This window comes from Triticum aestivum, chromosome 7B, assembly GCF_018294505.1.
Source record: "Triticum aestivum cultivar Chinese Spring chromosome 7B, IWGSC CS RefSeq v2.1, whole genome shotgun sequence".
NCBI lineage: Eukaryota > Viridiplantae > Streptophyta > Magnoliopsida > Poales > Poaceae > Triticum > Triticum aestivum.
The window spans coordinates 124,427,913-124,500,001 of NC_057813.1; positions in this window are offsets into that span (position 1 = coordinate 124,427,913).

Consider the following 72,089-nt stretch of genomic DNA (forward strand, 5'->3'; position numbering starts at 1 on the left):
AGCCGATGCTAGGTTTTGTCAACATAGGTAAGGCCGAACCGAAGCCCACCGCTTCGGCCACTAATAAAACTTTTATGCAGGCGAAGTAAGGATTGGAGGAAGTTCATTATTGATTATCTGCAAAGTCCTAGCGAAAGGGTGAACAATATGGTTTAGAGGATGGTTTTGATCTATGGAACCTTATCACCGGATTGTTATTGAAGTTGGGAAAGTTTCACCCAAGCTTGCATCAAAATATTCACACAATCAATGGCCGATATATAAATATCGCCCTAAGAACATATAAATGGCCGATGGAGTGTTGACATCGTCCTTAGGAAAATCATCGTGCAAGTTATTTTTTGGCACACAAGTTTGCCGAAAAACAGGGGGGCATGTGTTGACACCAGATTTTGGCACGGGCAAGAACTTAATTAAGATGGCCTCAAATGGAGAAGTGTTCAAAGTGAGAAAGCTTCGTATCGTCAAAAAGAGAAACTTTGATATTTGGGCCATAGCCATCCGGTCTCATTTCTAACGCCGAAGTTGTGTCCGAAGTATTCAGATTTTGTATTCAGAATACTATTCGGCTGATTACGCCCCCAAGATGGCATCATCTGAGAAAAGTTTCTACATGGATTGTGTTCGTCTCTTTAAAAGGATCGATTTTGATATAAGAAACGTTTAAATCGGAGTTCGTATGCGAAAGTTAGAGCCAAAACAGTGTGCTGCATAAGTCTGCCCCAGAAGTTCCGGGCAAAACTTCCGGGGAGACTCCGGGCTAAACCGAAAGTTTGCACGCGGTGCGCCCCGAAAACTGGAATTTAACATTATTTGCAGATTCGCGGGGCCAATTCCGACATCAAGATGACCTCGGATGAAAAAGTGATCAACTAAGAAATTTTTCTCCATTGCAAGATCTACAACTTTGCTTTTGCTACCATCATGATCCGAAGCCACATGCGACCTGCAGGAGCTGTGCAAAAGGGCAACTTGATGTAATTTTAGCCCAGAAGTTCCGGGCTGACCGGAAGTTCCGGCCCTCGTAGTCCGAGTTAGGTTATCTTTTGATGTTTTGGATGGGATTTGAGTCCTTTTCTTGTATGGAAAGTCCAGTTGCCTCATATATATGTAAGAGGTGACGGCCGATTGAATAACAACACACAATCGAACAAATCATATACCACTTTTTATCTTTTATCTTTTCTCCTTAACCCTAGTTCTTCTTCTTCCTTGCTCTTCGTTCGTTCTTCTTCATTGCAGGGTGGCGAACCTCGATGCCCTAGGGGCGGTCAGGCCGACCTAGGGCAGCCCATAGCCGTCGCGCGCCCTAACGGGGTCCTTCCCAGGCGTGTGGGGTTTCGGGTCTATAAAAGCGCCTGCCAGATTGCCTATGTACCACACTTCCGGACGGGTCTCCTTCGATGTGAGTTGCGGTGCATCACCCTCGGTGTTGGAGGTACACAGTGACGTGTTCGTGTGCGAATAGGTCCACACAGGCTTTCCTCTGTATTTGGAACAAGTCAATATAGATACGATAATATGGCACAGAAAAAAGAAGGAAGTAGCAGCTATTTACAAGAGCCTCGCAGTGTGCAATATAGCTACGAGATCCTATCGTCTGTTGGAATTTCACTTTAGAACGGTTGGTCTTGTTCTTTAAACAGTTAGCCTAGAAGAAGATACACTTGTAAGGCACATACATAAATACAAGTTCAGTATGTGGTCTGATCAAATACATATAGCCTACCTGATTCTTTGGATCAGACCAGTGTTTAACAAGGGTTGTCCAGTCTTCATCTGTAATATATTCCACTAGAGATGTTTGGGCTATTTCATTGTTAGCCTAGCCTTCAAAGTGATATTTTCTAAGGTGGTACCGATACTGTCGCAGAGCAGACTGAAAAACATGAGTGCATGCTTGTTTAGTTGCATCATCTTTCGGGTCCAACTTGAACCTCGTCTGTTGAAAAAAGAATGTGAGTCTTATTAGGAGGAAGCTAGAAAGTATGGGACACAGCAAGACAATATTACTAATTGCGATGAATACCATTACTTACGGATAAATGGTCAAGGAAGGTGTTAAATTGGGTATTGTCTTTCTCATTCCTGTACAGGATCCACGTTGGGAGGATACGTGAATGACACCTAGCGGCAACGGCTGCCTCTGATACTAACTTGGCTGACTCTGTAGCATCATGTGGCCTTTTTAAACCTACCCCAACATGGATCTCCATTCTTCCTCCCTTAGATTTTGTTAATCTATCAAGCATTATCCCTGATGTCTGTTTCCGCTTGCGCCGTGGTGCTAGTTCAACAACGAATATGGAAAAGGCGTCCAATCATGAGTGTCTGATGCGGGATACACAACATCATTACTTGGATGTAAGAACATGGTATGATAGATAGATGCAGAGTATTCTAGACACAGAAAGCCATGTCATATGCACATGTATAACGTATAAACTCAGCAGGTGCAGTTTAATCAAAATAGAAGAAATACATGCTAGACAACATATGCAACATGAAACCAATTATCACGCTGTCAACTTAGAGAAAGCACCTGCGATAGTGGAGTACGGGAGATGAACTCATCATGTAGACTTGGGACTTCAACTTCATTAGCAGTAGCAGTGGCAAATCTAGAGAGTCTCTATTTGCATCGGTGCGGAGGACCACCAACATCCCCTAACTTACTATTTCCTTCCGATTTTCTGATATTGCCTTATGAAGTCAAAACCACAAGAAGATGAATAAAATTAGCTCTACATAACTGGTTGATCCATGATACAGACGAACACTACTTTGATGTAAGGCAAGCGCAGGATAGGAGGGTGGAATATATACAAAAAAAGACAGCATTGCATATTCACACATACGATAGGAGGATGGAATATGTATGAAAATACAGTAAGCAGAAGACATTTCAGCAAAATTAGAAGAAATGAAAGCTAGGCGCCATATGAACATGCAACCAATATCACTCTATCAGGTAAAAAGTGTCTCGTCCTAAGTGCCATTACAAGAAATTAGAAGCAGTACAAGCTATAAGACAATGCAAGATGCAACCTACATCACAATCCCAAGTTAAATGTGTCTTATGGGTAAGTGCTCATTCAAGGTATAAGTTGTAAGCTACGCAGATGCAATTCAACATAATCAGAAGCAATACAAACTAGACATCATACGGAACACACAACTACATATAACAGTTCCAAGTAAGAGCAAGCACCTGTGATGGTGGAGTAGGGGAGATGTGCTCATCATATACATGTATGTTCTAGAAACAGGAACACGTGTCATATTCACAGGCATTATGTGTAAAGTAAGAAGATGCAATTCAACAAAGTTAGAAGCAATACAAGATAGACATCATACGCAACATGCAACCACATATAATAGTGCCAAGTTAGAGCAAGCACCTGTGATGGTGGAGTAGGGGAGATGTGCTCATCATCTACACAGCTACGTTGACTGTCCAGCCTTGTGTTGTCTTGTGAATCTTGTTGGGAGGATGGCGGAGTAGAATCTATAGAGACTCCCTGTTTGAGTTGTTCCGAAGGACCACCATCATCCACTGCCAGACTAATTTCCTTCAGCTGTAATGATTTTGCATTGTGAAGTCAAACCGATAAGAAAAAGGAATAAAATTCGCTCTTCAGAACTCACTCATGTATGATACCGACGAACACTACTCGGATGAAATGAAAACACATGATGCAAGGATGGAATATGTACGAAAAACAGAATGGCATGACATATTCACACCTATGATGTGGTAACTAAGCAGAAGGCATTTCAACAAATTAGAAGCACTACAAGCTAGACACCATATGAAAGATGCAACCAATATCACTTTGCCAAGTTCAAACTGTATGGAGTTTCAACAAATTAGAAGCAGTACATGCTACAAATCATATGCAAGACACAACCAATATCACAGTGGTGACTTAAAGGTGCCTTATCATAAGTGACTGATGCGGGATATGCAAGAACAGTAGTCTGATGTAAGAACATGGTGTGATCAGATATAGTATGTTCTAGAAACAGGAACACATGTCATATTCACAGGCATTATGTGTAAAGTAAGCAGATGCAATTCAACAAAGTTAGAAGCAATACAAGCTAGACATCATACACAACATGCAACCACATATAATAGTGCCAAGTTAGAGCAACACCTGTGATGGTGGAGTAGGGGAGATGGGCTCATCATCTACATAGCTACGTTGACTGTCTAGCCTTGCGCTGTCTTGTGAATCTTGTTGGGAGGATGGTGGAGTAGAATATGTAGAGAACCTCCGTTTCAGTTGCTCGAAAGGACCATCATCATCCAATGCCTTACCAATTTCCTTCCGCTTTATTGATTTTGCATTATGAGGTGAAACCGACAAGAAAAAGGAATATAATTTGCTCTTCAGAACTCATTCATGCATGATACTGACGAACACTACTCTGATGAAAGGCAAAGTCATAATACAAGGATGGAATATGTACGAAAAACTGGGCTGCTTGACATATTCACACCTATGATGTGGTAACTAAGCAGAAGGCACTTCAACAAATTAGAAGCACTGCAAGCTAGACACCATATGAAGGTGGAATCAATATCACTCTGGCAAGTTAAAACTGTCTCGTCAGAGGTGGTGTTCATCAAACTAGAAGCACCACATGCTAGAAATCATATTCAAGACGCAAACCAATATCACACTGCCAACTGAAAGGTGTCCCATCATAAGTGACTGATGCAGGATACACAAGAAGAGTAATTTCATGTAAGAACATGGTGTGATAGACAGATATAGTATGTACCAAAAACAGGAAAGCATGTCATATTCACACGTATCATGTGTAAGCTAAGCAGATGCAGTTTACACTAATTAGGAGCAATACAAGCTAGACACCATATGCAACATGCAACCAGATATCACACTGCCAAGTTAGAGCAAGCACCTTGGATGGTGGAGTAGGGGAGCGGAGACTTGGACCTTGTAATGCACTAGCACTAGAAGGAGAATCCATACAGATGCTCCGTTTACGTTGCTGCAGAGGACCACCATCATCGCCTTCCTTACTCTTTTCCTTCCTCTTTCTTGATTTTGCCTTGTCAAGTCAAACCCACAAGAAAAAGGAATAAAATTTGCTCTTCAGAACTCATTGATGCATGATACTGACGAACACTACTTTCATGTAAGGCATCCGCATGATAGGAGGATGGAATATGTATGAAAAACAGGATGGCGTGACATATTGACATGTATGATGTATAAATTGTAAACTAAGCACATGGTGTTTGAACTTGTTAGAAGCAATGCGAGCTAGAAACCATATGAAAGATGAAACCAATATCACTCTGCCAAATTAAAGGGTGGCCTAACAAATGTATTTGACCAAATTATAAGCAATACATGGAAACAAGCTAGAAATAATATGCAATATGCAACGAATAAAGGTGTCTCATCATAAGTGATTCATGCAAGATACAGAAGAGAGGTAGTTTCATGTAAGAACATGGTTAACACATAGATGTAGTGTGTACCAAAAATAGGAAGGCATGTCATATTCACATGTATAATGTGTAAACTAAGAAGATGCAATTTACCCTAATTAGAAGCATTACAAGCAATACACCGTATGCAACATGCAACCACATATCACACTGCGAAGTTAGAGCAAGCACCTCTGATGGTGGTGTGTGGCAATCTTCATTTAGCCTTGCTGTTTCTTGAGAATCATGTGGGGAGGATGACACTGCACTCTTTAAACGAGTAGCACGTCTCACAGTAACCCACTGGGGTGATTGTCTCATCATAAGTGATTGATGAGGGATACAAAAGAGCATTAGTTTGATGTACGAACATGGTTAATAGACATATGTAGTATGTATCAAAAACAGGAAGGCATGTCATTATCAAAGGTATAATGTGTGTAAAGTAAGCAGATGCAATTTAACCAAATTGGAAGCAATACAAGCTAGACACCGTATGCAACATGCGACCACATTTGAAAGCGCGAAGTTAAAGAAAGCACCTGGGATGGTTGTGTGTGGCAATTGAGATCATCAACTACACAACTACGTTTACTGTCTCCATCTACGGACACTACACCCTTTAGAGCGCTGAAACGCTTAGTGCTTATCTTCGAATTACATTGGAGCGACTTCTGTCTTTTCTTTTTTGTATTCATCAACACCGCGTCAGAGTTTGAAATACCCATGCATAAAAAACAATAGAGTGAGTATGGGTGAAGTGTTTGCACAAGTAGTACACTGTAAAGGTAGCAGATAGTAGGTCGGTGAGAAATAAATGATGGGAGACATATGATAGCTCTACAACATGCATGGCACATGAAATTACTACAGGATTCTATGAAAATAACAGTCTACTGAAAAAAATAGGTTAGTCTATTTTTTCTGCACCGTCCGATGTACAAAGAACGGGCAGATCACCTTCATCTACCTCCAGTCATTCAGTGTTACGATCTTCCTTGAAACGCCAGCGACCACCAGCCCAGTCCCCTACCTCTGCCCTCCCCTCGACCTCACCACACCGCTGTGCTTGGCACCGCCCCCCGCCCATCCCTTCAAGCCCCGACGACCTCCAGATCGGGCACAAGCAGCTCCTGCGCCCTACACCCCTATTATAGACACCGATGCGCCGCTTCCCCAGCGAATAGGCGGACTAGGTGCTCCGCGCGCCTAAGCGGGTGCTGCTTCTTTTAATTGCGGTTCGACTGACTCTGAATTGTAATCCAGGCGGCTACTGATCTCTAGCAAAGGTGAAATAGTAAATGGGAGGAAACCTTGTGCATTTACTATCACGAAGAAGATGCAGTAAGAAGCGATCAACTAGTTTCTTTTGTGGGATGAATACGCTGTGAGCAAAGACGTAAGATTTGCACGAATAAGGGAAGAGGAGTACCTCTTTCTGTTGGTAGTGATGTGTCCTCCTTCTGTTTTTCCAACGATCTTCTTGTGGTTCGCTAGAAACGAGAAGTTGTGGAGGACGGTGGAGCCTTGGATGAACCCATGGCCAAGTTGTTGAGTGTGGTGTGGTGGCCGTCTGTCGGCAGCGAGGAACCAGATCCGAAGCGGCGAATGACGGTGTAGCGGGAATAGCTCTGGTGCGGTGGACGGTTGAGACAGTGGAGCGGCAGCGGTGACGCACAGGACGGCATGCTCGAAGTGGTTCTGGTACGGCGCACATCGGCGTCGGTGTCGTGGAGGCAGCTCTGCCTCGGCTTCAGTTGCTATGTCCTTGAGGGCATTGCGTTTGCGGTTGCGTTCGACGATGACGTCGGGGTACTGGCTCTGGCGTGATGGAGGAGCGTTTCGGTGGATTGGGCGCTATGGGGTGGAGGATGGAGGAGGCTGGGGTTTCGCGACTAGTGGAGAGGGTGTTTTGATGCCCATGGAGTATGAATGGGGAAACGGAGGGAGGGGGAACTAAGGGGGAACAATGTTTCGGTTTGGGACGAGCTTGTTTGAAATTTGGGGAAATTTACAAACTTTGCCCCCTCTAAAATTTCGGACATATTGCGGGTTGGCGGTACGACAGTAATCTCAGGTGTCCCAAATGGTGGGCGGGATAGATTTCGGTTGAGCGAATGGGTGTTTAGTCGCCCACGGCGTATGAATGCTTCTCAAGGCGGTTGAGACTTGCGTCTTGGTGAATTTACAAACCTACCCCGGTTTAGACCTTTTGCATCGGGCTGATAGGCTACACAGGCCAGAGTCAGGACAGTAATTTCCTACCACCAAACATTAGTCTCGCGTGGTTTCGGTTGACCAGAGGCTTATTTGGCGCTTCGTTCAATATTTGGGAGCAGAAGCATTAACGTTTTCGGTTCTCTTGAATTGAACTTTTAGGATTTGTCAAACTTCACAAATCTTTACTCTTGAAAATCCTAAAGCTACGATTATTTTGGAATGGAGGGGGTACATTTGAATATACATTATACATGAGTATATATTAAAAAATATGCAACTTACCTCAGTTCATGCATGGTTCCAGATATAATCTCCTTGGTTGCAAAAAAAAATAGTTAGACATGCGTATGAATATATAGCATGTTCAAACACACAAGAAAGATTGATGCCCCCTTTTAGATCTTATTTTCAAATGCCATTGTCTCTGGTTCAAATAGATGAATGCACTTTCTATGAATTCGAATCTTTGAAACCCTCTTTATGTTGAATTCAACATGTATTCTATTTCGTATCTAGCAATTTGGAATGTATCCATGTAAGTGAGAAATGTATAAAGTGCTTCACACTAACAACATGGAGTGCACTAATTAATGTTTATATACGAATTGCAAAAGCAATGCATTGCCTGTATTTCAAACGCTCTCACTCTATGGATAGATAATATGAAATAAACACATGCACATGCTAGAATTCAGTAGAGTATGGGTGTCTGATAGACCGATTTTTGTTCATACGCAAATTACAAAATTCATGATCTCATCCAAAAATAATAATGTCATTTATATTCTAATTCAATGCGTAGAACTTCCTTTTACACGTAGATGCACTATGCCTCGGCCCGTTCTCGCAAATGCGCTATATATCTCTCTATCTAACGCATAAGTGCACACACTTTATATGCATTGGCATTTCTCTTTCACACATGCTCACAATCTCTCCCAGGGTGTCTAGGTGTCTCATGCACACGCTCTCTCTCTCTCTCTCTCTCTCTCTGACTACTATGTACCACTCTTTTCACTAATCTCAGTTGGAAAACACTATTTCTCTCACATGCATATATACACACGCATAGTCTCTACTAGCCCTCTATGCACACATATATGTGCCTACGTGTCTCCCGCACGCACATTATCTTTAGGCCTCTCTCGCACACATTGCCCCCCCCCACCCCCACAGACACACCTCTCTCTTAGTAGTTGGCAGATGTGATTCTATAAGATCATTCGGTAGGATATTCCTGACTATTTGGCTGGATGGTAATACGAGGCAAAGTTTTACCCTAGTTCGGACCCTTAAATTTGAGGAAAATGCCTACTCTTGGTACTTTATCTTAGTGATAGGGGTGTGTGCAAAGTACACGTGAATACTAGGCATTGTGTGTGTGTGTGTATAATATCGACGAACTAGCCCCCAGGCTTCTATAACATACTCAGGGCCTAGGGTTACAAATCATATATAGTCGGCTTATCACCAGTGGGGATAGAGTCCTCCACAACTCTGGTAGATTCGTCTTGTACGCCGAGTCCTCCACATGGGTCTTCGTATAATGCGTCTCGGTCCAACCTATGTGGCGCAGGATGGAACCGACCCATGAGTCCTCATGTTGACCGACCACAACTAGAAATGATGTGCCCACCCCAACTAGAAATGATGTGCCCACCACACCACATAGGCAATCGTCCACTAAGAAAATAAGCATATACAATAGTGAAATGCTATACATGAAAGTTAATTGCATGGTGCATCCAAAAATATTTGTTCTGCATTGTGAATGTTTATATTTTCTCCTAAAATATTAGTCACGGGAAAGAGAAACGAAGGGCATATCTCTCCTTCTCTCCACCGGACACCCCCTCTTTCTACACCACTTCCACGTACGCACACAAACTATCTCTCGGCCCTCTAAAGGTATGCATGTCCATGACACATTCACACGTGATGGTCACTATATTTCAAGGTAAAACACTATACGGTCACTGCACTTCAGAATATGCTCATTACGGTCATCGTATACATTCTCGTGGTGATCATACGGTATCTAGCTCATGATACGTCTCCGTATTTTGTTGATGACACTGACGGACTTTGTATTTGATGCATGCTCCATATTTTGTTAACCACACTTACGGTCATTGTATTTGAAGAGAAAGCACGATATGTTCACTGGACTTCAGAACAAGCTCATCACAGTCACCACATACATTTTGTGGTGCTAACTAACATGTGGTTGGATGGTTAGGAAGACAGTGGTTTGTCGAGCCCACTAGGGTTAAAGTCATGGTACTCGCATTTATCCTAGGTTAATATCAGTATTTTCCAGCGATGTGCGTTCAGTGGGAGGAGACGTTCCACTCGACTATGAGGCACCTATGGTTTAGTAAAATCTCAAGATCATATGCTGGCTCACTCTCTCGAAGCAGGTGCACATAGGGGTAGGTCTGCGTGTGTGTGCTTATATCGGTGAGTGCTTGCGCGTATATATGAGCCCTTGCGTCTGTACTGTGTTAAAAAATACATGTCGCGATTATATGATCACCGGCTCACCCGTACAACTCTGTATTTTGTTGATGACATAATCAATTGACCAGTCAAACGTTCCACGTGGCACAACTAGTGTTGCACCATCGGGGCACGTAACCGTGGGGCCCACCTGTCAGCACGTATATGAAAGAAAGAAATGGTAGTTCAAGTTTGTGTTGTGTTAATAAAATACATTTTAGGGTGATCATACGGTCATTGGCTCACCATACAGCTCCGTAATTTGTTGATGACACAATCAATTGACCAGTCAAACGGTCGACACTCAGCAGCGCACATTACCATAGAGCCCACCCGTCAGCGCATATATGAAGGACAGGAATGGTAATAAATTAGTGTTCGATGGGGATTAGATGTTGTGAGACCTTTGGTTGGCAGTCGCCGGAGGTGGGGGAGCGCGGTGATTGGGCGGTGGCATGGGGATCGCCAGAGAAAAAGCTCAGCATGGGGGGGCCTAGAGGGATGGCCGGGGCGGCGGTGGACCGATGGTGGGGAGTGGTTTCTGGGCGGGTGGGGCGACGTGGCGGCGCGGGCTGGCCGCGGGCGGCGTGGGCCGGCGGTTCGGCCGGTGGTGGCTGGTAGCTCAGGGGGGTGGAGGTTGAAGATAAACTACAGGCCCTTGATTTCGTATCCAACAGCTGGAAAATCTACTGACCAGAGATGAAAAAGTCAGTTGACTGACGTGTAGCCTCACCCCGCACGTATACATGAACGCACGCAACACTCAGACGAACACACGCACGCATGCAGGTGTGCAACATTGACACGTACACATAACAAACACACCGGCGCATGCAGGCGTGCAACACTGACATGTACACATGCACTCACGAACACACACACGTACGCACACATGCATGAAACATTGAAACATACACATGCACGCACGCACCACTCGCACGCCTGCATGCACATAGCACACGACGCAAGACACATGCTCAACCTATACGTGCATGCACCCTTTGTTAAGGACATGGATTGTTACGAGTATTAATCAATCTTATCTCTGATAAGCAGAACATTGATGTCTGCAATGGTCTTTATGAATCACAACGTATCACACGGGCTATCAATGCATATATGAAAATTTTAAAATTCTTTTACATTATATAGTAGGCTTATCTACATGAAATAGATGATGTCACACTCAATGAACAACCATCGGTTTATGAAATGCCCGCTGAGGGAGTCCTGGATTAGGGGGTATCCGGACAGCCGGACTATATACTTTGGCCGGACTGTTGGACCGTGAAGATACAAGACTCAAGACTTCGTTCCGTGTCCGGGTGGGACTCTCCTTTGCGTGGAAGACAAGCTTGGTGATCCGGATATTAGATCTCCTTCTTTGTAACCGACTCTGTGTAAACCCTCGCCCCCTCTGGTGTCTATATAAACCGGAGGGTTTAGTCCGTGGTAGGATAATCATAATCATCATAGGCAAGCTTCTAGGGTTTAGCGTCTACGTTGTCGTGGTAGATCAACTTTTGTAATACTCATATCATCAAGATCAATCAAGAAGGAAGTAGGGTTTTACCTCCATCGAGAGGGCCCAAACCTGGGTAAAACATCGTGTCCCTTGCCTCCTATTACCATTAGCCTTAGACACACAGATCGGGACCCCCTACCCGAGATCCGCCGGTTTTGACACCGACATTGGTGCTATCAATGAGAGTTCCTCTGTGTCGTTGTTGCAAGGCTCAATGGCTCCTTCAATCATCGACAACAACGCGGTCCAGATTGAGACTTTTCTCCCCGGACAAATTTTCGTGTTCGGCGGCTTCGCACTGCGGGCCAATTCGCTTGGCCATCTGGAGCAGATCGACAGCTACGCCCCTGGCCAGTAGGTCAGGTTCGTAAACTTGAACTACACGACTGATATCCATGGAGACTTGATCTTCGACGGATTCGGGCCTACGCCAGGAGCGCCAAACAGTCACGGCGAGCACGGCTTAGACCTGCTGTCAGACAATACTTGGGATATCGCACCTGCAGGAGCTCCGGACCTAAATCCGGGGCAGATTGCGTCGTCCGAGGACGGGTGGATGGACCCCGCCCCGGAGGCCACACACTCATCGGTGGTAGAGCTGAGCACAGACTTCACCCCCAAGGAAGGCTGTGTCTCCGGACCCCCGGACTGGTGTCCGGCTGTAGGTTCCAGATTGCACGCCCCCAAGCCTGCCGATTCTAGTTGGGCTCCAGTAATGGAATTCACCACCGCAGATATCTTCCAGCACTCGACCCTCGGCGACATGCTGAATTCACTAAGGTCTCTCTCTTTGTCAGGAGATGCTTGGCCGAACTATGTCCGGCCTGAGGGGGACGAAGGCGACGAAGAAATTCGTTCCCCACCCACCACCCACTTCATAGCCACTGTCAACGACGTAACAAACATGCTTGACTTCGACTCCGATGACACCAACGATACGGACGTTGGCATAGGGGACGATTCCGAACCACCACCCACGGGGCGCTGGACTGCCACCTCATCATATGATATATATACATGGTGGACACGCCTAAGGAGGACGATGGCGACAAAATGGAGGATAAAACTCCCAGACAAAAGCCAAAACAGCCCCGCAGACGCCGCTCTAAGTCCAGCCACAGTAAAAAACAGCGATAACAGCGCTAGAAAGATCGACAGCCCAGTCAACTCCGAAGGCAACAATGACCATATGGACCAAGCGATGGAGCAGGATGAGCCAGGTCACGCCGAACATAGCCCGGAGCAGATGCCCGATCACAGTGATCTCGAGGGCCGAACTCATCAAACCGCCCCAGGACAGGAGCACAATCCGGATGACGACGCGTTCATCATCCCGGAAACACGTTTGGAACGAGATAACCTCCACAGAAGGCTTATGGGCACTGTGAGAAGCCTAAGGAAGCAAAAGAAAAGGCTTAAGGCCGCACAGGAAATGCTCAATCGCAGATGGAATAAAGTGCTAGACACTGAAGAAAAATACGGCGACGATCGCCACACAAAGAGCTATCCAAAGCGCAAGCTGCTGCCAGAATTCGACGATGAGGCTGTTCCGCCTAGAACAATCCGGTCAGTAGGCCGGACCAACCACTTCATAACCGCAATATAGTAGCTACTGACGCCGCACACGATTTACGTGAGCTCCTGGATAAAAGGGCCGGCCAGCGACAAGTCCATCTATGGATCTAGAGGACAGGCTCCGGTGCAGATATTGGGGTCACCAAATGATCAGATTGATTGAGTGATAAGTTCGGAATCAGCACCGGACACAACAACAGTCGACAACACGCACAACACGTCCAGATACAGAGGGGCTCTCACCCTCTATGCTTCACCGAAGAGGTACTGGACCACGAATTTCCACAGGGTTTCAAACCCGTGAACATAGAGGCATATGACGGAATGACGACCCTGGGGTCTGGATTGAGGATTTATCCTTCACATCCTCATGGCTCGTGGGGACGACCTCCATACCATTAATACCTTCCCCTCAAGTTGAAGGGACCAACTCGGCACTGGTTGAAAAAGCCTCCCTAAAACTCAATCGGAAGTTGGAAGGAACTTGAGGATGCTTTCAGGGCCAATTTTCAAGAACCTATGTCCGACCTCCGGACGCTGACGATTAAGTCACATACTTCAACAGCCCGGAGAGTCTGCCCGCAAGCTTGGAATAGATTCCTCACTAAGAAGAATCAAATTGTCGATTGTCCGGATGCCGAAGCCCTAGCGGCCTTCAAGCACAGTATCCGGGATGAGTGGCTCGCCAGACACCTCGGCCAAGAAAAGCCAAGCAGGACAATGGCAACCTTAACAAGCTTATGACCCGCTTTTGCGCGGGTGAAGACAGCTGGTTGGCCATAGAGGCCCAGGGACCCAGGCACATCCGAAGTCAGGATGGCACGGGAAGCCACGGCGCAATAAAAACCAACGGTCGAACAAGGAAGAAAGTCCGGACACACAATGGTCAACACCGGATTCAGGGGCTCTTGACCTGGTCAACAAAAGAAGCCATTTAAAGGCAGCAAAGAGGGACGTCCGGCCTGAAAAGCCCTGGACAGACCTGTGCCAAATTCTGGCACCCCAAAAAACCTGCGAACCAACACTGCACAGAGAATGCTAGGTCTTTAAGCAGGACGGCAAAAGAATGCCGACACAAGTTAAGGGAAACACCAAGTGAAGACGAGGATGAGCCTCGTAGCCCGACACTGGGGGACAGAAAAAATTCCACCAGAGTTAAAAACAGTAAATATGACCCACGTGGTCTCCAACCCAAGAGAAGGCGCGAACGCGCGCTCAGAGACGCATACGCTATAGAGGAACCGTCGCCCCCAAACTTAACCCACTGGTTGGCCTGCCCGATCACCTCGATCACAGGGACTACCCGACTAGTATGCGGCACGGAGGATCAGCTGCCTTGGTGCTTGACCCAATAATCGACAGATACATCTCACTCGCGTCCTCATAGACGGCGGCAGTAGTCTCAATCTAATATACCATGACACTATCCGCAGGATTGGGGTAGACCCATCCAGAATCAGCCAAGTAACACCACTTTGAAGGGGTGATACCAGGCGTTGAAGCCCGCTGCAGGGGCTCCCTCGTACTAGAGGTGACATTCGGTTCCCTAGACAACTTCAGAAGCAAAGAAATACTTTTCACCATCGCCCCCCTCCAAAGTGGTTATCATGCATTGCTCGGGAGAACGGCCTTCGCCTGCTTCAACGCAGTACCACACTATGCCTACCTTAAACTCAAGATGCCTAGTCCACATGGCGTCATCATCGTTAACGAAAATATAGAGCATTCCTTACGCGCGGAAGAGTACGCGATGGCTCCAGCAGCCGGACACTAAGCAGCCTCTAATATCAGAACGCCTGATCGGTCGTTAAGACCACAGACACGGTAGATGAGTCCGGCCAGCCCAGATAAACCTGAGCTGGGCGTGTACATGTAATCCCATAGAGGACACCAGGGGCTTCAATATTCAATAAAGCCCACCTTTTGGCTTGACCTTATTAACAGGCCAATGTCTTACACTTCTGCTATCCATTGATAATAGTCAACTCTTCGCACGCTTATGTCATACTCTTCTACATGAGTTTTCCTTTTACAGACATCATTCCTGCGATACCCTCCCAGGACACGGCACAACAGAGACAAAGGCGCAGACGTGCAGCACGGCCCCGCTCAAAGGTTTCTCTTTAGATTAAGCCCCTGTGTAAACCTCTTTATTGTCTCTTGTTGCTTACACATCCATGGGTACTACACCCACAGGGATACTGCCGTTATTGGCATTTCTCCACGACAGGCTAATGCACATACCTGGAAATATAGGGTTCATAATAAAGGGCGTTCTTCAACCCAGTATATGTTTTAAAGTCCGAATACCTTCGGGAGTGTTCGGTGTCGCGAGCTTGGCCTTATATGCATCAGCTTCGAATCATGTCTTTGGTCAAATGTTGGATTTGCCCGGCTCCTAGGTTTGCCGCCTTATGTTCCGTTCTTATCGGCTAAGGCGGCCAAAGGAGAACTACTGCGATTGTGCCCTGGTTATTCCGAATGAGCACCTCAGTAAAGAAAGCCGAAAACTGACTGTCATGATATAGTGAGAGACTGGTCAACCACTCGAGGACTCATCGGAATCTTTAGGATTCCTCCGCATTAACGAAGGACCGTTTCCCGGTCATGTACACACACGCCCGTATTCGGATGCACGCAAAGGTACTAGGGGCTACATAGTAGCCCCACCGTCAAACTCCTATGTCTAAGTGAAAGTGGTAAAGCTATATAGTCCGGTTGCCTAGTTCGACATGTGATCACCTCCTTCAAGGACCAAGACGTTGGATCAAGTGTGATTACGCATATTCTCGTGAACACCCCTGCATTGTATGCGTGGGGGCCAAAGCCAACGACTGCTAACTTTCAGATTACATACATACATCAAACGGCCGCACAGGAGGTACAATAACACTTTCGGGCGAAAAGTATAAACATAGCCTCCATGGTTAAAATAGAATTATTTTTACAATGAAACGATTTGTCACTCGAACATGACATTCTTCGAGCACTGAGCCTCTACTAAACGAGCACCTTCTGTTACCTGCTCCAAGTAGTGCTCGGCTGGATCCTGGCTTCCCGCCGGATTTTGGGTCGCAATGATGGTGGCCTCCATATCTGTCCAATATGCTTTAACACGGGCAAGAGCCATCCGTGCACCCTCTATGCATGCCGACCTTTTCATGGCATCGATTCGAGATACAGCACCAAGGAATTGTTGCACTAAACCAAAATAATTGTCCGGCTTCGGCCCCTTCGGCCATAGATGGTCTATTACAGACCTCATTGCAAGACCGGACAACCTATGGTGCTCGGCCATAGCAGCATCCTCTCACTCAATGGCAACGGGCGCGTTGGAGCACTGAATTGCGACCAGAACAGCTTTTCCACTTCATTATCTTTTTGATCCTCGAAAAACTTCACCGCATCAGCCGTACTCTTCGCCAGATCCGCATACGCATCTGCAGGGCTCTAGCGTCGATCCAGAGGAGCGTACTTCAGATCTAAGAACTTCATCCGCAACAAATAGGGGTTTCCAGCCGCGATTTCTCTGGCCTCTCGAAGCTCCTCCCGCGCATACCTAATTTTGGAACGCGTCTCCTTGGCCGAATCAAGAGCCTTCTTCAGGTCAGCCGAATTAGCCTGATTCTCTTTTTCAAGGAGCTCATACCGGTCGGCGGCGTTTTTCATCTCCACAGCCATCTCGGCTATTTTATCTTTGCTTCGGCAATGAGCAGCCTATTCAGCTCTCAACTCTTCGGCTGCCTTTAGGGCAGCCGCATTGCTAGCCCGAGCCTTTTACTTGGCCAGGGCAAGTTCCGCCCTCAGGGACTCCATGGTAGAAGCTCCGTCTACAGTCCAAGCATATCACATTAACAATATGCTCCTCTTAAATTTTCATGTAAAAAATAAGGAAAGTGGAGCACATACCTTGTGACTCGTTAAGCCGCTCGTTCACGAGCGCGATGTCGGCATCCACAACATCAATCTGTCGCCGCAGTTCGGCGACTTCAATGGTCCGGTCGGCAGCCGGACCATTAGCCACCTGCGCATGAATTCAGTGCGATCATTACTTAACAAAGTGATCCTCTGTTTGCCGCCTAGGGCTGGCAACCAGAGTCTCAGGGGCTACTATCTATACGAAGCACACCTAGTGCATGCGCCACAACAAAAATTACGTATTTTCTTACATACCTCAAAGCTTTTGAGAAGGTTTGTAAAAGCTTCATTCAATCCGCTTGTGGCGGATATAATCTTCTCAAGCACCATGCTCATTAATGAACGGTGATCCTCCGAGAGAGCGGCTTGCTCCAAAAGGCCCGTCAGCGTGTCCAGCCGGTTGCCGAACTGTTCCGGACCCTTCTCATCGCCCCCCCCCCTCGTGGGAGCCAAGCGCTCAGGGCTCAGGGCGGCCGAAGTACTAGCTTTTGGCCTCGGCAAATCTAGACTCCTCCTTGACGACACCTCGGGGTCGCCCGACCCATAAGGCAAAGAGGATGGCGGGGTTTCACTCTCCATCATCTCCGGAAGGAGATCCCCCGAAGATGAACTCTGTCGAGAAGAGCTGCTAGCCAGACTGCAAAGAATGGATCTTGGTTATTGTTTTCGGAGGAGGAAGCAGAAGTTTTTGCGATTAAACTTACAGCTCGGCTGAGGGTAGGCTCGTTTGCGGGCATGGCGCGGTGAGGACACCATTCGGGGCAGGGCCCCCTGGTGAAGTTTTCTTCCCTTGTCTGGGCACCTCCATCTCCAAGTCTTCGGAGGCGGCCCTCTTCTTCCCGCGGGGGGAGGAGACCCTAGATTCCCCTCCCCGACTATCCTCCTTCGTGGAGGTAGTAATTCCCTCGGTTTGGATGTGCAATGTGTGAAGCTCTGCTTCTCTGTTCTTCCCTTCGTCTTTCCCCGAGGGCACTTGACTTAGCACACGACTAAGCATCTTGGCTATGGCAGGGCTAGGCGAGCCTTCGGAAGTGGCGCCAGAGACCTGATTCTCTCCGCCTTGTTGAGCCATTCCTGGCCGCGGATGGTTTTCAGAATAATGTTATGATAAATATAAACGAAGTGTTCAGTTTTGGGGTTACTTACTCGGGTATCTGGGCATTTGCAGCTCAGGCCCGCATCCTCGGTGGTGTCCGAACACTGTACTTATGGTCCAAAGAATAACTTACACATCCCTTCGAGCGTCATACCGAAGAAGTGCAGAATAATCCGCGAACCTTCCGGATTGAACTCCCACATCCGGAGTGGCCTGCGTTTGCACGGCAACATCCGTCGGACTAGCATTACCTGAATTACGCTGACAAGGCTAATGTCCCTCTCAAGAAGATCCCGGATGTGGCTCTGCAATATTGGTACATCATTAGCAGGCCCCCAATCCAGGCCTACATTGGCCCATGACACCAGTTGAGGCGGAGGGCCCGAACGGAAGTCGGGAGCACCCACCCACTTTGTGCCTCTGGGAGCCGTGACGTAAAACCACCTCCGCTGCCATAGATCGGAAGCCTCCGGGAAGAAGCCCTCTGGCCATGGGGCATCGGCGTTCCTGCTTATTACGGCACCTCCACACTCCAAGTGTCGCCCCTCAATCATCTTCGGATTCACATTGAAGGTCTTGAGCCATAAGCCGAAGTGCGGGGTGATGTGGAGGAAGGCTTCGCACACAACGATGAACAACGAGATGTGAAGGATGGCGTCCGGAGCTAGATCATGGAAATCTAGTCCGTAATAGAACATGAGCCCTCTCACAAAGGGATCAAGGGTGAAGCCTAAGCCGCGGAGGAAGTGAGAAACGAATATGACGCTCTCGTTGGGCTCGGGAGTAGGGATGACCTGCCCTGGAGCAGGAAGCCTGTGCTTGATATCGGCGGTCAGGTAACTGACCTACCTAAGCTTCGCGATGTCCTCCTTTGTGACGGAGGAGGCCATCCACCGGCCTTGAAGGTTGGATCCGGACATGATTGAAGGTCCTAAGTGCTTAAGCTTGGGCTACGGGTGTTGGAACTCGAGATGCGGAAAGGCGCAAGCGTGGTAGAAACAAGGGATAGGCCTCGGCCCCTCTATAAAGGGGGTGAATATCAAGCGTCCTCAACGTAACCGCTTGGGACTTACCTAAAAACACGGAGTCATACCAACAGGCGTCGTGGGGTTGCACGTGCTCGTATTGATGGAGGATCCCGCAATAAGAGGAACACGATCCCTACTTTGGCAAGGCGTGCCAATAAAGCCGCCTCGCAATGCGTGTCGAGGCAGGCCGAGAAAACCGGTTCGTATAGAGACAGGCCACGGTGTAAGGGCTCCCTGCAAAAAAAATATTATCAGCATATCAATTTGTGAAGTGTTATGCCCTCTACGATGGTGTGCGGAAATTATGTCACGACTGGTTTTCTGGGTATTAATTTCCAGGAAATGGTCGTTGTGCTCACCAGCCCCAGGATTACTGTTAGCTGATGAGACACCGACTTGATACAGAATTTCCAAGCAAAATACAAAATATGTAGTAGAAGACCATTCTGGCCTGGAGTACAACAAATGGTTTCTAGTGGTTGATGGCGGAAGAGGTTTGTGGATCATTAGTGTCTATGGAACTCCATTTCCCACAGGAACAGCTGACCAGGTTAACTCCTATCTTTGCGAGGCTTCTATCACCATTGCTTAGTTTTCGGGGCTGTCGTCGCAATGGCTCCTCTCCAAGCAAGAAATCTGGCCAAGACAATAGCCAGGAACAAGCCAGTGAGTACTTTGAATGTACTCGCAAACATTATGAACACTGTGATAATATAAATGATAATCATGCACTGAAATATTCTATGATCACATCGTCAGTCATAAATAAAATTCTTTTATGCATGCAAGCGGGTTATTTATATGCGACATGAATATGTAATCATGGAGTGGAAATAAAATGCCACAGTCGGGCGTCTGTGCGACACCACATAATGGGCTTATAAAGTATATAATTAATAAGCATGCCACAGTCAGGTGTCTCAGCGACACCACATAAAGGGCTTATAAAGTAAATAAATAACAAGCAATGCCACAGTCGGGCGTCTCGGCGACACCACATAAAGGGCTTATAAAGTAAATAAATAACAAGCAATGCCACAGTCGGGCGTCTCAGCGACACCACATAAAGGGCTTATAAAGTAAATAAATAACAAGCAATGCCACAGTCGGGCGTCTTAGCGACACCACATAAAGGGCTTATAAAGTAAATAAATAACAAGCAATGCCACAGTCGGGCGTCTCAGCGACACCACATAAAGGGCTTATAAAGTAATAATCACAATGACTATCCAGGAGGTAGAACCGTCCCAGGGATACTCAATAATATAATGGTTAGTCCATAATAATAATAATCATAATCATCATAATCAGCACAAGTCACAAGCCATGATCCATGTTCTGATTAAACAAATTCTCCTCCGTAGACCGACACTAAGACCGACACTTGACCCATCCCAGACTGTAGTCCTTAACCATGGACACGGCCATTCGAATAGATTTAATCTCTGCAGAGGGTGTACTCTTTACCCACGAGTAACGGATTTCTTTAGTCCATCGGGACTAATTCCATCTACGGTCTTTTAATTGAAAACACTCCTGACTTGCACACACCAGCTTAACTTACCAGTGTCTGGAATCACCCACGACACCTGTCAAGCAAAACTTTAAGTAGGGAGGCTACAACCTCGCGTAGCATGGGATCAAATTTATGTCGCGCGCTCTAAGGGGTGCCCCCCTCTCGGTCCCAACCGGAAACACACATGCCCCCGGACCAGGTGGCCTGCCTACCGGCTACAACCGGTATCTTCCACCATGGACTCTCTGTACGGTGTGTGCTTGAAAGGGGTTGACGACTTACTGAACCGTACCCTACCTGTTGTAGGGACAAGTGGTAGTACGAAACAAGTATGGGGGTTACTGGAACAAGACTCGATCTACGGTTGACTCAGGAGGTTTATGAATTCCCTGCATGATATGTGTAACCAATATATATTCCAACCAACAAAATCACCACTCATTATTCCTCACCATGTCATACCGGACATAACCGTCCCGACGTAGACCGGAGACAAGCCCGTGCCTACCCAAGACAGAGGCTTTCCTGGGTTTCTTTCCGACATGCATGCAAGGCATTCGAGGGTGAATATCATCACAAGTATATCTGTTTCCAATAGCAAGGAAATCTCCTATATGCATTTATGCAAATGATCGCGTTACCACATAAAATAATGAGTTCTCCAAAATAAGGTGGTGTTATAATCGTGTCAACCAACACATCAAAAATATTATGCCAGGGTTCAGGATGCTTGCCTTCAAGGTGTGGAAAGGCAGGGTGCACTCCAAAACTATTGAAAGTTTGCTTCTCTCTCTCCAAAGTCCTATTTAAAAATATTTTTGAATCAATATATAGTTTCAAAAACAGTACCAAAAATTTGACTGAATTTTTTTGAAATAAATCTTACAATAAACTAGACAATATTTGAGAGAGGTAGGAAAAAGAATCAATCCATTTGGAGTTATATTTAAAAAGTTCTAGCCAGTCAAAGATTTGGCCAAAATTTGTTTTTTAAATAAAACAGAAAAGAAAACGTTTCGAAACGAAATACGCTTTCGTAGGAGGGGAGACATACTGGGGGGTTTTGCGCTTCCACTTAAAACGCGTGGAGGCGGGCTGGGTCACTAACAGTGGGTCCTGGGGGCCCACTGGTCAGGTTTAACCAGTCGCCGCACCTCTTCTCCCTCCTCTGTCCAAGCGGGGCGGGGCTCCGGCGATGCTCACCGGCGAACGGTGGCACCGTTAGAGAAACCGAGGCCATCAGCAGGCTCAGGGGGTCGAGGTGGTTACTCCGGTGGTCATTACGGTCCCTGGGGTGGACGGAGCTGCCGGCGGCGAGCTCCGCAGCGGACAGTGGTCTTCGGGCAGAGTGGGTTTTCGCCTGCGATGAGTCCTGATCAAAATAGAGTAGGGGGATGGACTCACGAGAGGGAGAGGGAGCTCCTGGTGAAGAGAGTGGAGAGGGAGAGGCCCTGGTGGCGTCGGAATGGCCGGGACAGTGGCGGCGGCTGCGGTTGCCGGAGATGGGGAAGAAGACCTCCCCGGGTCGATTGGCTGCCACGGGGGGAACTAGGGGAGTGATTTGAGGCTGCCTGGGGTACGGGACGTGCTCGGGGGCTTCTTATATAGCGTGGCCATGTCGGCTCGAGGCGGCCGCGGATAGGATCACCGGCGAACCGCCTCTCTGTTGCTGCAGGAGGACGTGGCGGCGACGAGCGCTAGAGGACGCGCTTGTGGATGAGTCTGAGCTGCCCCAGGGGCAGGTGGCGAGCGGGAGAGGCTCGGGCGGCGCCGACCTGAGCAGGGGCAGTCGGGCAGCCGTGGCAGCTAGCTCCTGGCTTGTCGGAGACGTGGCGCGGGGCTTCTTGGCATGTTCTGGTGAGAGGGAGAGTGTGTGGCGCGGCTCTGTAGTGTGGGCAAAACCAGGGGCGCCACGCGGCGGCTCGGGCGCGGCACATGCAAAACGCGTGCTCTGCTCGCGCCCAGAGCATGCACGGGACGTGCTCGACGAAATGCCAGGGCATGCTAGAGGTCTCGGGGGAGGTTGGGGTTTAACAGACCTAGGTTAAAGTCATCTAGAGGCTTAGTGGACAGGTTAGTTTTCCGAGAGGTGCAAGGTCACAGTGCAATGACAAAAGTCATGTCAAAGCTGTTCATGCACTCAAGGTGTTTGACAAAATGCCATAGGCACCTAGGAAGTTCTTGGAGTGGTCAAATCTTCCAGAGTGGGGTCTCTTTAGATGGATGAGAGGGTGGTAAGGTCATTTGGGAAAAAGAAGAAACTTGCTAGTGCAAGTTTTGCAAATCTTCGGTTCTGGACAGAAGGTAAAAGGCATCAATGCATGGACCAAAAATCTCTCAATGGGTCCAATCTCCTGGACTTAAGGGTTTGGTAAGGTGTGCCACAAATAGGAGAAAGCTCGTGGGTAGAGGAGCAAGTTAGAAGATGGTTGCAGTACAAATTAACAAGTTGCACCAGAATGGAAATGAGGTTGATTCACTCAAATTTTTCAAAGAACATAGCTGGGTTTTTGCATAAAGTTGAATAATATGCTCCTACTGACATCCCAAAAATTTTGGTAGAAGTTTTAAAGAAATATATAAATAGGTTGTAGTGCAAAACTGCCCACTGGACCAGATTTGAAAATTAGGTGTAGAACTCAAAATATCCAAAGATTGAAATATATTTTTGCATACAAATGTTTTACAAACATCACATGACATCTCCAAATTTTGGTGGGATTTTTGAATGAATTTATAAAAGGGTTGCAGTGCAAATGGGACCCTAAACTTATGAAAAACCAATCTAGAGAAATAAAGCTCAAGGAAAAAATAATTATATAAATAATCCTACTGATAAAAGAATTGTTTTATTTGAGAGGGTAAGAGAGTCCGATAAAATTGGGAAGTTTTTCACTTGAGGTAAAAACTCCATAAAAATAACGGGAAGAATGGTTCTGAAATCAAAAGAAAATCCAGAAAACAAAAGTTTAAGTTCCTGGCAAAATTTTAATTAATAAAACAAGGTTAAAATTTTTGGGGTGTTACAACACTACCCCCCTTAAGAAAAAAAATCTCGTCCTCGAGATTTGTTAGGAGTTGTTTTAAAAAACAAATACTCCATGGTTACGTGTTTTTGCAAGCAGGGTATGTGTTCAAGCAGTTGTGAGTCTGCTGCCGTGGTGCTGTGTGAAGTAAAATAATCCACGTCGTGAGAAGGTGTACGATGCAGCAACTCAGGGAAAAGAATTCTCACTCCAGGATTTTTCGTGAGAGAAAACAGTAATATATTAGAGTCAAACCGCAACAGAACTACTCACATTAATAGAAACTAAATGATTTACTCGCTGCGCAACTCGGGGTACCACGCATAAGCTACAACACATAAATAAATGTTGCAGTAATAAACACAGCAGTGAAATGTAAAATGGAAACGGTAACAGGACGGGGTATCGAGAAAACGTCTCTGGTACTGGGTCACACTCTTCTATCGGGGAAAGTGGATTGACCAGTCGATGAATGCGTCTCTCCTGTTCGGGCCTCAGTGGTCTACTGATGGCGATCTGAGGATTCAAATCCGCAAGGCTCTGGAGATAACCCATCACACGTTGGGTTAAATGCTCTTGAGCGATGAAGTACTGGACAAGGTTGGCCAGTACTGGGTCTCTCTCAATTTGTACACCGGGAAAGGATGTTACTTCTTCGGGTGCTGCACGGCTCGAAAAGTAATAATACCCTCGTTCGCTGGCATTGGGTACCGTGAATCTAAGGCGAGCAAGCGCTTCGTACGCAGCAGCTTCTATGGCCATATGTGTGGTTGGCATAGATTTCCCCACGAAGGAGACCTCCGTTGGGTCTTGGTTTGAGTTTACGGGAGGGATGTGTACTGCTGCCCAATATGTCGAGGTGGAATGGGTGATTCTCGATTTGAACAGCTCGTACTGGGGTGGCTGAGTTGAGCCCATGGTACTGCAGGTAAAATCCCACAATATTTTAACAAAACTACCCGGGGTTGCATCTGGGGTTCTCAGATAAATACTAGGGCTCGGCATGGCAAGAAATGGTGCACAAGGTGAGGAGTGCTTGGCAAGGTCACGAGGTGGCCTTTTATAGGACTAGAGCAGGGTCATTTTACCGTGGTGAAAGGTAATGAATTTGCCCGTTCAGCTCCAAGGGTCGGGGTCAAAGCCACATATACACATATCTCACAAGAGTGACGTGGTACTGTGGGTGTCGTCGGGGTTGGTTTTGGTAGCTGTGCCCAGAATAAAAAAATGCAACTGCAGGCTGACATATTTATGCAAGGTTGCTATTAAAATAGAGGCACAATAACAGGCTGCGTTTATTTACAAGGTCACACGATTACAATGCGAGGATACACTGGGACTCGGCACTACTCGGGTGACTTAGTCTACCTCGTTTATATCCAAGCGAGCGTGCCTTGTGGATGTCGAGTTTTCTCCTCGGGTCTCACTGTCAGGATTAGCTGGAGGAGGTTGAGGGGCTGCAGGGTCGGGGTAGCGATGATGACCATCGCGGGGGTTGTTGGCCACAATCCCGTTTGAGCGTGCTCCCAAAAGGCGATGAAGCACTTCTGGGGTTGTCAAAGCACCTTGGCTGAAGGCTGGGGAGGACCTCAGGGACTCGATCGGGTGTCCGAACAGCATGACTGGGTTGTCGGCATTGGGCTCGCTCTCTCCTCTCGCCGGGGCTCGGCGGACCAGCTCTCCACGAGCTGCGATCAGATCAATGGTGATTTGATCGAACAGTTCCTCTAGTGCACCTACATAGCGCACTAGGTGCAATAGTGCAGGATCTGTCTCGTGATCTCCGTTGGCAACCTGGGGTGGTCTGCCATACCCTTCACGTCTGGGGTAGTAGTAGAACGAGCGACAGTTAACTCTGGGCGACAAGTGCCGGAGTTGAACTATAGCCTCTCGAGCAGCTAGCTGGATGGCTTGTGGCTCAAAGGAAGTTGTCCTTCCGGTGAACCTGTAGGGGCGTTCTGGTGACAGACCCCTTCCGTAGATGTGCACAGGGGCCCAGAATTGACGGCTCTCGCTGCTCATGGATCCTTGGTACACAACATATTCTGGGGGCTCTTCTAACGCATAGGCACGACGGGTGAGGTTTGCGAGTACGGTCACAAAACCTCCAAGGTTGGTTGTTGTGGTCTCATTGTGCACTACGGGGCCAGGCATTATGGCTCGGTTTTGGGTAGAGGCTGTGATGTGCTGGTGTTGAGGCGAGCGTGCCCTTTTTATAGAAAAAGGGGTCGAAGCCTTCCTTCGCATGCTTGCGAATGAGACATCTTGGGTGCTGGTCACTGGTGCGTGATCGACAGGCTAGGCTGATAGGTTGGGCACCGACTGCCAAAAGTGTCGGGGTCACTGTGTGGCTATCTTGCACAAGAAGCTTGGCTGGGGTTTGGTTAAGGTCTGGTGGGTTGGTTTGCTTAAGTTTTTTGACCTGGCTAAGATAAGATTAGCCAATGGTCAGCCTGGCTCTGATACCAAGTTTGTCACGACCGGTTTTCCGGGTATTAATTTCCAGGAAATAGCCGTTGTGCTCACCAGCCCCAGGATTACTGTTAGCTGATGAGACACCGACTTGATACAGAATTTCTAAGCAAAATACAAAATATGTAGTACAAGACCATTCTGGCCTGGAATACAACAAATGGTTTCTAGTGGGTGATGGCGGAAGCGGTTTGTGGATCATCAGTGTCTATGGAACTCCATTTCCCACAGGAACAGCTGACCAGGTTAACTCCTATCTTCACGAGGCTGCTATCACCGTTGCTTAGTTTCCGGGGCTGTCGTCGCAACGCTCCTCTCCAAGCAAGAAATCTGGCCAAGACAATAGCTAGGGACAAGCCAGTGAGTACTTTGAATGTACTCGCAAACATTATGAACACTGGGATAATATAAATGATAATCATGCACTGAAATATTCTATGATCACATCGTCAGTCATAAATAAAATTCTTTTATGCATGCAAGCGGGTTATTTATATGCAACATGAATATGTAATCATGGACTGGAAATAAAATGCCACAGTCGGACATCTGTGCGACACCACATAATGGGCTTATAAAGTATATAATTAATAAGCATGCCACAGTCGGGCGTGTCAGCGACACCACATAAAGGTCTTATAAAGTAAATAAATAACAAGAAATGCCACAGTCGGGCGTCTCAGCGACTCCACATAAAGGGCTTATAAAGTAAATAAATAACAAGCAATGCCACAGTCGGGCGTCTCAGCGACACCACATAAAGGGCTTATAAAGTAAATAAATAACAAGCAATGCCATAGTCGGGCATCTCAGCGACACCACATAAATGGCTTATAAAGTAAATAAATAACAAGCAATGCCATAGTCGGGCGTCTCAGCGACACCACATAAAGGGCTTACAAAGTAATAATCACAATGACTATCCAGGAGGTAGAACCGTCCCAGGGATACTCAATAATATAATGGGTTAGTTCATAATAATAATAATCATAATCATCATAATCAGCACAAGTCACAAGCCATGATCCATGTTCTGATTAAACAAATTCCCCTCTGTAGACCGACACTAAGACCGACACTTGACCCATCCCAGACTGTAGTGCTTAACAATGGACACGGCTATTCGAATAGATTTAATCTCTGTAGAGGGTGTACTCTTTACCCACGAGTAACGGATTTCTTTAGTCCATCGGGACTAATTCCGTGTATAGTCTTTTAATTGAATACACTCCTGACTTGCACACACTAGCTTAAGTTACCGGTGACTAGAATCACCCACGACACCTGTCAAGCAAAACTTTAAGTGGGGAGGCTACAACCTCGCATAGCATGGGATCAAATTTATATCGTGTGCTCTAAGGGGTGCCCCCCTCTCGGTCCCAACCGGAAACACCCATACCCCCGGACCAGGTGGCCTGCCTACCGGCTACAACCGGTATCTTCCACCATGGCCTCTCTGTACGGTGTGTGCTTGAAAGGGGTTGACGACTTACTGAACCGTACCCTACCTGTTGTAGGGACAAGTGGTAGTACGAAACAAGTATGGGGGTTACTGGAACAAGACTCGATCTACGGTCGACTCAGGAGGTTTATGAATTCCCTGCATGATATGTGTAACCAATATATATTCCAACCAACAAAATCACCACTCATTATTCCTCACCATGTCATACCGAACATAACCGTCCCGACGGTGACCGAAGACAAGCCCATGCCTACCCAAGACAGAGGCTTTCCCGGGTTTCTTTCCGACATGCATGCAAGGCATTCGAGGGTGAATATCATCACAAGTATATCTGTTTCCAACAGCAAGGAAATCAACAATATACATTTATGCAAATGATCGTGTCACCACATAAAATAACGAGTTCTCCAAAATAAGGTGGTGTTATAATCGTGTCAACCAACACATCAAAAATATTATGCCAGGGTTCAGGATGCTTGCCTTCAAGGTGTGGAAAGGCAGGGTGCACTCCAAAACTTTTGAAAGTTTGCTTCTCTCTCTCCAAAGTCCTATTTAAAAATATTTTTGAATCAATATATAGTTTCAAAAACAGTACCAAAAAGTTGTCTGAATTATTTGAAATAAATCTTAAAATTAACTAGACAATATTTGAGAGAGGTAGGAAAAAGAATCAATCCATTTGGAGTTATATTTAAAAAGTTATAGCCAGTCAAAGATTTGGTCAAAATTTGTTTTTAAAATAAAACAGAAAAGAAAACGTTTCAAAACGAAATACGCTTTCGTAGCAGGGGAGACGTACTGGGGGGTTTTGCGCTTCCACTTAAAATGCATGGAGGCAGGCTGGGTCACTGACAGTGGGACCTGGGGGGCCACTGGTCAGGTTTGACCAGTCGCCGCGCCTCTTCTCCGTCCTCTGTCCGAGCAGGGCGGGGCTTCGGTGATGCTCACCGGCAAACGGCGGCACCGTTCGACAAACCGAGGCCATCAGCGGACTCAGGGGGTCGAGGTGGTTACTCCGGTGGTTGTTACGGTCCCTGGGGTGGACGGAGCTGCCGGCGGTGAGCTCCGCAGCGGACGGTGGTCGTCGGGCAGAGTGGGTTTTCGCCTGCAGCAAGTCCTGATCAAAATTGAGTAGGGGGATGGACTCACGAGAGGGAGAGGGAGCTCCTGGTGAAGACAGTGGGGAGGGGGAGGCCCTGGTGGCGTCGAAATGGCCGGGACAGTGGTGGCGGCTGCGGTTGCCGGAGATGGGGAAGAAGACCTCCTCGGGTCGATTGGCTGCCACGGGGGGAACTAGGGGAGTGATTTGAGGCTGTCTGGGGTACGGGACGCGCTCGGGGGCCTCTTATATAGCGTGGCCATGTCGGTTCGCGGCGGCCACGGATAGGATCGCCGGCGAACCGCCTCTCTATTCCTGCAGGAGGACGTGGCGGCGACGAGCGCTTAAGGACGCGCTTGTGGATGAGTCTGAGCTGCCCCAGGGGCAGGTGGCGAGCGGGAGAGGCTCGGGCAGCACCGACCTGAGCAGGGGCTGTCGGGCGGTCGTGGCGGCTAGCTCCTAGCTTGTCGGAGACGTGGCGAGGGGCTGCTTGGTGTGTTCTGGTGAGAGGGAGAGTGTGTGGCGCGGCTCTGCAGTGTGGGCAAAACCAGGGGGCGCGACGCGGTGGCCCGGGCGCGGCACATGCAAAACGCGTGCTCTGCTCGCGCCTAGAGCACGCACGGGACGTGCTCGACGAAATGCCAGGGCATGCTAGAGGTCTCAGGTGAGGTTGGGGTTTAACAAACCTAGGTTAAAGTCATCTAGAGGCTTAGTGGACAGGTTAGTTCTCCGAGAGGTGCAAGGTCACAGTGCAATGACAAAAGTCATGTCAAAGCTGTTCATGCACTCAAGGTGTTTGACAAAATGCCATAGGCACCTAGGCAGTTCTTGGAGTGGTCAAATCTTCCAGAGTGGGGTCTCTTTAGATGGATGAGAGGGTGGTAAGGTCATTAGGGAAAAAGAAGAAACTTGCTAGTGCAAGTTTTGCAAATCTTCGGTTCTGGACAGAAGGTAAAAGGCATCAATGCATGGACCAAAAATCTCTCAATGGGTCCAATCTCCTGGACTTAAGGGTTTGGTAAGGTGTGCTACAAGTAGGAGAAAGCTCATGGGTAGAGGAGCAAGTTAGAAGATGGTTGCAGTACAAATTACCAAGTTGCACCAGAATGGAAATGAGGTTGATTCACTCAAATTTTTCAAAGAACATAGCTGGGTTTTTGCATAAAGTTGAATAATATGCTCCTACTGACATCCCAAAAATTTTGGTAGAAGTTTTAAAGAAATATATAAATAGGTTGTAGTGCAAAACTGCCCACTCGACCAGATTTGAAAATTAGGTGTAGAACTCAAAATATCCAAAGATTGAAATATATTTTTGCATAAAAATGTTTTAAAAACATCACATGACATCTCCAAATTTTGGTGGGATTTTTGAATGAATTTATAAAAGGGTTGCAGTGCAAATGGGACCCTAAACTTATGAAAACCCAATCTAGAGAAATAAAGCTCAGGGAAAAAATAATTATATAAATAATCCTACTGATAAAAGAATTGTTTTATTTGAGAGGCTAAGAGAGTCCAATAAAATTGGGAAGTTTTTCACTTGAGGTAAAAACTCCATAAAAATAATGGGAAGAATGGTTCTGAAATCAAAAGAAAATCCAGAAAACAAAAGTTTAAGTTCCTGGCAAAATTTTAATTAATAAAACAAGGTTAAAAATTTTGGGGTGTTACAAATTATCTCACAGAGCCGGACGCAATCCTTAAATTTTATTTGGAGTATTCGAAGATGGAACCCACCTTGCAATGCCGAAGACAAACTGCTTGCCGGACTCATCGTCATTGAAGCCTGGTTCAGGGGCTACTGAGGGAGTCCTGGATTAGGGGGTATCCGGACAGCCGGACTATATACTTTGGTCGGACTGTTGGACCGTGAAGATACAAGACTCAAGACTTTGTTCCGTGTCCGGATGGGACTCTCCTTTGCGTGGAAGACAAGCTTGGCGATCCGGATATTAGATCTCCTTCTTTGTAACCGACTCTGTGTAAACCCTAGCCCCCTCCGGTGTCTATATAAACCGGAGGGTTTAGTCCGTGGTAGGACAATCATAATCATCATAGGCTAGCTTCTAGGGTTTAGCCTCTACGATCTCGTGGTAGATCAACTCTTGTAATACTCATATCATCAAGATCAATCAAGTAGGAAGTAGGGTTTTACCTCCATCAAGAGGGCCCGAACCTGGGTAAAACATCGTGTCCCTTGCCTCCTGTTACCATTAGCCTTAGACACACAGACCGGGACCCCCTACCTGAGATCTGCCGATTTTGACACCGACACCCGCTTCTGACCGCCCTGGCCCTCCAAAAGTTCCTTTGTCGTGCGCTGCCTACTTTGGGTCACTGACATGCAGGCCATGTACCCAAAGAGCCCACACGTCAGTGGAAGAATGGCACTATGTCCTACGTCATAGTCGAGGGCGCCACTCGCTGCACGCCCGGCTGAACACGCATCCTTGCCGCATCCAAACGCCTCCATGAAACCCGCCCGTGTGGAAGCCAAGAAACCCACTCTGGACACACGTCCGTTCATGACCAGGCCGGCATTAAACGCAACGCCGGCCGAGCTCCTCCCGTCCACCATCTATTTACTCTCCTATTTAAACGAAGCCAAGAATCGCACACCTCCACCGCTCCCCTCTCTCCTCCTTCACCATTTTGTTCACTCTTACAATGGCTTACGAAGAGTAGTTATCCCTCATCCAAGCCGGCTGGGTGGCCCGCTGAGCTCGCCGGATAGGAGCTATGTAGCTTGCTGATCCACCTCCCTCCCCTTGCCCGACGGAGCCAGTTGCCGCCCCAAGCCGATGCGCAGTTCAGCAACTCGCTGCTCTAGGCCAGCTCGACGAGGAGCGGCGCATGGGTGTCGTGCTACCGTCCATGCCGCCGCCTCGTACCGCGCCTCCTGTATATGCGACCGTGTATCCCGTTTCTGTGGCCGAGACTCCCATGCCGGCGGCCGCACCATGCAAGCAGCGACAGAAGCCGGGTGTGCGGAGAGCGACGAGTCGGTGGCCAGCGCCTCCGCGTCTGCCGCCATCATCGAGGAGAACTAGGACATGAGAGGCTGCTACCGCTTGGGTCCCATGAAGGCCACCACGGAGGTGACACCGGCGTACATAGTATGTGTCTTGCGGGATCCTATTGTTGCGAGGACCTTTGTCGACCCTGCATGGGATCCACAGAAGTGGAGAAGCCCCCTTCCACCATCATCTTGGGCATCAGCCAACAATATCAGTTGGGCAGTGGGGAAGCGAGCCGTCCTTTGCGCTGAAGCGTATACCTCTGGGGCTCCCGACAGTCCGATGATCATGCTGCCGGACATGAGGAACACAAATGGATCGGTGGGCGACCATTTAGGCCAGGTATTATATACTTGTGCTGTCCAGAACTAGCACCGCATAGTTCATTTGAATTTAATGAAATCCGTCATGTTTGTATGAAAATCTGGTATTTTACATGATTTCCATCATTGTTTATATGAAATATCACCGTCTTTGCATGAATTTCGTCCAGTTGGTTGAGTTGATGTCATAATGTGTGCAGCTACGGTTGGATGGCGTAATTTGCGGGTCACCGGTCGATCTGCAGCCGGCTCAGGCGGCATGGTGGGACAAAAAAACACAGCTCGTGCGATCTCGTCTCCAACGTGTGCGCTGATGCATGAGCACCCGAGCCATTCCTCGTTCATCGGTGGCAAAGGCACTGGTGGACAAAAGGGTCACGAATATTTAGGCTACCCCGAGCAAGATCCAAACAACCCCTCCCAACAGATTCAAATCCCTCGTTCGCCGTGAAATTTTGCCATGTGTTGTTTTCATGGACTACAAGATGCCCGTGCATTGCACGGAAGATCAATATGCATTTTTGACAAAACACCTGTTGTGATTGACCCATGCAGGAGTAATCCCATGTGTAAAAACTAATTAATGATATCTCGAGAATTTTATCGGAAAAATGGTATCTCGAGAATTTTATCGGAAAAATGGTATCTCGAGAAAGATGAGAGATAAGGTGAGGAGGAGTGGGGCATGGTGGTGACTGGTGGTCGGACTGGGCAGAGGCATGGGGATGGACGACACATTATGTCTAGGTTTGTATCTCTCTCACACACACCCACATAGGTGGGGGACGTGCATGAAGAGAAGAGGTGCATGCACGGCACACATACTCCCATCTCTTTCCCAACCACACCTGCGCGGGTACACGGTGGAGCTCATTTCTGTACGAAAGGGCAGCCCACGTGGTAATTTGACACGCGTACTGGTTGTCCACTTGATGGAGCATCGTCTACCACGGGTGAACAAACAAATTGCGACTTGACGCGTTATGTTAAAAAAGAGGCAAACCATGTGGGGCCTACCTTAGAGGCAAGTCACTATACATTGGAGTACTTTTGATGTGTCCCGTCAACTTGCAGAACGAGGAGAAGCCTGCTTAGTATGCCGTCTCCCCCGCGAGTGTGGTGGCTCGTAGGATGAGGTGAATCTTGCTTACTAATACGCCTTATGCCCGCTCCCTCGCCCACGCGTGTGGTGTCTCGCAGGACGAGGAGAAAAATTTACTACTCCCTCCGTTTACTCCTCGTCCCTACCTTGGTTAGAGAGATTATCATATTGTTTGGAATATATGTCCTTTAGTACTCCCTCCATTTACTTATACAAGGCCACTATAAAAAATACATTTTGCATCTATACAAGGCCACAAATAGTAATCGGGACAAAAGTTACTACTCCCTCCTTTCTAGTTTATGACTCAATTTCAAAATCTCTCCAACCAAGGTAGACGGTGAGTGGTCGAATTAATTTCATAGTTTGCACAAGTAATTAGTACGCTCGTTTTTATCAAGAAGTTATGTTTACCGAGGCATTCATTAGAATGAATGCATGCATGACCACTAAATTTCCATGAACTTCTACATGCATTGGTGAGTTTTCTCTTGACACTACTTGCATCGGGTGATTTAACGCACCTCAAAATCCAACATGTGATGGTACTACTACTAGTAGTAGAATTGAGACTTATAAAACGAAACAAATTTTTTTAGCTGAACCCTATAAACCGTAAAGGTGGGACTAGTAAGTAGTACTACCTCCATAGTGGGTGCGTACTCCGTAAAATCAGATTTTCCCAAAACTAAGTTGCTCAACCTTTATTTGCTTGTTTCCCTTCCCGCCTCCTTGCCTCAAATATACTATGCCAGACTCCCCTGCCTGGCGCGTAGGAAAAGACCCGCCCTCGCCTTTTTTAGTCCGGGTTTGTATCAATGGATCGTGCCAAGAAGCAAAAACAAAGTCGTGTCTTCTACTCCTCCGTCAAAACTCGCTTTCATGAATTATGTACTTCCTCTCGCCGACATGTGGGACATATAGCAACCGGGTTGACGTATCATGCACCAAATAACAGTGCAGAACAGCAGGGGGGACGCACCCAGTCGTACCGCCCCATTAGTAGTAAAGAGCAATGAGACGTCAAATCACAATGCCGCACATTCCCAGATGGACGAAGCAACCATTATTTCACACTTTCCTTCACCATCATGTCCTTCAAGAAAACCACGTAGTATTGCTTCTGCCATTGTTCTCCCTCAAGAGAGACACGCGCATCGCCTTGGTACATCATGACACATGGGACCACATGACAGGCCATGCTCCGCCGCCCGTCGCTCTGTAAAATCACCTCATTTTTACTACTTCCTCTGTATCGGTTTACAGGGCATGCACGTCGTTCTAGGTTGAGAATTTAACTGGCTATATATGTGATGAACAGTATATGTTTAGAAACTACATCCGCTTAGGAATCCAATGATATACTTTTTGTGACATAGTAACTCATATTTAGTTAGTCAAATGGATGACCTAGAACTACGTGCACACCTATAAACCGAGACAGAGAGGGTACTACAGTACGTATCTTTTTAGATCAATATAGTCGGGATTCACCAAGGAGCAAAACCAAGTGGTAGGCTGCCCCTATCATGTTGGCATAACAAATCAAGCAGGGTCAGTCCGCACACGAAATGGCAACACACTTAATAGGACCCCTTTCACCGACATGTGGCTAATCCACCGTCTTGTTCCACGTGCGATGCACTAAATTACAGTTCAGAGCAGCGGTTGGACTTGGAGGCACCCCGGTCGTAGCGCCACAGTAATAGTAAATGAGCGGTGTGGGGTCAAATCACAAAGCCGCACCTTCCCTGCATTAAGCTGGACGGACGAAGCAACCATCATTTCACTATAGGGCGCAAGAGCATAAAGAAAAGAGAAAACCAATGATGTGTGCGGCAGCTATCTAGGGCACCCTAGGGTAGGGGCCTCCACTATAAATCCTTTTTTTAAAGCGCCTCCACTACAAATCCGCTTCTCCCATGTCATCTTGAAGAAAACCGATGATGTGTGCGGTGATAGGGTTTGTAGGAGTACTACAGCGTGCGAGGCCACGTCATAGTAAACGCGAGAGGGATTGAGTTCAAGTCGATGCCTTAATATGTGTGGGCCACTTGGTTTTACGGGAACGAGGGAGCATTTTGGGTTCGGGGACGAGTGGAGATATACGTACAAAAATTTGTGGACGTAGGTTCGACCGAAAGGCAATGATGCATGGGCCCTGCATTTTGATATACCAGCGGCTGCATGAAATTTGCTACTCTACTCAAAACTAGTAAGGTACACATGCAGTGAACGTATGAGATTTGGAAATCAAATTATGAATAAATACACACTATAGCATGTAAAGCTTTGAGTCATATATGCATGATGTAGATGTTCGTTTAGTTCTTATAGTTCATCTCATTCAAATTCAATTAGTTTTATAAAAATGTTAACATTCATGGGGTTGTGCATTGTAAAGCATAAACTAAAAAAACAAATAATGGCAATTCGTTTAGAGAAAAAAAAGTTTGGGCAATTATGATACGGAAGATTCTAGAACAAAGGAGAAGTGCTTGTGTTTTAAGGTTTGGGCATTATGCTTAAGTTCAAACATGGAGTCTTCTAAATTGTACATGTGGCAGAATCTGGTGGAATGTTGATGATATCCAATGGCTAGTAGTGCTCGGATTTGCCATCTCTGCATTGTCGGATTAGCTTCATCCAACGACCATCTTTCAAAGTTATTCGCACAGTATATAGGGGTATAGATAATGCATAAAAGTTCCTCCAAAAACATCTATAACTAAAGAGAAAAAAGCAATGGCAGTTAAAAGAATGACAATTCTAACAAAAATGTGAATGTGAACTACATATGTGTGCACGTGACCAGCACATATATTGTCAATACAAAATTTAATGCAAGAAATAACTTGTGAGTAACATGCACGAATTGATGATGTGGTGCTTGCATGCATAGAGTACAAAAAAATGTGATTTATGAAGGAAATATGCCCTAGAGGCAATAATAAATTTATTATTTATTTCCTTATTTCATGATAAATGTTTATTATTCATGCTAGAATTGTATTAACCGGAAACTTAGTACATGTGTGAATACATAGCCAAAACATAGTGTCCCTAGTATGCCTCTACTTGACTAGCTCGTTAATCAAAGATGATTATGTTTCCTAACCATAGACTTGTGTTGTTATTTGATAAACGGGATCACATCATTAGGAGAATGATGTGATGGACAAGACCCATCCGTTAGCTTAGCATTATGATTGTTACAGTTTCATTGCTACTGCCTTCTTCATGACTTATACATGTTCCTCAGACTATGAGATTATGCAACTCCCAAATACCGGAGGAACATTTTGTGTGCTATGAAAGGTCACAACGTAAAAGGGTGATTGTAAAGGTTCTCTATAGGTGTCTCTGAAGGTGTTTGTTGGGTTGGCATAGATCGAGATTAGGATTTGTCACTCCATGTTTCAGAGAGGTATCTTTGGGCCCACTCGATAATACTCATCACTATAAGCCTTGCAAGCATTATGACTAATGAGTTAGTTACGGGATGAAGTATTATGGAACGAGTAAAGAGACTTGCCAGTAACGAGATTGAACTAGGTATGATGATACCGACGATCAAATCTCGGGCAAGTAACATACCGATGACAGAGGGAACAGCATGTGTTGTTATGCGGTTTGACCAATAAAGATATTCGTAGAATATTTAGGAACCAATATGAGCATCCAGGTTCCACTATTCGTTATTGACTGTAGAAGTGTCTCGGTCATGTCTACATAGTTCTCGAACCCGTAGGGTCCGCACGCTTAACGTTCGATGACGATTGGTATTAGGAGTTTATGTGATTTGATGTACCGAAGGTTGTTCAGAGTCCCGGATGAGATCACGGACATGACGAGGAGTCTCAAAATGGGCGAGATATAAAGATTGATATATAGGAATACTATATTCGGACACCAGAATAGTTCTGAGGTCTACCAGGTATTTTCCGGAGTACCGGGGAGTTACCGAACCCCCCAAGGGGTTATTGGGCCTCATGGGCCAAGTGGTGGAAGAGAGGAGGCAGGCCAAGGTGTGCCCCCCCCCTTAGACCAAACCGAATTGGACTAGGGGGCCGACCCCCCTTTCCTTCTTTGCTCCCCCTCCTTCCCCCTTCTCCTTGTTGGAATAGAAAAGGGACGGCGAATCCTACTTGGGGTAGGGTTGCACCCCCATGGCGCGCCTCCTCCCCTAGCCAGCCTCCTCCTCCCTCCCTCCTTTATATACGAGGGAGGGGGCACCCCGAAGATACACAAGTTGATCTTTAGCCGTATGCGGTGGCCCCCTCCATAGTTTTCCACCTCGGTCATATCGTCGTAGTGCTTAGGCAAAGCCCTGCGCTGCTAACTTCATCATCACCGTCACCACACTGTCGTGATGACGGAACTCTCCCTCGGCCTCAGCTAGGTCTAGAGTTCGAGGGGCGTCACCGAGCTTAACATGTGCAGATCGCAGACGTGTCGTGCGTTTGGTACTTGATCGGTTGGAGCGCGAAGATGTTCGACTACATCAACCGCGTTACTTAGCGCTTCCGCTTTCGGTCTACGAGGGTACGTGTACACACTCTCCCCTCTTGTTGCTATGCATCACCTAGATAGATCTTGCATGATCGTAGGAATTTATTGAAATTACCACGTTCCCCAACAATTTATGACTTGCATGCATGACGTGTTCTTGTGCCATAGTTGCATGTCTTGGAAAAAAGGTACTAGTGGGTTGTACTAGCTATTTAGGAATAGAAGATGTATACGTGGAAGTTGTAGGGAAAGAGATGACACGGAGTATCTCAATTCCTATGAGTAGGGATTGGAAAAGAGATGTCATTTGGTTCACATCATAGGAACTTCTCTATTGAATCTAGAGATGACATGTATCTCAATTCCTATGAGGAGGGACTAGAAAAGAGATGTCATTTGGTTCACATCATAGGAACTTTTCTATTGAATACATGCTAATGTTTATTTTCCTTTGAAATTATGGGAGCATAGGAATCCATTCATATGAACCAAGTGGCTCTAAAGCTAAAAAAATGATAACATGTTTATTTCCTTTGAAATGTGGAGTATATGAATCTATTCCTATGAACCAATTGTCTCTAAAGGAAAAAAATCCTATAAAAATCATATCATATAGAGTTCCTTTGATATTCCTCCACACCAAAGGATGGTTGAAATTGCTGCAAATGATATGATGGTCTTTCTTTGTAGACTCCTCCCCCATCTTTATAGTTACCTCTCAAAGATGAATGAAATGATATATACTGGGTATTCTATATGTGCATTTTGGTACACAAAAACTTGGTAAAAGTTCGCGCGGTTCAAATTTTCAATAAAGCTATATGCACTACATTTTGGAACGGAGGGAGGAGCATACGATAGTTGCTAACACTCACGTGGAAGATTTGTGTGTAGGAGGAGTGGCTGTTCTATTAAATGACATGGCAAAACTGACACTGTCGGATGCCGATCTAACAGTTCTTACGGGGTTCGTCAGGAAAAGGCTTGTGGCGAATGTTTGTCGGATAATGATTTACGGACACATGCATTGCATTGATACATGCCCCCTCTCTCTCACGCACACATGCTCCCTCACGAATCATGACTCTCCCGAGTCCTCTTGCACCCACCGTCTATCTGCAGGTAGACGTCACACACACACACACATGTGCTCTTCACACCCTATCCTCAGAACTTCTGTAAACAAAAGACGTCGCACACATTTTATTTTAGCTCACACGTCACACACTTATACTATTACTCTTATGGCAAACATTCTTTGGGCATAGTAGATTGTATTCTCACGAAGAGAAGCGGTGCACGCATGCACTAGTTCTCTCACACCCACTTGCGGGTATACGTAGGAGCGCATTTTTTTGAAGCTGGTACAACAAAATCACTCCACTATATATATAAGAAGGAGCCTTAGCACTTGCTTTACTAGGGTTCCTCTCTTTCACTCTCTCATGCTCTCCAGATCTAAGCAAGACATAGGTGGACACACTCTCTCTCTACTCACGGCTGGTCACAAATCCGGCCGGACCACCTCGACCGGGGCAGGGGTGTAGGTGCATCGTTCACGCTGTTGTCAGCAGCGAGGGAGGACACCAACAGCTGCCTGCGCGTCCCGATCGGCGGCCATGCCGTTCTCTCCGAGAGAACGCCAGCTCGGGAGGGCCTCCAACCCCTTCTTCCTCCCTGCGGTATTGTGGCCAAGATGCGGCCTCCCGACGCCGTCTTTGCCACATGCCGATGACCCTCAGGTATATATTCCTTTGAAACCTGCCTTGCTTTACTGCCCTAGCTCCCCACTTGGCTGCGTCTGTATCCTTTTCTACTTCCGTCGGCTATTCCAAAGTCACCTAGACTTTTACTATTATTAGAGGTAAAGCTCATTCATAAATTCGACTCTAAGAGTTGGTTCAAACAGGGAAGAAAGTGGGAAAGCTGTAGCATGAATCTAGGACTTGGTTCTAAAAGGAAATAGGGGAAAGTAGTAGATACTGGCTACCCAACCGGTCTCTTGGTTGAAAAGGCGAAGAAAGCATGGTGGATGGCGAAGGGTGGGGGGGAGTGGACCTGTCTCTTGGTTAATAAGGGAAACAAAGTGAGGGGTGTTGGGGGACAAGCAAATGAGAATGAGCAGGTCTAGATTTCCTGTGCTCACATAGGAAAATGTCACGGAGGAGATAAAAAAATGGGACAAATGCAGACATGCTGCCTAAGTGTTTGCCGCTCTCGGCAACCACATCTGCCTCATCACTTTATGCCCCAATCGTCCCTACGGCCATATCGCTACCGTTAATGTAAAATCACATGAAGCATTAAGCAATGCCACCTAATGTCACTATAAGTAATGGTCTAGTGCCGTCGATAAATTGAAGCAATGCCACCACCATTTTATGAAGTGCTTCCGTCTTGCTTTATTTCCGATGAATTGTGTTTTTGCAGTTACACTTAAATATCACACCGCTAACATTGCTTCATCCCAGTGGAACTGCACAAACTTGATTACACATTTACTGACCATGTGCTACTCTCATGACAGTAATACTAATGCTATTGTTCTGCATGTTAATCTAGTGGCAGTGTTGATGTGATGTGATGCTACTTACTTAAGGGCACTTTCATACTGTCAATCTAGTGTCAATTATAACACAATAGATGCTGCTATTAATCATACACCACTGCAAATATCTGTCATTGTTTAAATAACCGTATTTAGTATTTGTGCAAACAGGGATGTCTGTCTCCATATCGTTTCTATCTGCACAATAAAAAAGTACACACCTCAATTTTAGTACAACTGCACAAAATGAGATGGCTATTCCTAGCTATCGTCCTCTAACCACCAGTGTTACAGGTATTCCTACATTGGTAGTAACTAGGTAGAATGACCAACGCAATCTAAAAGAAGTTGATTCGTACGTTTTACTTCCTGATTGCAGTGCAGGGACGAGTGAAAACAACTGCATCCTAGTCCGGAATGCACTTTCTACCAGTTCATCCATGGACCAAGGACTAGCTGGCACGATTGCACGGCGGTTTTTGGGACAGGTGCATGGACAAGAGGCATTGTGGTCTGCTTATTTCTGCAAATAGCGGTGCTTAAATTTAGTGGAATGCACAAGAATTTCAGCTGGTTAGTACACTGCATGGTTCAGTTCAGCATTCCAGCTGAGAACACAATTATAATTGGTTATTTTGGAATGAGAGAACCTAACCCTAGATGGTGGCAACAAGAAAAAACCAGAGTGAACTCCAGGAAATTTAAGACTGCCGGGAGGCCCTTTGCTAAGAGAAGCCTTGCTTGTTTTTTCCTGATTTGTAAACCTTCTCACAACTTTGTCTTTTGATGTGAACTAGTAATATGTTTGTTATGTTCTATGAATCATTGAGATGTATAAAATTGCTTAACTTATGCTTTTCAAGTTTTTTATGAAGCCGAGTTTAATGTGAGTGTTCCACATGAACGCTGGACTAGCGTGTGAACGTTTGGAATTTACATTGTGGCCTCAGTTAACTGCATGAACCACTGTAACAAGATACATAGTTGCTTATATGTCAGACAGCACATTGTTGATTGTTAGCTGGTCGATGGCCTAGTGTTGAAGCAAGCTGAGCCAACGTGTTGTGTTTTGCACAACTGCTTACAAGTTGGGTAGCACCAACAGTGTTTACAAGTACTTACGTATACGTCAGCGCATAGTTCTCGAATGAGTACTCTATTTCATCAAACACACACTCCTCGTATGATAAACCGTGACAACTTATGTCTTACCATGCCATATTCATGAAAAGCTAGTGAGGACGCATCTGTTTTGGAAACAATTACGATGGTTCTCACATGATTCATGGGCACACAAAAGTAGCAGCAGTTCCCATAGATGGATTCAAACAGAGTACTAGCCCAGAGGGCTCAATAATTGGCAAGGTTTTTGGATAATTAGACACAATCCAAACTACTATTAAACACTAGCTCGGGCAACTATTTCATGCCTCGATCTAATTTGGGCTGGACACAAGACAGACCTTGCCATGAACATCATCGAGGACATTCGGCAGCAGCTCAATCCTGTGAACCTTCATGAAGATAACCTTGTGGCCTTGCCGCTCATAAACTTGTTTGTGGAGGCATGCCACGTCATCTTCCTGCGTAAGCTTGACAAGAACAATATGCCTCACAAACAAAGGAGTAGCTTTGAACTTCTTGTGCTTCAGTACACCCTGGACAACAGTGAGGCTGGAATACAACTCGACATCGGTATAAGCGCAAATGTCTTCAAGGATCCAACAGCCTAAGAACTTTGTTTTCCCAGTGCACATAATCAGGTCATCCGCCTCATAGTGAGTGACATGTACAACCACACAATCCTTGTCTGTATTGGGCTCTAACTGAAACATAAACAAATTCCGAATTACTTTCCAGTATAAGAAACACAAGTTATTTAAACCACTATGTATAGCATGGCATCGAAGCTAATAAATTTTGCATTATTCATCACCACATACTTAGATGAAAAACCACAATCGAGATAGGCAAAGAAGAAAATCACCTTGGGCAGCTCAACCGGGGGGGGGGGCACATCCTCTAAGGGGGAAAACTGCTCTTGCAGTGCCACGGGGGCTATAACCTCAAACGGGGCGTTGACCATCTCAGTAGTGGCTGTGAGCGTATCTGGGGTCGGCTCGGTGGCTTCCGAAAGAGCTTCTGAACGTGTCGGGCTTCTATTTACAACATATTGTGGTTATAATCTAGTAAATTTTATGACCCAGGATGTTCATTCTATGGACCTGACCGATCCATTTGACTGTGACTGCCGAAAACAGTGCTGGGGTTAGATGTTGTTGCCCTTTTCAACCTGGGTTTTGTCCAAACCTGATGAAAATTTAACTCTCGTGCTTTTGTACAGTTTGTAAGCTGGATTTAGATGTTCTTGCCCTTTTCAACTCGGCCGTGACTGTCATATTTTCTTTGAAACAAGGCAAATGGCTTGCGATTCGTTTAATTTAGAGTGAAATATTGTAACAAATCCCAACCAAGGGAAATAACATCACTCTCACCGGCTGCTTGAGCTCATTGTGCATTACAGAAGCCAAGTGATTAGCCCCCACCAACACCCACAAACTTAATTCGAACTAGCACATCAAATGGACTGTAAATTCTCATAGGAAAGGTTGCATGACCGTGACAGATTTGGATTCTGACATTTGGGACCCACGAGAAAATAGCCTATCCAAGGTGGTGTCGACTTACTAGCCAGTCAACAAACGATTCTGCCTACCAACCGTTGGATTGACATCCAACATCTGTGCGACAGCCTGGTTTTTGCATTCTCTCTTTTTCTGGACTTGGTTTGCATTTGCATTGGTTTTGAGTTTTTAGAATCAATTCAAATGGACTTGTCATTTGGGCATGCCCTTGACTTTCACCCAAGTGACCCATCTACCTCTCATCCAACTCCATTTCTTTCTAAAACCCTAGAGTGGCCCATTGAATATTTTTCATAAGTGAAAATATTCATTTTCTTTCTGAAACCTCATTTCAGAAATTAGAGCTCCAAAGCAACCCCAATTTTTATTGCTACAAAAATCCTGAGATAATTCCTGAATTTTCTTTGAACCTCGGCCCACCTCTTTGAGTAAAAATATTGCATGACTTTTTGTAATATTTTTGCTACAAAAAATCTTTTCCTTTCTGGCCCAAAAATGCACTTTGTACAACAAGTGTATTTTTCCCTAATCTTTTTGAGCTGATCTTTCTTGAGCTTAAACACCCTCCTAAGAAACCCTTAACCCCTGGAGATCAGCCCTAATGGCCTTCTAGAAGCTAGCCAAACTTGGCGACCAAGTTTCTGTCCAGAAACTTGCCAGCAAGCTTGAGTCACTTCTGGTCGGCCTGGGTATGAGTTTTCACCTTTCTTAGACCTAACACAGCGTGGACTTTAGCCCAGACATGTTTTGGCAGCGTTTGGGTGTTGTTTTAGCAATGCCAGGGTGGTGACTATGTGTGAACACGGGGCTTGGCATGTGTTCGACGCGCTCTGCGTCGCGCCAGTGCCTCTATTTAGCGCGTGCCCGAGCTAGAGCTCGCCAACGACTACCGCACCGCGCCACCCCCTTCGTCTCATTGCCCTTGACCTCTCCCTGGCAATCGCCGATGCCAGAGACAACGCAGCGAGCACGGGCGCGTCGCGGCCAAAAGCCACAGTGCACCCGTGCCCCTATCTTCTTCTCCCCCTCCTCCCTGTGCTCGTCCGCGAGTGTCGATAGCCTCCGCGTGATCGCTGACCTTCTCGCGCCCTTGCTGACGCCCCTCGTCGCCTCTCGCCATCTTCCAGAGAACTTCGGCGGTGACACGCGGCTATAAATTGACCCCTCCCCTCCATTCCAGCACCACCCACAGCCCCACCCAACCTCCAGACACACAGCACAGCCGCGGCCTGGCCGGGCAGGGCTCTGGACGTCGTGCCCAACCTGAGCTCGCCGGTGACACCCGTAGCTCAACCACCCCGTCCTCGACCTCCTGGAGCCCAAACAACCACCTAGGCGCGTCCCTGGAGCCCCTCTAGTGCTGTCTCGTAGCCGTAGAACCCCTAGAAAGCCCCTTGTCGTCGCCTTCTTCCTCTCCAGCAAGACCTGACCGCAGCCGCCGCTTGCGAGGTTGATTGCGAGTAGCTCCGGCTGTCTCTCGTCGTGCCATGGGGATTGGCAGGTGTGCCGTAGCCCCCTCTCCATTTCTATCCCTCTAATTTGGCCCAAGGACTCCTCGCCGGCGTGAGCTCCGGCGAAACGCTGCCGCGTTCTGTTTCTCTCCCCCTCCCTCTCTCCTGACTGGTGGGGCCTGCTGTCAGCCTCTCTGCTCGCACCCGAAGCGGTACGAGTGGAGGTGTCTTTTGGCTTTACACCATCGACGTCACCTCCCCCCGGATTTTCTGTTTATTCAATTTAATTCAAATACTTTGACCAGAACTTTGACCTTGAATATCTCCTATCCTATAAGTCTAAATGAGTTGATTCTTTTTGCATTTGGTTTGTTATAGAAAACTCTAGCAGCACACCAAAGTGTGGAGTTTTCCTTGCCGCCTAGAATTTCTGGTGATTTTCAGAGTGGTTCTTGATATTTTGTTTTGTGGTTTTTAAATATTTTCCTAAGGAGAGACTTGTCTTGAAGCCGTCCAGGAGGAGTGTGAACCTCCACTGCACTAAGCCAGGCCACAATAACATTTGGATGGTGACATCTCAATATCTATGATTTTCTACTTGAATATGAGCTAATTTTCATGCATTTAAAATTAGTTAAATAATTATGGTTTGATCCTTAGTTACTTTGTTATGCTTGTTATGCTAGTTTTAGTTACTGGTTAAGTGCATGGAGTAGTTTAATCAAGTAAAGTGAAGGTTTTTAGCATAATGGTAATACTTCCATAAATAATGGTAGTTTCTGTTGATAATTGCTATTTTCATATAAAAGATAAGTGACTAAAAATGAGGATTGATAATAATCAGTGTAGTAACATCAGTAGCTTTGTTGATGAGTAGTGCAAGAAAGTTATTTCTGTGATGTTGATCCGTTCTTATGAGTTGCATCTTGAGCATATCGAGTTGTTGCATCATCGTGGCATCATATGGCTTGAAGTGAGTTTATTTTCAAGTTAAACCTGACAATAATCCAACTTGAATATTAAGTTCATCAAGTCATGGTGCCTCTGAATCGGGTTCTTTTCACTGCGACCACATTTACCTTTATGGGGGGTCTTGATTCGGTCATTTGTCATGCCTCTTACCGGTGCCTCCAACTAGGGAAGGTTATGGGTGTGCGGTACCCTAGCCCGGTAAGCATACATAACCTTGTGTGCTCATTTGTTTTTATGGTACCTTGTCCCCGTTTGGGATAGTTTTGCAATGACGGTGGCCGACCATGCCTTTTGGTAGGCATGGGCCACCCATGACTTAGCCCTGAGAGGGAGTGATTCGGAGTGGCCGGGGAGAGTGTCATGGCAAGGGAAGGGTTTCGTCGGAACTCCGTGGTCCACCAGAATGGGAGTGCGAGGCCCTTGAGTTCCGTAGTGTGGGTAAAGTGCGCTAACCTCTGCAGAGTGTATTTTAATCTATTGATAGCAACGTCCTCAGTTATGGACACAACATGGTAGTAAGTCACACCATGGATCAACAATCATAATTAATCGTGCACACTTGGTATTATTGTGGCACTGGTTTCATGATGAACTATGGATCATGTGATGATCGTAAGTGATTGGCTTCTGTTGTAATCCGAGTATGATCACCGTTCGGTTACAGTGATAACCCGTCTAGTAAGCGAGTCCAAGGGACTCGGTGCATATGTTGGTTTCATTGCATCCGTAGTAGCACTTGCATTGCATTAAACCTGATTAATTGTCATGATATTGTTTGTCATTGTGCTTATATTTGTTGTGAGCTTGCAAGTACATTCAATGTACTGACCTAGCGTGTCATGCCAGCTTTCAGGCAAGACTGGTCGGATCGGAGAGCGTCCCGTGTCTAGCATCGTGTCCACGTCGGTGTCCCTGTACTATGGAGTTCCACTTCGTCTTTATTCCGCTACTGCATAGTTGATATGATCGAGGCCCTTTCATGTTCATTAAATAATGTACATACTATTCAGCTGCACTGTGTGTGCCGCTTGGCCTCTTATCTCGATGTAATATCAGACTTATCTACCCACTAGCATCAATAAAGCGGTTGTTTCTGTACCATGATGTTGTGTGTTGCCAGAAGACTTGATCTCTGGGCTAGCAATGCAAGGTAAACCGGTTGCTCTGAGATACGGTGCCACAACGTTTGGTATCAGAGCCGCGCTGATTGTAGGACACGCTAGACCGTTAATGCGTTAGTAAAATGGTAGATAGTTGCATCTGAGTGCCAATATTCATAGAAATTGGTTGCTGCTTTGCATGCATGTTTATTTGTTGTTATTATTAATCATTTGGTGATTGTGAGTGTAGATGGCACCAGTTCCGGTCTTGTACCATCCGGACCCAGCTCCGTACACATCTCCGCACCTGCTTCAGAACGTGTGGTGACGACTCTATCCATAGGGTGTTGATCCAGTGTATCTGGTGTATTAGGAGCAGCTGGTCGTTTCGATGTATGAGTATTATGTTGAGGTCACTCTACACCACAGTTCCCCTTCTGGTACTTACACTCGTTCCTCTAAGGGTGGTTTCGCTTCTACGCCATCTCAGGCGGTCCAGTTTGATGCTATCGAGGCTCTTGTAGACTTGCGCTACAATGAGGTTCACATCACACTCACCCAGGTTTTTTCTACTACCCATCTCTGCACGAGAATGGGCGTATTTGCTTCCCTCTTATTGATCCAGCGTGCGATCATCCTTCTAGCCACCTTTCCCGCTATATCACTGCCACTTATCTCTTGATCTATGAGTTAGCTCGAGAGCTAACTTGAGCCCGGCTAGCCCTTTCCGCAGCTCGGAATAGGAACCCTCTACCCACGGTCAGTTTCACTCCATACGTTCCTCCCACTTCTAGTACCCCGGTGACCACCCAGGCTACCACCAACCTTTGGCAGTGACTCCTTGCAGTGCCCCTGCTGTGTGGTCTTCCCTTATCGCTACTCCTGCAGCTCCCATACTTAGATCCCATCCCGCACCTGCCCCTGAGGGAGAGTCCTTGAGGTAGCCTCCTCGTGTTTTTTTAATCCGGAGATCTCCACTATCAGCTCAGGGTCTGAGTCTGGCTGAGGAGAGGAGCCTGCAGCAGCACTAGCCGAGCAGTAGATCGCTAGAGTATCATCTTTGTCATGAGTATGATGTATGGATGTAGTCGTACGTGTCATGATGTTTAGTTTCATGTATGAGGGTAGTGGACCCGTCATGATGTTACCTTTTATGCTGAGTCTATGTATAATTATGTTGGAACCTTTTTATTCGCCTTGGTTTCTTTTCGTCGTGTTTTCTGGGTTTGTCACTGGCTTTTTCCTCCCATTTTGGATATTTCTCATCACGGTTGCCTTGCATTGGGAAAATAAATAATAGGATGACGCGGGGAGGTAGCAGCAGCCAAGATTGTGAGGATGTCCCGGTTCATCGCTCCGCCCGGCAAGCAGGACATTCACCAGAGCCATATCAGCCTCCACCACCTCCACCGCCACATCCGCCCTCCACTGAGCAGATTATGCGAATGTTTGAAGAAAGAAGAAACAACGATATGATGGAGATGCTGAAAAGTGTGCAAGTTATGGTTGGACAGAATGGAAATCAAAATGGTCATTATTCCAAGCTGTCAGATTTTAAATGGACCAAGCCTCCCAGTTTCAGTCAAGCTGTTGATCCATTGGAAGCCGATGATTCGTTAAAGACCATTGAGAGGAGAGTGGAAATTGCTCACACTGAAGAAGGAGACAAGGTTTCGTTCGCAACACATTATCTCGAAGGAGCTGCCACTATATGGTGGGATAATGCTAAAGCTATGTGGCCCGCGGACGAGGAAATTACGTGGACCAAATTCAAGGATCATTTCCGCAAGTATCATATACCTGCCGGAATTTTGAAGATCAAGCAGCGAATTCCTCGCCCTTACTCAAGGAAGCATGATAGTAAGCGAATACCTGAATAAATTTAACCATTTGGCCTGGTATTCTCTCTATGATGTGGCCACCGAAGAAAGGAAGCTCGACAGATTCCTTGGCGGACTGAACCAGCACCTCAGATGCACTCTCAGCATGTTTGATTTTACGGACTTCCAAACTCTGGTGAACAAGGCCCTTATCACAGAAAGGGAACACAAGCTCATGCACGACAGCAGGCCCGCAAATAGTGATCACAAGTGCAAATTCGAGCCTAAAAAGGGTATGCAACTAGTGCAAAAGGCTCGTACATGGCAACAAACTCAGGTGGAGTACAAACCCAACTGGCAGTAGAATGTCAACAAGACCACTACTCAAGTCAAGAATGTTGTACCCAATCCGGTGCATGAAGATTGTCAGCGCAACAACACCTGTTTTAGCTGTGGACAAAGCAGACATTATGCCGGACAATGTCCCAAGAATAGCGGTCAAAGTTATCCTTAGTTACCTAAGAGGACTGAGCAAGATATTGAAAGAAAGGGAAGGAGAGGCGACTAGGAGAGGCGACTTGGAGAGCCCTACGCCGGTGGCCACTCCAACCCCCGCGGCCACCCCTCCCCACGCCTGTGGCCTCTCTGGCGCCGGTGTCCACCATATTGTTCTCCTCTCTTGGTTGCCCTGGGTGGATCCGTTGTTTCATTGGGTGGTGGCTCGGCCGCGTTGGAGACCATGTCGCCAATCAACCTCAACTTCAACCGTGGCAAGGAATTTCAGGCAAGTGTTCGATCCAAATTTGGGCACCCTGTGGTGTTCTCGCCAGGCTTTCGTCAAAAAGAGTTCATTTTGGTGGTTTCATTTACTCGCTCCTCTTTCAAGCTGGATATTCATACAGTTAGTATGGCCCTGCACTTTTCTTTTGGAGGTTACACACAAGGTTTTTGAGTTTGCCATCTCAAAGATAGATCATTCAAATTTTCAGTGGCCTCTAAATTGGTTGGTTTTCAAATTTACAATGCGGGTAGAGTGATTGAGAAAGACTTTGAGATGGTTTTTAGCCTTTGGGGTGATGGCGGACCGCATTGGATTAGAGAAGAAAGCTTTTCTACAAGGAAGAGGAGGCCGAATGGACTCTGGTTGGACATAATGGGAGAGCGGTGACTGTTTTTTCCAGTGATCGCCAGAGCAGGTCACCGGAGCAAGGCTCCCGATCAGTTTTCCAACGTCCTTCCGGCAACATTCAAGGAGAGCGCGATTCCAGCGTGCCACACATTACTGAAGGCAATTCAGTGCTCTCTAATGAGCCAGAAACCACGCTGCATGGCCAGGTGAGCAGTGTGCATGCGCGCATTAATGATCCACGGACGTGCTTTTCGTGTGGAGAAGTTGGCCATATTGCCAGGTTTTGCTCTCGACCTAAATGTTCTGGGCTGTGGCCTTTCATAAGGTTTGAGCCCTTCCACAGCCCACCTGACGGTGCATGGGCTCCTGGGGAAGTGGAGTCCTGGTTCGCTCAGAACGGGCCCACTATCCAGTTTAGGCAAGCGACATCATTCAAAGAGCTGGTCACGGGATAATTTCCTAATTTCCAACCGGGACCGGTGCCGGACTCCTTGCATTCCTCTGCTCTCTCCTTTTGTGCCACTCCGTCGACTTCTTCGCCACCTACCTCTGCTTATGCTCCTCCACGCAGTGAGCTCCGCCAGTGCGACGCGCCTCCAATGGCGAACATTCCCATTGACCCACTACCTTTCGTTCCCCATGGCTTCCAGATTCAGCACATCGAAGGCTGAACTGGGGTTTCGCGGGTGGTGCTACCGTGCCGTGCTCGCCGCCATGAGGACTGGGCTATTGCTACCATCCAGCCATTGCCTGATGAGGTACTATTTCCTAATGTTAGAGAAGTGCTAGAGGATTTTCTGCAGCATGATCCAGTGGCTCAAGTTGGGGTGAGAGAGATTCAACCCTTCCCATTTGGGGAAGCCTATGTGCAGTTCAGACATGTGAGAGACGGAGATAGATTGGTTAGAGATAGCCCGACTGCATTTGGGGATGTCTTCATTTCTTTCACTAGACAAAATGAGGGACGAAACTGGAGAAGAGTCAATTTCAATAGGGTTTGTTGGCTGCTGATTGTGGGTGTTCCTTTTGATAACTGCAACACTGAAGATATTGCTGCAGCAGTTGCTAGATTTGCCAAGATTATGAGTTGGGAGAAGGAGGATGCTCTGAAGGGGAAAGTTCTTGTCAAAGCTAGAGTTACAGATTTGCACGAAATACCAAAGTTTTTAAGATGGACTGAAGGAGAGATGTTTGAGGGAGAATCCTTGACTAGTTCAATTGATGTTCTCATGGAAGAAATGCTGGGAGGGGGACCACCTGATGAGGATCCTATTCCACCTCCTGGTATTGATCCTCATCCTATTCCTCTTAATGCAAATCACTTTCCTGGGTTTCATCATGCTCAGAGCAATAATGTTCAAGAGAATGAGGAAGATTGGGATGACTGGGAGGAGCAGGGGCATTGGGCCTTCCCTCCTCCTGTTCCAATGCCGCATCAGGTGCTTCAAGATGAGATTATGATGGATGACAATGAGGCTGTTCCTAATAGCAGCATAACTACTACGGTTTCTCTGTCAGAAGGTATCCTTTCTCACAATGTTGTGGGGGGTGTTAACCATAGTGATGAGGTTAATTAGGCTGTTGTTGGCGAAGGTGGTCCTATTTTGGGTGATGGGCTTCAAAACTTGCTACAGGCTTATCCACCTGACCTGGAGGAGCACCCTGAGATTGCCATCCCAGCTCCACATGTTAATCAAGAGCAAGATATTTAGCAGATTGTGGAACCAATTCAGGTTTTAGCTCCCTTGGCTCCCCCTAATGTTGTTGAACACTTTGAGCCAGTTGTGGAGGCCCAGCTGGAGGTTGTGGAGCCTGTTCATACTGCAGACAATTTGGGTATGTCTGACAATTTTCTTCAGGTTGATCAAGCTGTTGTAGTTCAGCAAGAAGCACAGAAGTCAGTCCTCTATCCAGCTTCTTCTGAGATTCCTAAAGAGGGATCTATCACCAACCAGACAAACTTAGTTTAGAAAGATACCTTGTTTGCTGCTCTGGAACAAGTTAATGAATCTGATGTTGCTTTGGGGTCCCTCCAGGTCAATGCGATGCAGCCTGGTACTTCTAAAGGTAATGATCCAAAGGTCAACTCACCTCTTTCCTTTGACTACTGCAATTTAGTACAAACACATGCTTTCTCAGTTATTGATGGAGAGCACTTAATTTCTGAAGAAGGTCTGGATTTGTGGGTCAAATATTTTGCTCCATCTTCACAGGAGGTGCCTAATTCAATCACAGCAGAGATCCCTCTAAGATGGTTCAATTTCATACTGAACCTGTTGCTCAATCCTGATAGATTTGAATGGACTTTAAAATTATTAAAGTCCTCTTTATGGCACATCTTTACTGAAAATTGCAATGAGGAGGAGACTATGACATTCATAATTCCTACTGCTTGTTCTATTAATCAGGCTCCTGTTTGCCAGCAAATCATAAATGCTAGTCAGGATAAAGAAAATGATGGAGTCAGCCCAACAGCTCATTCTTCCTCTGAGGCCAGCAGTCCTCTCAAGAGAATTTCTCCAAATAATATCATCCTTCTACCTGCTGGTGAGGCCATCTCTAGGAAGAGAAGAGGAAAGGGGCCACTAGTAGAAACTCAGGTAAGAAGGAGTGGCAGAATTAGAGAGGAGAATAATGGTTTCAAAAGAAACTCCTGTGCTAGTAAGGAGTGTTTACCATGCAATGTTGTCCCACCTATCATTCAGAATAAGATTGTCAAAAACCTCACTAGTTCTTTTTGCAAGGTTGCTGAGGAGGAACTCCAGGAGAAGTTGGCTAAGAGGCCAAAGAAAAAAGAGCTGGAGCATGAGGAGTTGGCCAAGGTTTCTAAGGCCAAGGGAGACAACTCCATGGATAGTTCTTAATGATTAGATCATACTGTGATAGAAGTGGGTCTAGGAAGGTGGCAACTTTTGCTCTCTGTATGTTTCATGTCTGGTTTTGTATGACTTTGGTCCTAAGGGGATGTAAAACTCTTATTTTGGTTAACTGTCACTGCTGGGTCTGCTTGGTGCTTGTTTTGTGTTTGACATATGTTAAGTTATTGTATTATGGATCTGTGGTCTGGCTCTTTCTGGTGCTCATTGTTATGTGTGAGGGCACATCTAAGTGGGGTGAGGTTCAGTTGCTAGCTTGGGAGCTACTCCCCGCTTGCTCTCTTAAGGTTTTTTTGTCTCAAGGGTGGACCTTGAGAGGATCTCAAAACTCATCAAGTTTCCATCATGAATAATCATAGATCATGGAATATTCTAAACTGGAACATCAGAGGCATCAACTCTGACAATAAATGGCTGGCTATTAAATAGAAAGTGGAGGAGAGTGCTGCTGGAATCCTTTGCTTACAAGAAACAAAAAGAGAAAATTTTGACCTTGCCTACATTAATAATTTCTGTCCTAGAATATTTAATAAGTTTGAATTTCTCCCTTCAATTGGAGCCTCTGGAGGAATTCTCATTGCCTGGAATGAAGGTCTTTTCAAGGGGGAATTAATGTTTTCTAATAGATTCTCTTTATCTGTTAAGTTTACCTGCAACAACTCTGCCCAAACATGGATTCTAACAAACATTTATGGCCCCTGTGAACAAGCTGATAAAGTGGATTTTCTCAACTGGTTTAGTAATATTGAAATGCCTCCTGATGAGGACTCGATTATTATGGGGGATTTTAATTTCATCAGATCTCCTTTTGATAGGAATAAACATGGGGTGACATCAATGAGATGCTTCTCTTCAATAAAGCCATCAGCAATTTGGTGTCTAGTGGAGCTACCCGTGAAAGGCAGGCAATACAGCTGGAGTAATATGCAAGATAATCCTCTGCTAGAAAAATTGGACTGGTTTTTTACTCCTGCTGCTTGGATGACTTCCTATCCTGACACTACTGCCCTGCCTCTAGCTAGGCCCATTTCTGACCATCTCCCTTGTTTGGTAAAAGTGGGGACTTTAATTCCTAAATCCAAAGTTTTTAGGTTTGAGAATTATTGGTTAAAGCATTCTTCTTTCAAAGACATTGTTAAAAATGTTTGGGATATCCCTGTTGGCTTTTCTGAACCTGCTAAAATCATTAATGCTAAGCTGAAACACCTCAGAAGAAGCATCAAATTGTGGATCAAGGATCTGCCTTGTATGAGAAAACAAATTGCTGATATTAATGAATGCATTTACTTGCTGTATTTCTTTAAAGAATTCAGAATGCTTAGTACTTTTGAATGGAACTGCAGAAATATTTTGAAAGACCACTTAATGACCATTCTCACCAACCAAAAGATTTATTGGAAACAAAGAGGAAAAATTAAGGGAGTCAAGTTTGGAGTTGAAAATACAAAGTTCTTTCACACGAAAGCTTCAATCAACTTTAGGCATAATAAAATTGCTATGCTCAGAAATGAAGACAATGTGGAAATCTCGGATCATGCAGGTAAAGCTGGAATTCTTTGGGAAGCTTTCAAAAGAAGATTGGGCCAATCAGAGGGGCACACGATGTACTTTGATCTGCACAGCCTTCTGGGGCAACAGAACAATCCAGAGATATTTCAAGATTTAGAAAAGCCTTTCTCTGATGCAGAAATGAATCAGATTGTCAAGGAGCTACCACATGATAAGTCCCCTGGTCCAGATGGTTTCAACAATGAGTTCATTCAGTCTTGTTGGGATATTATAGGTCCAGATGTCAAGAACCTCATCCATGCTTTTCATGCTGGCAACATTTCTCTGGAAAGCATTAACACTTCCTACATCACATTGATTCCAAAGAAAGAGGTGCCTATGACTCCCAATGACTTCAGGCCTATATCTTTACTTAATGGGGTGTTCAAAATTATTACAAAGTTATTGGCAAATCGACTTCAGAAAATAATTCCGCAACTCATTCATATCAACCAATATGGGTTCTTAAAAGACAGGATGATTCAAGATTGTCTTGGCTGGTCCTATGAATATTTGCACCAATGCTTCAAATCAAGGAAGGAACTATTAGTTCTAAAATTGGATTTTGAAAAGGCATTTGACACCATTGAACATCAGGCCATAATTGACATCTTGAGAGCAAAAGGTTTTGGGGAAAGGTGGATATCTTGGATTCAAATGTTGTTCAACTCTGCTACTTCTGCTGTCATGTTAAATGGAGTACCTGGCAAGAAATTTTATTGTAGAAGGGGAGTCAGACAGGGAGACCCTCTATCTCCTCTTCTGTTTGTGTTAGCTGTAGATTTACTTCAATCCATTCTTAATAAAGAAAGGGATCTTGGGCTTATCACTGCTCCTTTACAACTAAACTCATGCCCTGATTTCCCAATAGTTCAATATGCGGATGATACTCTGTTGGTTATGAAAGCAGAGGCCAGAGGACTCTTTTGTCTGAAAGCTCTTTTGGATACTTTTGCCACAGCCACAGGTCTCAAAGTAAACTACCAGAAATCTATCATGGTTCCAATTAATATCACTAAGGAAAGGGTTGAGATCTTTACTGATACATTGAATTGCCAAAGAGGAGTTTTTCATTTCACTTACCTGGGTCTTCCTTTAGGCTTATCCAAGCCCACTGTGGAGCAATGTATGCCAATGGTTCAAAGAATTGCCAAAAGGCTGGCTGGCTTGGCTACCTTCATGACAAGTTTGGGCGATTGCTTCTGGTAAAATCTGTGTTGGCTTCTTTGCCAATTTTTTCATGGCTTGTCTAGATGTGCCTGTAACGGTCAAACAACAAGTGATAAAATACCTGAGGCATTGTTTATGGAGAGGTTCTGACATGGAAGATCACAGGCCAGCCTCTGTTTCATGGACAACAGTTTGTAGACCAAAGGTGCAAGGTGGCCTGGGAGTTATGGACATTTTTGCTCAAAACAAAGCTTTGTTAATGAAAAATCTTCATAAATTCTACATCAGGCATGATATCCCTTAGGTTAACCTCATCTAGCAAACACATTACCAGGATAATAAACTCCCAGGGCAAAATTTGGTTGGGTCTTTCTGGTGGAGATCTATTATTCAATTATCTGATCAATATAAAGCCATGGCCAGATGTAACTTAGGTGATGGTAGAACTGCCTTTTTTGGTCTGATTTATGGGGCAATGCTATCTTGCAGCAAGAATATCCTCATCTTTACTCATTTTGTGCAAGATGCCACAATGACAGTGCAACAAGTGGTTAACACTAAGTACCTTGAAGATCTGTTCCACTTACCTCTATCCACCCAAGCATACTAGCAGTTCCTTCTGTTAGAAGATATTTCCCATGATCTAAGACAATCTGAATTTCTAGGTATGTCTGACACTTGGAGTTACATATGGGTAAATAGTACCTTCTCTGCTTCAAAGGCGTACAGAGTGATCATAGGAGCCAAACAAGTTCCACCTCACTTTGCTTCGATTTGGAAGTCTTCATGTCAACCTAAACACAAAATGTTCTTCTGGATGCTACTACATGATAGACTGAACACAAGAAACCTGCTGAGAAGGAAAACTATGGTCTTGGATTAATAAAATTGTGTTGTGTTGAATTGCCAACAAGAAGAAACTCTACATCATTTATTTTGGGGTTGCCAATTCTCTAGGACATGCTGGAATTTCATCTGTCCACAAAGATCTCCAAACTTGTCTGTGCTAGAGGCCTTCCAAGAGTTGAAGGATAAGTTGAAGGTTCCTTTCTTCATGGAAATCATCATTCTGGGTTCTTGGGCTATCTGGATTTCAAGAAATAATAAGATTTTTTAGAACATTCAGCCCTCCTTTCAGGGATGGAAGCACATTTACTTTGAGGAACTGAAGTTGCTGTCCCACAGGATCAAGAATAAATATGCTGCTGAATTCAACACTTGGCTTGCTACCTTGCTGGTTTCATGAGGAGTCTTTCTTTTAGTATTAGATTTAGTCTTAGCTTTGTTCTACCTTTCAGGGGCTCACCTCAAGCCCTTTTTTGTGTTTTTTCCTGCTTTCTTAGTCTGAGCTAGCTTAGCTTGTTGTATAGTTTGCCTTGTCCCTCTTTGTACAGTGGTACTCTTGTTAAGTTTTAATAAAAATTGCAGTGGGGTTTTACCCTACTGTTCATGGTCAAAAAAATGTCCCAAGAACGGCAAACCAATAGCCTCCTACCGTCCACAAGTCAACCACCTGGAGTCATATTCTGACCCGAGTGCCATCCAAGGCCAAATCCATCATATCTCCGCTGACGAAGCCCAAGAAGACCCGGAAGTCGTCATTGGTATGTCCCCTATTAATAGCATACCTGCAGTAATTTTATTTGATTCTGGGGCTTCCCACTCTTTTATTTCGCGGAGTTTTGCTACCCAAAACAAATTCCTCTTCTCGATTATGGGCAAAAGTATGATGGTACAATCCCCAGGATCGATGCTCCGAAGTAATCCGGTCTGCCGAAATTTGGAAATTGAGATAAAGGGAGTCAAGTTTTCAACAACTTTGATAGTCATTGAATCTGATAAATTGGACATTATTATGGGAATGAATTGGTTGACCCAATACCAAGTATGCATCAACTGTGCGACTAGATAAGTCACCGTGGTAAATCAGGAAGGTCGCATTGCAAGTTTTTATGCCCGCAGAAGTATACCCAAGAAGGATATGGTATTCTCAGCTATGGCCGAAGAAGTGGAATCAATTCCTGTGGTCAGCGAGTATCCATATGTGTTTCCTGAGGAATTGCCAGGAATGCCGCCATACAGAGAATTGGAGTTTGCTATTGACTTGGTGCCCGGGACCGCACCGATATATATGAAATATTATCGGATGCCTTTGGTAGAATTGGTGGAGTTAAAGAAACAGCTCGATGAAATGCTGCAGAAAGGATACATCCGTCCAAGCTCTTCACCTTGGGGATCACCCGCTATATTCGTGGATAAAAAGGACGGCAGTCTTCGGATGTGTGTAGACTACCGATAGCTGAATGACGTCACCATCAAGAACAAGTATCCACTGCCAAGAATTGATGATTTGCTTGATCAACTCAGTGGGGCCAAAGTATTCTCCAAGATTGATTTGAGGACCGGATATCATCAACTCAAAATCAAGAAGGAAGATATTCCCAAGACCACGTTCACCACTCGGTACAGTCTTTATGAATATACTATTATGTCATTCGGTCTCACCAACGCCCCCGCCTTTTTCATGCACATGATGAATAAGGTGTTTATGGATTTCATGGATAAGTTTGAGGTGGTGTTCATCAATTATATCCTCATTTATTCAAAAAGCAAAGAAGAGCACAAGGACCACCTCCGAGCTGTGTTGCAAAGACTCTGTGGTCATCAGCTTTATGCAAAGTTTAGCAAATGTGAATTTTGGCTCTACCAGGTGGGATTTCTGGGGCATATTCTCTCAGCTGAAGGTATCACCTTGGATCGAAGTAAAGTGAAGGATGTGCTTGATTGGTTCGCACCCACAACAGTCTCAGAAATCCGGAGTTTCCTTGGATTAGCCGGGTATTATCGCCGTTTTATCGAAGGATTCTCTAAGAATGCCAAGCCAAAGACAGAGCTCCTAAAGAAGGACAAGAAGTTTATATGGACTGAGGACTGCGAAGGGAGCTTCAACGATTTAAAAACCATGCTGACATCCGCGCCAGTATTGACTCTTCCCGACATCTACCGCAGTTTTGATGTCTACTGCGACGCATCCAGGAAAGGACTCGGATGTGTCCTAATGCAAGATCACAAGGTTCTGGCCTATGCATCTTGACAACTACGGCCTCACGAAGGAAATTATCCAACTCATGATTTGGAATTGGCCACGGTGGTTCATGCCTTGAAGATTTAGAGACACTATCTGATTGGAAAAAAGGTGTCAAATATTTATGGACCACAAGAGTCTCAAGTATATATTCACTCAACCGGACTTAAACCTTCGTCAGCGCAGATGGCTTGAGCTGGTTAAGGATTATGACCTCGGGATAAATTATCACCCGGGAAAAGCTAATGTGGTAGCAGATGCCCTTAACCGCAAGCCCGTCAGCCTGAATGCTCTACTGGATATGTTGCATCCCAAACTCTGTGAAGAAATGGCTCAGCTCAATTTGTCAATAGTGGACACCCGTATGGCCAGCATATTGGAAATGGCTCCTACTCTCGAGGAAGAAATTTGCAGCACTCAAGCACATGATGATTCACTGTAATCATATGCCAAGCCAACCAAGGATTTCTCTAAGGATCAAAACGGTACGCTGAGGTTTTGAGGAAGGATTTGCGTACCCAACCAAGAGAGTCTGAAGAAGAAAATATTATCAGAAGCCCATGAATCTTCATACTCGATTCACCCAGGTGGCACCAAAATGTATGAAGATAGCTGTCAGTTATTCTGGTGGGAAGGAATGAAGAAAGAGATCTCTTACTTCGTAGCTTGTTACGACATATGCAACAAGGAGAAGGCGGAACATCAGAAGCCCGCCGGACTCCTTCAACCTTTGCCCATATCACAATGGAAATGGGATGATGTCTGCATCGACTTCATCACCGGCTTACCAAAGACACACCGAGGGAATGAGGCAATATGGGTCATCATGGATACCTTAACGAAGGTGGCTCATTTTCTGCCTATCCGGACGACTTATCGTGCCGATCAACTTGCACAATTATATGTGTCCAGGATCATCAGTTTGCATGGCGTACCAAGGACCATCACCTCCGACAGAGGATCTCTCTTCACTTCAGCCTTCTGGTCCCGTCTACATCAAGCCTTGGGGACTGCTATAAAATATAGCACAGCTTGTCATCCACAGACAGATGAACAAACCGAGCGGGTAAATCAAATACTCAAAGATATGCTCCGAGCATGTGTATTGGCTCAAGGACCTAAGTGGGAAGATTGTCTGTCGTACACCGAGTTTTCCTACAACAACAGTTTCTAGACCAGTTTGAAGATATCACCATATGAAGCTCTGTATGGCCGTAGGTGCCACACTCCACTGAACTGGTCTCAAACCGGAGACAGTCATATCTTCGGAACAGACCTAAAGATGGAAGCTGAGAAGCAAGTCAAGGAGATCCGAGACAGGCTGCAGTTGGCCAAGTCATGATAGAAGAGTTACTATGATGCCAAAAACCGTTAGATCAGATTTGAACCAGGAGAACACGTGTATCTCTGAGTCACCCCGATGAAAGTAATTAAGAGGTTTCAGACCCGGGGCAAGTTGGCACCCAGATATATTGGCCCATTCCCAGTCATGAACAGAGTTGGAGCAGTTGCTTATCGATTGGAATTGCCACCAGAACTGTCAGAGGTACACAATGTGTTTCATGTCTCCCAGCTAAGAAGATGTATCTCGCCACTGGAGAAAAGGACTGATATGGTAGAGATAGAACTGGCTAAGGATCTGACATATATGGAAAGACCAGTTAAAATATTGGATGAGACAGAAAGATTCACTCATAGCAAAGTAATCAGGTTCTTGAAAGTTCAATGGGAACACCATACTTAGGAAGAGGCAACCTGGGAAAAAGAGGAATTTGTAAGGATTGCTTACCCAGAATTGTTTTCCCAAGCAACCGAATCTCGAGGACGAGATTCATCTTAAGTGGGGGAGGTTTGTGACAGCTTGGTTTTTGCCTTGTCTCTTTTTCCGGACTTCGTTTGCATTTGCTTTGGTTTTGAGTTTTTAGAATCAATTCAAATGGACTTGTCACTTGGGCATGCCGTTGACTTTCACCGAAGTGACCCATCTGCCTCTCATCCAACTCCATTTCTTTCTAAAACCCAAGAGTGGCCCATTGAATATTTTTCATAAGCGAAAATATTCATTTTCTTTCTGAAACCTCATTTCAGAAATTAGAGATCCAAAGCAACCCCAATTTTTATAGCTCCAAAAATCCTGAGATAATTCCTGAATTTTCCTTGAACCTTGGCCCACCTCCCTGAGTAAAAATATGGCATGACTTTTTGTAATATTTTTGCTACAGAAAATATTTTCCTTTCTGGCCCAAAAAATGCACTTTGTACAGCAAGTGCATTTTCCCCTAATCTTTTGCAGCTGATCTTTCTTGAGCTTAAACACCCTACTAAGAAACCCTTAACCCCATGAGATCAGCCCTAATGGCCTTCTAGAAGCTAGCCAAACTTGGCGACTAAGTTTCTGTCCAGAAACTTGCCAGCAAGCTTGAGTCACTTCTGGTCGGCCTGGGTATGAGTTTTCACCTTTCTTAGACCTAACACTGCGTGGACTTTAGCCCAGACATGGTTTGGAAGTGTTTGGGCGTCGTTTTGGCAATGCCAGGTCGGTGACCGTGTGTGGACACGGGGCCTGGCATGTGTTCGGCGCGCTCTGCGTCGCGCCAGTGCCTCTGCTTGGCACATGCCCAAACCAGAGCTCGCCGACGACTGCCGCACCATCCCACCCCCTTCGTATCATCACCCTTGACCTCTCCCTGGTGCTCGCCGATGCTGGAGACACTGCAACGAGCACAGGCGCGTCGCGGCCAAAAGCCACAGTGCACCCGTGCCCCTGTCTTCTTCTCCCCCTCCCCCCTGTGCTCGTCCGAGAGCATGGACAGCCTCCGCGTGATCCCTGAGCTTCTCGCGCCCTCGCTGACACCCCTCCTCACTTCTCGCCATCTGCTAGAGAACTCCGGCGGCGACACATACCCCCTTCCCCCTCCGGCTATAAATTGAGCCCTCCCCTCCGTTCCAGCACCACCCACAGCCCCATCCAACCTACACACACACACAGCACAGGCGCAGCCCGGCCGGGCAGGCCTCTGGCTGTCGTGCCCGACCTGAGCTCGCCGGCGACACCCATAGCTCAGCCACCCCGTCCCCGACCTCTTCGAGCCCAACCAACCACCTAGGCATGTCCCTGGAGCCCCTCTGGTGCCGTCCCGTAGCCGCAGAGCACCTAGAACAGCTCCTGAGTCGTTGCCTTCTTCCTCTTTGGCAAGACCCGACCGCCGTCGCCGCTTGCGAGGTTGATTGTGAGCAGCTCCGGCCGTCTCTCATCATGCCACGGGTACAGGCAGGTGCGCCGTAGCCCCCTCTCCATTTCTATCCCTCCAGTTTGGCCCAAGGACTCCTCCTCGTCAGCGTGAGCTCCGGCGAAACGCTGCCGCACTCTATTTCTCTCCCCCTCCCCTCTCTCCTGACCGGTGGGGCCCGCTGTCAGCCTCTCTGCTCGCACCCGAAGCGGTACGAGTGGAGGCATATTTTGGCTTTACGCCATCGCGTCACCCCCCCCCCCCCGGATTTTCTGTTTATTCAATTTAATTCAAATATTATGACCAGAACTTTGACCTTGAATATCTCCTAGCCTATAAGTCCAAATGAGTTGATTCTTTTTGCATTTGGTTTTTTACATAAAACTCTAGCAGCACACGAAAGTGTGGATATTTCCTCGCTGCCTAGAATTCCTGGTGATTTTCAGTGTGGTTCTTGATATTTTGTTTTGTGGTTATTTTCAGAAGGAGAGACTTGTCTTGAAGTTGTCCAGGAGGAGTGTGAACCTCCTCTGCACTAAGGCAAGCCACAATAACATTTGGATGGTGTCATCTCAATATCTATGATTTTCCACTTGAATATGAGCTAATTTCCATGCATTTAAAAATAGTTAAATAATTATGGTTTGATGCTTAGTTACTTTGTCATGCTTGTTATGCTTTTTTTAGTTACTAGTTAAGTGCATGGAGTAGTTTAATCAAGTAGAGTAAAGTTTTTAGCTTAATGGTAATGCTTTGATAAATAATGGTAGTTTCTTTTGATAATTGCTATTTTCATATAAAAGATAAGTGACTAGAAATGAGGATTGATAATAACCAGTGTAGTAACATTAGTAGCTTTGTTGATGAGTAGTCCAAGAAAGTTATTTCTGTGATGTTGATCCGTTCTTATGAGTTGCATCTTGAGCATATCGAGTAGTGGCATGATCATGGCATCATATAGCTTGAAGTGAGTTTATTTTCAAGTTAAACCTGACAATAATCCAACTTGAATATTAAGTTGATCAAATCATGGTGCCTCTGAATCGGGTTCTTTTCAGTGCGACCACATTTACCTTTATGGGGGTCTTGATTCGGTCCTTTGTCATGCCTCTTACCGGTGCCTCCAACTAAGGAAGGTTATGGGCGTGCGGTACCCTGGCCCGGTAAGCAGACATAACCTTGTGTGCTCATTTGTTTTTATGGTACCATGCCCCCGTTTGGGACCGTTTTGCCACGAAGGTGGCCGAAGATGCCTTTGGTAGGCATAGGCCACCCATGACTTAGCCCTGAGAGGGAGTGAGTTGGAGTGGCCGGGGAGAGTGTCATGGCAAGGGAAGGGTTTCGTCAGAACTCTATGGTCCACCCAAATGGGAGTGCGAGGCCCTTGAGTTCCGTAGTGTGGGTAAAGTGCGCTAACCTCTGCAGAGTGTATTTTAATCTATCGATAGCCGCGTCCTCGGTTATGGACACAACTCGGTAGTAGGTCACACCATGGATCAACAATCATAATTAATCTTGCACACTTGGTATTATTGTGGCACTGGTTTCATGATGAACTGTGGATCATGTGATGATCATAAGTGATTGGCTTCTGTTGTGATCCGGGTATGATCACCGTTCGATTATAGTGGTAACCCGTCTAGTAAGCGAGTCCGAGGGACTCGGTGCACATGTTGGTTTCATTGCATCCGTAGTAGCACTTGCATTGCAGTAAACATGATTAATTGTCATGATATTGTTTGTCATTGTGCTTATGTTTGTTGTGAGCTTGCAAGTACATTCAATGTACTGACCTAGCATGTCATGCCAGCTTTCAGGCAAGACTTATAGGATCAGAGAGCGTCCCGCGTCTAGCATCGTGTCCACGTCGGTGTCCCTGTACTATGGAGTTCCACTTCGTCGTTATTCCGCTGCCGCGTAGTTAATATGATCGAGGCCCTTTCATGTTCATTAATAATGTACATACTGTTCAGCTACACTGTGTGTGCCGCTTGGCCTCTTATCTCGATGTAATATCAGACTTATGTACCCGCTAGTATCAATAAAGCGGTTGTTTCTGTACCATGATGTTGTGTGTTGCCAGAAGACTTGATCTCTGGGCTAGCAATGCAAGGTAAACCGGTTGCTCTGAGCCGGGGTGCCACAATTTGTCGGGTATCTTCTATCTCTTGTCTTCTTCCTCTAGTTGCCCAAGCCAAACCACTCTGTCGCTCTGCCTGCTCCCGCCTCCCATGGCTGGTTGCGCCTCCGCCGCTCTACCGTACCCTCCAACATTGGCAAGTCCCTCCCTCTATTCCCCCACATGTCTTGTTATTCTCCAGCAACGTCAGCCCCAACACGCACCCCCACCCTAACCAGCCAACCCTCGTACTCCTCTCTGCCTATGACTGGACTGGCGCATCTTCCACGGCTCCTATTCATTCCGTCCGGGGCCTCGCCGTCATCCTCTGCCTTGGTTCGCTCGCCATGCGTGGTGCGTGTCGGTGTTCTGGGAACGGGGGTCCCCAGACTTGCCTGCTTGCGGCCTGCGGCGTAGCTCAAGCAGTGGCCCAGTACGGCCGGTCTTCATCAACCCAAGTTCAAGACCCTCGCGAGGGGCCAAGCCTCGCGGGGCGGATGACGCAAGGTTTCCTCTGGGGTGGCCTCGCCAGGAAGGCTCGTGAGGAGGCGGAGAGATCAATGCAAGGAGTACCACGCGAGGTGCTCATGATGCAAGCCATGACGATCGAGACCAGGCGGGCGCCAGGCGAGCGTCAGCTGGTGCAGTGTCCTCATTTCCTCTTTGGTGCAAAGGAGGCAAGCGCAGGCGCGGAGTACCGAGGCATCAAGCAAAGGTTACCATATCAGTGCCACGAGACCAAGACCAGCAGAGCGGTAGGACGGAGGTCACCATGGAGCCCAAGACAGTGTCATAGCCAGTGCCGTTGGCAGTCGAAGACCAACTTTAGTCAGGATAGCTTGTACTAGTTGTCCCCCTTCAAAATGGCCGTTGTTGGCTCCCTTCCCGCTCAATATTTGGGAAGAGGACCAGGGCCTCTATAAATAGAGATACCCACCACCATAGAAAGGGGATCATCGAGTTCTCATCTAGAGCCTACAGAGACCAAATCCACCCAAGTAGAATACCGCGCCAGCCCAAGAACACCTCTCGCGAGGTTGTTCTTCCTCTGTACTATTCATCATCAGCCCCAGAGGCAATCCACCACACCACACACTAGAGTAGGGTATTACACTACAACGGTGGCCCTAACTAGTATAAACCTTGTGTCCCTTGTGTTGTTCATCGAGTAGCTTAGATTCACGGCGAGGCATTGGGACGTTGAATGGTAGGGAGTAGATCTTCATGCGCACCCTAGAGTTTGAACCTTAAGGGTTTTGCCGGAACCCGATATCCAACATTTGGCGCGCCGGGTAGGGGTGCTCCGAAATTCTCTTTTCACCGATCTGCATTCCACTGCTTCGTCGCATCCATGTTCGGTGACCCGACGGCCAACGCCGACCGCTGGGCGGCATGGCCTGCGCACGCTGCGCTGCCTGCCCAAGGTGACCTCAACCCCGCGCCTCAGGTAGCCCGTGCTCCGCAGATCGCTGCGGGGCGTGGGCGACGCGGTCAAGCGTTGCCTGCCCTCACTCCGCGGCAGGTGCGATCAGCAGCAAGGGCCTCAAACCACGCCACAACCACAGCACCGCACACCCGACGGGAGCAGGCGAACATGAAGGCCGCGCTCACGGTGGCTCGAGAACTGCTACGGTGTAGGCTACAAGAAAGCGGCCATGACGTGCTGCTGGAGCGTGTAACCGAGCTCGTGGATGCCGCAGCTTCATGGGCGCCTCCTTTCTTCATCCGTCTTCCACCCCAGGCCCCGGGCGGATCCTACGGCGGGCCCATCCATGCCCGTGCGCCCTCAGGCGTACCCCAAGGCTTCATTAACACCAGCTCTACCATCAGTGTCTGGCATCAAGCGGCACCAGCACCGTCCCTGGTGAGCGAGGGCATGCGCATCACTGCCTACGGCCCGGGCGGGCCGCCGCCCTATCACCCCCAAGACGGCGCTTCGAGCCAAGCCACGTGGAACATGGGGCACTACAGCGAAGCCTTCAGGGTGGCAGCCTCGGAGGCTTACGTGCCCCACATGGTGGATCAGGAATACGCGCTGGAAGAACACCACGGCTCATTCCTCTCGGGCCAGGCTGGGGAGAAGAGACGCCAGAAGCCGAGCCTTTTCAGGAGCCTCAAGGGAGCCTCGCCAACCGCGCTGGCGGCAGCAGCTATCGGGTACCGCTAATTCCTCAAGAGCAAGCTTATGCTAACCATGGGTCGCAGGAAGTCCAAGTCACTGCGGTGGAAGGCTGCCCCAGCTCGGCAGCCTCCCTCCCGCCAGGAGGAGCACACTGGGGGCTGCAGGAGAGGGGCCGGGAGCCAGGCCCCTCCCCACGACACGCGGAGCAAGGTGTTTCTCGGAGGTAGGCCCTCTGCTGGGGAGGTGCCGCAAGGCCTGCCCCGGCAGAGGACCCGTGGTCGTCCGGGGAACCGCTGGCGTCATTCTTGGTTTTCGGTCACCATCGATGGTGGTCAAGGGTGGCGCAAGGCGGGGCCCTTGTCTGGCGATATGAAGCAAGGCCGGTACCTATGAAGAAGGCCCAGTGCCTTTGAAGCTCGCTGCCCGTGACACTCTCACGTAATAATGAGTTGGGGTTGTACACGTCCTGGAGTCTCCAGAGAGCCTCGGGGGCTCCCTCCCATGCCCAGTGGCAGCACTTAGCTCCACGCTGGTGAGAAGACGTCGAAGACTAGACTAGGTGCCGGACGTGGCCTTTTGTTTTTGTCTCCTTTTTGTGTCATTGAGCTTCCTCGCTTCGGATATAAGTTGAAGTTGAATTTGTGTTTGCGTATGCGGGGAGGGGTGTCATGTCTTGTTCGTGTGATTTCTCGTTTTCCGGTTTTTTCCCAAGTTGGAATTCGCGCTAGCTGCCTTCCCCTCGTGAGCCACTCGCGGGCGGGGCTGGGTTCGGCACCCTCGCGCATGACCTGCGGCCAGCGCTCGCTCTCGCGAGGCCCTCACCAAATGGTCAACAGGTCTCCCGAAGGACCTTCAGATAATCACCACAAACCTACTCAAGGCTCGCCCAGGATAAAGGTAAATCGCAACAACTAACCAATCGCAGGGCCCGTAACATCATGTGGGCGCCCATTCGGCGCCGTCCTTAACAGCGTGTGGACAACAATCCTTTTTACATGAGGGGCTTCCCCTCCCAAAATGCTCTTACAACCTTCAGGTCCACGCCCGAGCTTTTTCCGCATAGGATAAACAGCAGGGGGCGCAGAATCAATCAGACATGTCACTCACCGCATCCTCTTGATCATCTCTAGAAGCATCACTGGCATCACTGTTGCTGTCGCTGGCTTCACCATCGCCGTCGTTGGTGCCATCTTCACCACCGTTCACCACGTCACCTTCATTCGCAGCAACTACCACCCCGTCATCATCAGAGGTGAAGGCCCAGACAAGTGCATCCACATTGTCCTCCACCCACCGCGCCAGGTCGCCTCGCATGGCCACGGGCACCGGAGCAATGACAACGTTGAAATCAAAGTGAGGATCCCTATCCTGAAGGTGGCTGAAGACACGGGAGAATGCACGCGCGAGCGGGCCGCGGCTCCTCTCCTCGACAAGCTAGTGAGCTCTCTCAAAGCGATTCTCCAGATGCGTCACCACGTCAGTGAAGAACTGGAGATTGCCGGCATAGTTGGTCACATGTGGTTGCGAAGTGGCCGTGTCACAGATATTGCCTAGGTCCGTGTTGGCCCTATCCCTGAGCGTTTGGAGCATGGGGCCATGCATGTGTTCCAGCATCTGCCGCTGGCGAATCTCATCTTCGTCTTGCCGCACAATGGACTCAGCGTCATCGACCCTCTGTTGGAGAAAAAGCAGCTCGGCACGGGAGGAGGCCAACTCAGCCTGCGCCGCGACTAGGGCGGCTGCGGTGGCCTCGGCGCGCTGCGTCGTTTCAGCCAGCTTGGCCCTGAGAGCGGCAGTCCTGCCCGCAGCCTCGGCTTCAATCAGCTCCAACCTCTCGCCATACTCGCGCACAAGACCAGTGCGAACTTCCACCACGTGGTGGTCGATCTCTTCTTGGATTCGGGCCTCCCGCGCGCCGACATCGTTCTCCGCCTGGGTAACCTGGCGCTCCCTCGTCTCCAACCGTTCAAGATCGAGGTTGCGCTCGGCAGCCTCCAGCGCCAGTGCTTCCTCGTGCTTCCGGAGCTCCTCCTCTTCTACGGGCGTCCCCTTCAGCGACGCGAGAGCAGCTTGGCGCAGCTCCACTTGCTGCTCCAGGGAAGTGCTCTAGGCTTGGAGCTCCCACGCGTGCTTCTCCGCGACCTCGCGTCGTCAGTCTGCCTCCTGAGCCTCCTCAATGGCTCGGGAGTAGGCCTTTCGCGAAACCACGAGAGATGCTTCAGCCTTTGTGTTGTCAAGATCACGTTGATGACGCGCAAGGCTGATTGCCACCTTCAACTTGCACCGCTCCTCAACCAGCCGCAGGCCTTCGGCTTCAAGACACACGTCCACGTCCACGAGCTCTCCACCGAGCTCGCCCATCGCGTCCGTCGCCTTCCGGAGAAACTCTTGGCGGATGGCTTCAAGAGTTTCTCCCGCTCCTCAACCAGCCGCAGGCCTTCGGCTTCAAGACACGCGTCCACGTCCACGAGCTCTCCACCGAGCTTGCCCATCACGTCTGTCGCCTTCCGGAGAAACTCTTGGCGGATGGCGCTGCACTCCCGCGCTCGCTTGAGCACATCGTCGATATCGTCCTCCGCCGCCGGCGTTGGCGAAGGGCCCTGAAGTGGTTCGCCCCCTCTCGGCAGGGGGCTGGGGGTTGGCGCCCCCACAATCGCCTGACGGGCCCCGCAAGGGACCAGGGCCGGCGCAGATCCATCCCCAGAAGAAGAGCCGAAGATCGACTTCAACCATTCGCTGTCCACAATCAGAGAAGGGGCCCGGGGCAAGCCGACCATGTCCCGGGCATGGTCGCTAAGGAAAGGCGGCGAGGACATGGGCTCGGGGCACCATGCGGGCCGGCTTGCTTCTCCGGACGAATCCGCATCGGGGGGCGGCACGCGAGCTCGGGACACTCAAGGTCAGCGATGGAGGCGAGGACGGAGGAAGTTATTTCTTGGCAGATTCCGCGAGCTTGGCAGGAGGGATCCTGAAGGGCCACAATAAGGAAAGAGACCAGGGATTAAGGAACTACGAGACTGAGGTACTTACTCGTCCATGCCAAAGTACTTCCTGTGCTTCAACGGGCGGCAGGGGCGATCATTGCCACTCGAAGCCTCCTTCCTCTTACGGAGGGCGTCGAAGTCTATGCGGAACCGACCCAAGCTCTCGACATGAGGGCCGGCGTGAGGTGCACATGAAGAAGCTCCAAGGCGGCCTGCCTCAGGGGCGCCGGGACGGGAGGAGCGATCAGGCGCCATTTCTTGGTGGCCTGCCGAGGCCTCGGAGGCTTCGGCCTCGGGAACTGCAGGTTGTACCCCCTCATCAACAACCACCTCAAGACGAGTTTCGCAAGCTCCGAAGGATGATGCCCCGGGAGCCCCGCATGACATCGGCATCTCGACGCCAGATCCCCCAGCCTCCAGCGATGCTTGCCTCCCTGCACCACCTCCTGAGGCAAGATCGATGTGGGCGACGGGGAAAGGAGCCACGGCGACAGGATTTTTGCGAGGCCCCACAAGATCGGCCGGGCGCAACCCCCATTTGTCAAAATGGGGCATCTGCCTCACAAACTCGGCCCTGCCCGAGCAAAGATATAGGAGGCCGCCCCCGTGCGGGATGTTGCCTGGAGAGGGGTCGCCAGTCAAGACCTCCAGCACCTTCTTCAGTGTTTCAGGCGCAAGCTCCTCCTCCTGAAGCCTCATGCGGTCCTGATGCCCAGTCAGGGTCCACATCGGTCGGCAGTGGAGCTGGAGAGGCGCGATGCGACACTGGAGGAACTCCTTCACCACCTTGGGCGCAGTCACGTCGAGCGCCCTCAACCTCTCGAATTGGCGCTAGACAAAGGAGAGCCGGGGGCTCGCGAGCTTCTCGTGGCCCCAACCTGGATTGCGGATAGCAGGCAATGTCGGATGCGCGAGCAGGGGGCTGGGCACCCCGACATCCACTTACAGCCACCGCATTTGGAACCCACTCATGGAAGGTGGAAGGCCTAAATCAATCCCTGAGGCGGCCGTCTCTGGCACAGCCTGGAAGCTCACGCACTCCGAGCACTACAATGGGTCGGCCAGGCGCAAGGAGAAGAAATGGCACAAGAGGGCAATGGAAGGGGAAATGCCCACCATGGCTTCGCAGACAAAGGTGAAGACAGCAAGAAGGGCAATGGATTGATGGTCAAGATGCATCATGTGGATCTGATAGTGGGAAAGCACCGCATTGAAAAAGGCAGAGAAAGGAGGAACCAGGCCAGCCCACAAGGTGTCGACGAAGAATCGAACCTCCATGACGATCCTGTCAAAGGAGGCATGGGACGCAGGCCAAGCCATCGTCCTTCCGCACTCGTTAAAGCTGGAGGCGAGGGTGGAGCGGACCTTGTCCAAGGCTTCTGGGTTGAGTATTAGCGACCGGCCGATGGCGGGCGCGATTGCCGGAGGCGAGCTAGACGACGGCGCGGGCTTCTTCCCTTTCTCCTTTTTGTCGGCGCCATGGCAACGGAAGGGGGCAGAGCTCAAGTCAGATTGGAGGTGGGAACAGAGGCTCAAGGAAGAAAGGGGAACAGGAAGCACGCAGGCAGCCAAGAGGAAATAACCGTGTAAAGCTTCATGGCCGCCTAGCCAGGCGGATATTGGGGGAGCATGGGGAACCGGAGACGCCCACGTCCAATCAACCGCCACGCGGCGACCAAGGCCACAGGCGATTGGGGCCCGTGGCGCTCCACACTTGCCATTTGGCTTTGCCGCTAAGCCAAGTCCGAGCGCGCCTTGGCCCGGGGGCAACTGTCGGCGTTCTGGGAACGGGGGTCCCTAGACTTGCCTGCCTGCGGCATGGCTCAAGCAGTGGCCCAGTACGGCCCGTCTTCATCAACCCAAGTTCAAGACCCTCGCGAGGGGCCAAGCCTCATGGGGCGGATGACTCAAGGCTTCCTTAGGGGCGGCCTCGCCAGGCAGGCTCATGAGGAGGCAGAGAGATCAATGCAAGTAGTACCTCGCGAGGTGCTCATGACGCAAACCATGACGATCGAGACCAGGCAGGCGCCAGGCGCGTGCCAGCCGGTGCAGTGTCCTCATTTCCTCTTTGGTGCAAAGGGGGCAAGCGCAGGCGCAGAGTACCGAGGCATCAAGCAAAGGTTACCATATCAGTGCAACGAGACCAAGACCAGCAGAGCGGCAGGACGGAGGTTATCGTGGAGCACAAGACGGCGTCATCGCCAGTACCTTTGGCAATCGAAGACCAACTTTAGTCAGGATAGCTTGTACTAGCTATCCCCCTTCAAAATGGCCGTTGTTGGCTCCCTTCCCGCTCAATATTTGGGAAGAGGACCAGGGCCTCTATAAATAGAGATAGCCACCACCGTAGAAAGGGGATCATCGAGTTCTCATCTAGACCCTATAGAGACCGAATCCACCCAAGTAGAATACCGCGCCAGCCCAAGAACACCTCTCGCGAGGCTGTTCTTCCTCTATACTGTTCATCATCAGCCCTAGAGGCAATCCACCACACCACACACTAGAGTAGGGTATTACACCACAACGTGGCCCGAACTAGTATAAACCTTGTGTCCCTTGTGTTGTTCATCGAGTAGCTTAGATTCACGGCGAGGCGTTGGGGCATGGAACGGTAGGGAGTAGATCTTCGTGCGCACCCAGAGATTGAACCTTAAGGGTTTTGCCGGAACCCGATATCTGACAGTGCCCCGCCCTCTTGTGTTTTCAACATCGTCAACAACCGAGAGGAACAAGGAGATGACTGTATGTGGAGAGGATGACAGTAGGGACCCACCAGCATCATGGCAGCACGCAAGCAAGTGCCTCGTTATTACAAGCCCAAAAAATGGTTCCTCCCAATGGTTGGACATCTTGGGCTCATGCCATTGTCAACATAGTCAATAAATGAGGGAATTACACTACGAGCGGCTGACACCAAGGACCCAGTAGGTCGTGTAGTTGTTATTTTTTTAGGAACAAGCAGTTGTTATTTATACTAGTTTTAGCGACGAATCAGGGTAACAATGGGGCTGTGCTGGGGTTGTGGCCCGTCTAGCCAGAGTTTTATTTATGTTTACCACATCATGAGCCCAGTTGTGTTTTTTTCTTGCTGAAAATGGCTAGCACAGTTCTATTTTTTAAAAGAAATACCCAAACGAGGCCTACTTGCTTTATCAGCCCTGCTGGGCTGCAAATATTTCAAGACGAGGAGAGTTTCATTCGGTTTGCCCAGAAATGGGTTGTACATTTTTAAAACACATCAAACCAGGAATTAGTTTCAATTTTTTTCATTACAAGATTATAAATTCCATTGATTTTTATGCGTGGACAATTATTTGGATTTTACATTTATATAAATTGTTTTTAAATAGTTTGAATGTGACTCGATATTTCGTGACTAAAAATAGTTGACTGCACCGAAATATGCAAAATTTTGTATAATTTTTAA